The sequence below is a fragment of the Hevea brasiliensis genome, chromosome 10, assembly GCF_030052815.1.
Source record: "Hevea brasiliensis isolate MT/VB/25A 57/8 chromosome 10, ASM3005281v1, whole genome shotgun sequence".
NCBI classification, from domain to species: domain Eukaryota; kingdom Viridiplantae; phylum Streptophyta; class Magnoliopsida; order Malpighiales; family Euphorbiaceae; genus Hevea; species Hevea brasiliensis.
This window is the reverse complement of record NC_079502.1, coordinates 93,243,514-93,304,461: the sequence shown is the minus strand read 5'-3', so window position 1 is coordinate 93,304,461 and position 60,948 is coordinate 93,243,514. Positions and strand designations below refer to the sequence as shown.

General features: G+C 31.2%; 3 protein-coding genes, 1 long non-coding RNA gene and 1 pseudogene across 4 annotated transcripts; 3 read left to right on the top strand and 2 right to left on the bottom strand.

The window, feature by feature from the left end:
• The first annotated feature begins 2,709 nt into the window (after positions 1-2,709).
• Positions 2,710-6,821, top strand: LOC110645629 (uncharacterized). The gene is made up of 3 exons (XM_021798851.2): positions 2,710-3,419; positions 4,921-5,108; positions 5,933-6,821. The coding sequence occupies exons 1-3, from the start codon at positions 2,780-2,782 to the stop codon at positions 6,665-6,667; spliced, it is 1,563 nt and encodes a 520-aa protein (XP_021654543.2). The 5' UTR covers positions 2,710-2,779; the 3' UTR covers positions 6,668-6,821.
• A 2,924-nt stretch (positions 6,822-9,745) lies between these two features.
• On the top strand, positions 9,746-12,572 carry LOC110645630 (protein PHLOEM PROTEIN 2-LIKE A10-like; annotated as a pseudogene).
• Positions 12,573-13,573: 1,001 nt separating this feature from the next.
• Positions 13,574-16,460, bottom strand: LOC110645623 (uncharacterized). Its single transcript, XR_002493028.2, has 2 exons — positions 16,272-16,460; positions 13,574-14,108 (listed from the first exon to the last, which is right to left on the bottom strand). It is a non-coding gene; the product is annotated as an uncharacterized LOC110645623 (long non-coding RNA).
• Positions 16,461-29,760: 13,300 nt separating this feature from the next.
• On the top strand, positions 29,761-31,404 carry LOC131183802 (thaumatin-like protein 1). The gene is made up of 2 exons (XM_058154427.1): positions 29,761-30,684; positions 31,143-31,404. Exons 1-2 carry the CDS (start codon positions 30,155-30,157, stop codon positions 31,204-31,206), a joined length of 594 nt encoding a protein of 197 aa, XP_058010410.1. The 5' UTR covers positions 29,761-30,154; the 3' UTR covers positions 31,207-31,404.
• A 13,465-nt stretch (positions 31,405-44,869) lies between these two features.
• LOC110645631 (phytosulfokines 3) lies at positions 44,870-45,414 on the bottom strand. Its single transcript, XM_021798853.2, has 2 exons — positions 45,181-45,414; positions 44,870-45,084 (listed from the first exon to the last, which is right to left on the bottom strand). The coding sequence occupies exons 1-2, from the start codon at positions 45,307-45,309 to the stop codon at positions 44,959-44,961; spliced, it is 255 nt and encodes an 84-aa protein (XP_021654545.2). The 5' UTR covers positions 45,310-45,414; the 3' UTR covers positions 44,870-44,958.
• Positions 45,415-60,948: the final 15,534 nt, after the last annotated feature.

Below are 60,948 nucleotides of genomic sequence, written 5' to 3'. Positions count from 1 at the left end.
GATGGAGCTGGAGAAATGAAATACAACCACTATATACAATCCATGAGAACATTAGTCATCAATAACAACTAAATTTGACAGGACTGAAACGTCCACATTCAAGTTCTAAGAGAATGACAGTGATTCTGAATGCCAAAGGACATTGTACACTTGCCATTGGGATATTCATGTGAGCGCCTAAAAGACGTAAAACAACTGTTAAGCTTGACAGAACAGACCAAGCCAAAGGACTATATATATATATATATATCCCCTTGCTAGGTAACTTGCTTGAATGTTTAATTAATCGTTAGGAAGCATTTACATATTTGTTTAGTGACTGAATGAAGTATAAATCCTTGAATTGTTCTCATTAAAACTATGTTATATCCTATTTTAAAAACTCAAAAAATATAATTTTTTTTCTATTAAACCCTAAAATTTGTATAACTGACAATAAAATCCTTTATTTGATTGAAGTCTCAATTGATTATTAATAAATTTTTAGTATATTTATTGAGAATTTCACATCACTATCATATGATAAGAGGAGAAGCCACGTCAGAAACCCTAAATTAGGGTTAATTACCAAAAAAAATAATGAAATTTATCAATTTTTATTATTAAACTCTAAAATTTATATAATTATTAATTAAATTTTTAATTGATGTTTAAAAATGAGCCGACCATCAGTAAACCATTAAATACAATATATAGCTTTTTTTTTGGGTACAAAAATAAGAGATTTGTTAAAGAGGCCTCTAAAAGACTAAGCACGTACACAACTTCAGCTTGAGGCCCATAGCCCAATATAGATGGACTCCTAACTAGCAGATCAACATCTAGCCTAAAGACAAATTAGCCCCAAAAGCCCAAAACGCAGAGCAATCCTAGGCCAGAAAACGAGTCATCCACCGAGTTGTAAAATACATTAAAAATTAAACTCTCCACTGCCTGCCGAGCATCTCACAAATCAAGGTCTCCTCACACAACTTCATTGCAGCCTATGACCACCACATCTTGGTCAAGCAGCAGCATTCCACCTAAAGCAGGTCAACCGAATCAAGAGAGTCCAACCAAACACGTGAAAGCAGATGCCATAGACACTAAAGAAAGCTAGCTTGCAAGCCAGCACCAATAATTAGGGAGGTGAGTGGCGTGGCCGAACTCTTTGACATCTTGTTAGCGCCTTTTTAGTTGGGCAGAGCCTTTAGGAACCTTACGAGGTGCCACCAGTCAAGAAACCAATACCATCTCCCGCATTTGTCATTCAAAACTGAATCCACTCATATCCATGGCAATTCACCTGCAAGAAGACCCCAAGCAACTAAACAAAGGTAGTATTATAAGCTCAATCTAGCAAAACCAAAAGCAAATCACATATGTCCCTCTCCAGTTCATTCCCCTATCTGCATGCAAAAACTAACCTATAGGCTATATTTACAGCCTCGCCAGGGGGTGGGAAAGGAAAGACCCACTTTCGGGCAAGGAAGGGAGTCGTCCCTGCTAGGAAGGAGCAAGGGAAAGCGACTAAATGGCAGAAGGGGGACGACTAAAATCATAGAAAAGAAAAGAACGTTGAGAGAAAAATCCTTTCCCTAAATTTAGAAGTTGCATCAACTAAATCTTGAAATTGGCAAATTGAGCTAATTTGCTGAAATTTGAATGAAAGTTGCACTACAACCCTTAAATAAAATTACCATTTAGTATTTTAAATTTATTAAAGTAATAATTAGGTTTATATTTTTTTATATTAAAAAAATATTTTTTTATTGAAATTATTGAATATTTATTAGATTTATTTTCGCTGACTTTCATTTTTAATTTTACTTTTAGGTAGGGTGTGCAAACGGTCGGTTCGGTTCCGAATTGAATCGAACCGAAAAAATCAAAAATCAAAAATAAAAAATTTTAAAAATCAAATCAAATCGATTAATAAGAAAAAATCGAATCGAATAAAATCGATAAATATTGGTTCAATTTTTAACCGATCAAACTGAATTTTATAAAATTTTATATTTTCAACATTAAATCTAAATAACAAAAACATAAAAACAAAAAAAATTAGAAATCAAAACTCAAAAATCTTAGATTCGGTTCGGTTTTTTTTTATTTTTCTTGATATATATATATTAATAATTTTGGTTTGGTTCGATTTTTTTTTATTTTTTTGAAAATAATTGAACTGAACCGATTAACTAAAATTATCAAAAATTATAAATCAAACCGAATCAAATAAATTTTAAAACCAAATCAATTGAATCGAATTGACTCAATTTGATTCAATTTTTCAATTTAAACCAAATTTTACCCTCCCCTAGGTGAGATTAAGAGAGAAAGAAATAAAACACTATTTAATTTTTTTATTTTAATTTTCAATTAAAATTTATTTTTTATTATTATTGTATTTTTTAAATAAAATAAATAAATAGAATAAATAAAAAAGAAAGAGTAAAAAATAAAGAATATAAAAAAGAGTAATTATATTATAATTTTTAAAAATAATTTATAAATATCAAAATACTATTTTTTTTTTATCAAAATTCTATGTTAGTATTGTACCTGTTAAAATTTCAAATAAATCATCATAATTGGATATAATTGATATGTTATTTTATTTTTTTGAGGAAGGATATAATTTATATTTTGTATTTTTTTTAATAAAAAATCGCTGTCACGAGGGCAAAATTGACGTTTTGTGCGATCGAAATTGTCCTTTTTTCCTGCGATTTCCGATAATAGGAACTCCAGAAAGATACTGTCTGCAAGTCATTTGTGTTTACTTCAAATCCAAACCACAATGTCATGGCTAGCGAGGTCAATTGCTAACTCTCTCAAGCTCGACGACGACGACGACGACGACCGTTCTCCTAACCCTAATGTCACCGAATCAAAATCACCCCCAATTCCTCAATCTGATCATCACTCCAAATCATCGTCACCAACATCTCCTTCATCCACAGCCTCCGCCACCACTCCACGTGGCGTCAAGGAAGACCTCTCCGAGCTCACTAAAACTTTAACCCGCCAATTCTGGGGCGTCGCCTCTTTCCTCGCTCCTGCACCTGATCCCTCCTCCCCTTCCTTTCCGTCTAGTAAGATCTCCGATGGACCAGGCGATAATCCCCAACCACACCAGTTGCCCGATCCGGAGGAATCCAATGAGGATTTGATTGCGGGAATTCGTAGCGACTTCGCCGAGATTGGTGGGAAATTCAAGTCTGGGATCTCTAAGTTGTCGAGTAACGTGAATGTGTCGGAGATCAGTAAAATCGCATCAAATTTCCTCCAGATTGGATCGGAAAAAGATTTCACTGACGAGGATTTTGTTGGCAGTGCTGTCGGTGTGACCGAGGAGGTTATAGCCTTTGCGAGGGATATCGCGATGCATCCAGAGACTTGGCTTGACTTTCCTGTTCCTGACGATGAAGATTTCGATGGTATATATATTTTTTAAAATCTCATTTATGTGTGTGATTTTTTTTTTTTTTTTTTTTTGCTTCTAAGCATGTGAATGCTTTGATCTCGATACAGATAGAACTATTAAGCTGCTCTTTTAATTTAAGTGATTTAGGAATGGAAAAGTAAAATGTAGCTTTGGTTTAGTTTCAATCTGAAGATGTTTGTCGACAATGGTTTTCTGGGGATGCTTTTTCTAGCGTCTACTTGATAGTACTGAAATACATTCCCAGTTTTAGCTCTTGAAATGAAGAAGTTTCGTGATAGTGTTTAGTATAAATTTTATAGTTATATCGTCTGCTCCTGAGAATATGGATACTGAAATGAATTCTTGTAGTGGAGGTTGCATTATGTATTTGCATTTGGCATTTCCTTCAATTATCTTTTTGCATTCAACTATTCCAGCTAAATTGTGGTTTAATTGTTGTGCATGTGGTATAAAACTTATAAAATTAAGTGTACACTATATAGAATTGTCATGTGTGATTGGGCAGTCAATTATCACCTACTAGCTACTAGTTTTTTGTTGTAGAAATTACTCAGTTTTCGTTAAGAAATGATAGAATTTGCCATTCTATTCCTTTTTATGGATCGAAATTATTATTTCAATTTTCAACTATATGGAACTTTGTTTCCTTCATGGCCATATCAATTGGGTCTCTTTGTTGGCCATTGCCAAACTGAGCTTAGGGCTTTTAAATGACTTATTGCAATTCTGTTTTTATCATTTAATCACTTGTAATCCTGCTAATCATCAACGTCCAAAGTATTAACTAGAATTCAACTTTTTTATTTTGTTCCAGTAAAATTTTGAAGTTGTAATAAATCTTGATTTACATATTCATTCACCTTGCTCAGTTTTATGCAGAGGATTTTTTCCCACTCCCCTTTCTTTCCTTTGTTTTTCCCGTTTGAGAATTTATATGGTATTTGTTTGTCTTACTTCATCTGACCTTTGTTTATTTGATGTGTACTTTCATTGCACATGCCAAGTGCTCTACCTCAGGCTTGGCCATGGTCCTGTTCCAGTTCTAGGGCCATGGGGACGGGAACCAGACTGAAGGATCTCCCTGGTTTTGATTCTGGTTTGGTCTGGTTTTAATCATATCCAACGGTCAAAATTTTTTTTTTATTTTTGTAGAGGGAGACATTCAATTTTGGTTCAAAACTGGACTGGTCAGTTCTAGTCCAGTTCAAGTCTGGTTTCAATCCATACGGGTCTGACCAATTTCAGTTCTGGTTTGGCATTTCAGTTCCTGAGCCGGAACTGTGGCAAGGTGTACTCTACCTTGTAGATACCTTCAAGGCAATGTAATAAGAATAGTGAAAATGCTGTAGGCTTAATTGGAGTGCGTATCTTGTATTCCATAATTTACTTGCTATTGAATAAGAGGAAATTCTTCGTGGCTCTTTGATAGGTTTCCATGTATTTGTGGCTAATGTCAAGCATCTTGTTTTTTTTTTCCCTTCCCATTTTTTCAGATTTTGACATGTCTGATGCCCAACAAGAACATGCTTTGGCAGTTGAACGTCTTGCCCCCAGGTTAGCTGCTCTCCGAATTGAACTTTGTCCAGGATATATGAGTGAGGGCTGCTTTTGGAAGATTTACTTTGTACTTCTGCACCCTAGGCTCATTAAACATGATGCTGAGCTACTTTCAACTCCCCAGGTATGTTAGTTTTCTGTAGTGAAATATCTCATTTCACATTTGTTGATTAGACATGTTCTATGGATGCCTTTGCCATGCATCACCAGGGTGTGATATTGGTGCATGGTGTCTTTTTCTGAATAATTCTGTTAGCTGATCAAATCCATAACCAGTAATTGTATTTGTATCCAGATATATTTCATGGTGAATATGGAAAGTATGGAGAAATTGGGATTTGAGTATAGTTGGTAAATGGGAGATAGGTTAGCTTATTAATCAAGTATTGTTGCTAAATCCTTTTGCGTCTTCAGCCAAGTCATTGTAGATGTACCTCTCATCATCTTTACTTTTTTTTTTTTTTTAAGTTGGATATGCTCAACCTTATAACTGGTGCATCTATTAGTTCTCTCTTTCTATATTCCAAACAGATAATCTTTAGGGAAAATTTTCTTTTGTTGGGATGATTGTCTTGATCCTTGATATATGGTCACAATTTAAGATGATAGCCAAGTCAAGTGATGTGTGTCACAAATTTGATGAAGTATCCTTTGAAAGCTTTAGAATTGCCTTAAAACGTAGCCTTTATTTGTTGTATGGTTCAGGTAGTAGTCCTCTAGGTTATAACTTCTAGGTTTTGACCATTACCAAAGATGGGGGCTGAGAGGGAGTATTGGGGTCAGAAAGTTTTGAATATTGGAGTTAGGTAGTGATTTTCAAGTGTCCAATTTGGCACTTATGTCTGTCAGACTGCAAGTTGATCAAACTTTTGTCTAATTTAAAGATATTGTCTGCACTGGACCATTAAATTACTAGGTTGAATCACTAACTTTAATGTGTGCTTGCAGATAGTGGAAGCAAGGGCAATGTTGTCACATGAGTTGCAGAACAAAGCTAAGGCAACCAAGCCAGGTTGGTCAGGAATTGGCACTTCTAGATCGACAGGAACTGCTGATTTACCAAATGAAGAGTCTCTTTCTGTGCCATCTCATGCTGAGTATGAATCAGTGCCTCTAAAGACATCCAGCATTGAAGTAGGCCATCCCACTATTTTAGCCAATACATCTGGCAATGAAGCAATTCCTTCTGGTATTGTAGATGAACAAGAAACAGAGAAGCACCCAGTTCTGAGTACTGAAATGCAAATTATTGACAAAGCTGTGGTTGAGGAGGAATCAGTTGACCAGGCCAAACATCGACATCTATCTAGTTCCTCTTCTAAAGTTTTAGATGAGAAATTTGAGGATGATGCTGATGATTGGTTGAAAGATGAAAGTTCAGAAATGGTAGGCACAAGTGGGAGCACAATGCATATCGGAAATGATGAGGATGTATCATTCAGTGATCTTGAAGAAGATGATGGAGATGTGCCTACAAGTTATAAGAAAGTAACATCGGGTTCTGATGCTTCAACAAAAGACTCGCGAGATTGGGTTCAGTTGAGCAAAGGCTCTTCAGACTCAGTTAAGGATATTAATCCTGTCAGCGTGAAACATGCGGGGTCTGAGCAGGTAAGTGCTGCTAACTCTGAATCCAAGGAGTCCAATGATTGGCTTGATGTTGAGGACATTGATGTGATGTGATAATTCCATAAAACCCTAGCTAATGTGTTTTCTGTCTTTCAGTTACGTTCCTGTGAATATATATGGTTTCTGCAGTCTGAATTAGGATTTGGAAACTATACGTACATAAATCAAACCTAAATTGGATGATGTATTTGAACTATAATAATTTTCAGTGCTATTGTGAAATATTTGTTTTTCACTTGATGTGGGCAATACATTATGTCAACTTAAACCCTATGAAACCACAAGGCCTTGGCCTGGTGGTATGACCCTCTGCTATGAGACTTGCAGCACTTTTCTTCTTTTGAGGCTTGGGTGTTGCCTGTTCATAACATAATGTTTGTGATTAGTACTTGATGAATGTGATATTTATGAGTTATATAGAGTGTACTTATCTATTGATGAATTGTAATTGCGATATTTGATTTGTTGGTTGGAACTCACTTGTAGAATATATAGTCAAAAGTAGTCAATAATATAATATAATGTAATTCGCAGAGACAATGGGAGGAACTCTATTGTGCTGAGTAGCCTCCTCGGTTTCGTAAACTCTTCTGGCCAATTCTATTTGGATTATGGATTTCATGAAATTTCCCAGTTTTCACGCTTGCAAACACTTAAATTCTATGTTATCCAGGCTGGAGTAGAATTATTATTTTCTAACATTGGCTTGTTCCCAGTAAACAGTCTACTGTACACTGACATTTGCTTTTCATCTGTCAATGATTTTCAGATTCTCAGTTCTGCATTCAGTAGAGAAATGATGAATTTAGAAATCTAATGCAACCATAACTCAATACATGCAAGTAGGAAAGGGATATGCAAACACGCGCGCACGTGTGTGGACAGCCACCCACCCAAAATTGCCTGACAATAGATGGTTTAAGGTGTAATTTAAAGGGTCGATCAGTGATTTCCAACTCTTCTTCAAGGTTGTGAATTTTTAAATTTAAATTATAATCAAAATTTAACAAACAAAAAATATTTAGAAATGTGAATATAGTTTTTATATATTATTATTAAAATTATTTATATGAAAAAAAAAGAAAATAAATGAAAATAAAGAAGAGACATTTAATTAATACCTGACGTGTCCTATACCTATGGTGGGCAATAGGGATGGCAACGAATCGTGTTTTTGCGGATACTCGATCCGACTGAACTCTAATAGGACGGGCTTGAGTATTATATAATCGGACTTGGGACGAGTTCGAAATTAAAAAATAATATCCGTGATAAGTTCGGGTTCGAGTTTGGGATTTACATGTTAGGTATTCATTACCAAAATCTATTTACATAAATATTTAATTAAATATAAAATATATATTTTTGTAATAATATTTATAAATTTTTATATATTTTACTTTATATAAAATGAAATTTAAATATTTTATGAAATTATTAATTAAAATAATTTTTTATACAAAATATTAATTAAAAAATTAAACGAATTTAAATTTTATTCAGAATTTTGATAATATTAATTGGGTTTAGGTAGGATAATTTTTACGGATATCCTATTCGTTGCCATCCCCGTTGAGAGATGATAGAAAACTTTGATGGGACCATGAACTCTGTTGCTTCGAAATGTATATATATATATATATATATATATATATATATATATATATATATATTTTTAAACTGGAAAAACGTGACTATTATTCATGAGAAGAGAGCCATTACAGCCTATCTCTATTTATGAGAGAGGCTAACTGATCGGGTAGGTTGGAAATCCACCCTACAAATGAAGATCCCAATCTTACATTAGATGCTAACCAATGGGCACATTCATTAGAGGATCTAGGAGCAAACTGAACAGAGAAATTGGGATAGAATGCTAAGGTCTTAAAAAAATCATGAATAATAGCGTCTAAATCCCAAGGCGGCGGCGGTAGTGGAGCAGAAATAATGCGAAGCAGAAATAATGCGAATCAATTGCAGAGAATTGGACTCAAACAGAACATGCTGGTACCCTCTACTACGCATAAAGATCAGAGATTCTCTAAGAGCATGCGCTTCTGCTGCTAAGGGAGAAGATGAGAAGAACTTTCCAGCACATCCATCAATAAAAAAAATCCCCTTGATATTCTTACCATTACACCATATACTGCTCGTAATGTATCCTTATCAAAAGAAGCATCCACATTCACTTTAACTCCTTGAATCGGAGGCTACCAACTTTGATGAGAGGAAGTTAATCCTGTGTACTGTGGTTGCTCAGAATGCCATTGCGGAACGGCAAAAGAGGCCTTTCATCAATAGCATTCTGAGATTTTTTAAAAGTTACTACAGGGTTGAGGGGGTAGGATGGACTTGAACACTGCATCATTACGAGTTTTCCAAATATTCCAACAAAGATAAGTAGCTAATTGCAGTTCTCTTTTATCAGAAGAAGTGCGCCAAGAGGAAAAGGTCTGCCACCATTCTCCGAACAACCGAAAGCCATATTCTGAAGGAAAGAAACCCGAGTTTGACCCAAAACCAGGTGAGCTTCGCGTGATGACCAAAAATCAGCAGGTGTTCAACTGATTCTGTATGATGGTTACAGATGGGGCAAGCTGCAAATTCCACGCACTTTCTTTTGTATAAATTTGCTCTAGAAGCCAATGAGTTTGTATAGTCTCCAAAGGAAAACCTTTATCTTCTGAGCCATAGGAAAGGACCATAAGCTATTCCAAAAAGGAGGCAGAAATTGATTGGATGATGAAGGAGTCCTACCCAAATTCTGCATCTCTTGCTGCTTCTTTAACAGAAAATATACTGATTTGAACGATGGGCAACCCTTTCCAGAATGATGCCATATAAGCTCTGCTTCTTTAGGAATGGACCCAAGGGGAATCTTCATAATAGCCACACATTCTGCAGGTGAGAAACCATATTTGTATTGATGTAATGTATATGTCGATGATATTTTTGTTTTGTTCTCGTGATAAAAGTAGTTAAAATTTTGCATAGGTAGTTTGGGTAGTCTTTTTTCACCATTAAAGTATGAGAAGTAAGAAAATTTTGAGTTTGAGTCTTTTTATCTATTCACTTTAATTTGTATTTATAAAATTATAAATTATAAATTAAAAAAAAAAACCAGATGAAAAATAAAAATCCATCCATGCTTCAGAACTTTCCGTGGGCAGCCCACAAGGACTAGTTGTTGAGTTTGCTATAAGTATAAATTTTTTTTAAGTGAAAAAAAGAAAAAGCTCTTTGGATATGATAATTATTGCCTCACAACTGTCAACTATGGTGAAATTCAATCATAATCGACTGTTATAATGAAATTATTGTACATTATATTATAATTTTTCATCAGTGAGAGACACACGAGATCACATTATACAGAGATAATATTTAGCTCTTAATATTGACGTGGGAGATCGAATTGAGAGCAGGCTTACCACCAGCCACCACTGTGTGGTTTATAAGTATAATTTATAGTGGCTATAAAATTTTGAAGTTGATTCTCTTCTCCCATCATCATCAACCTGAAAAATGAATTGCACGTACACGCCCATACACTGCATGACACCTCCATCCTCTTCGTTGCATGAGACGCCACTTTCTTCTGCAACAGGCCTTACGTCATTTCCATTTCTCTCCCTCCCTCCCTGTCTCTCTCGGGTTTCTTTCTATATATCTCCATCTTCCTCGATTCTTGTTACTTGTGCACTTTTATTAATCCAATTCATCCCTTATGAGATAGAAGATAAGAATAGAAGAAAAACATTATTTAAATGAATTGTTGACTATAACAGTTGCTTTGCTTGTATGGCTATAACGCTTGCATTAGTCGACTTCAAGATTATCTTCTTATTTCTATGCAAACTTCAAGAACGTCAAGAAAAATAGCCAACTGCAAATTGGGTTGTTAGATTTTGTTTTGGATCGCATGGACCTGCAATTGGTGGAAAAGGGTCTTCTTGGTTATACCTGGAAAAGGAAGAGATTGGTTGCTATGTTGGCAGCAATTGTTTTCTCTACTTATGCTGCCTATAGAGTTTACCACTTACCCTCAATAGAAAAAAGAAAACGATTTTCAAAGGTTTTAGGGGCTTTAATTTTTATAGCAGAAGTTATCTACGATTCTGCTGAAACTGTTGGAATCATCTCCAAGGATTTGAAAGATTTTCTGCAATCAGAATTTGACCAAATTCCCAATAGTCTCAAGCAAATTTCTAAAGTTGCGAGGTCATCCGAGTTTTCAGAATCTGTTATAGCCTTACTCAAGCTTTAACTTTGGGAATTTTGCGTGGTTACCAGTATAGTGCAAGAATTGATCATGATTCCAGTGCCAATGTCAATCCAAGTTTCTTGGACAAGGTTTTTGATAAGCTTTCTACTCCGGTTGGGTCTGGTTTTGTTTCTGTTTTTGTTGGAAGCTTTGCCAGGAACTTGATCATGGCCTTTTATCAAGATGAAACATCTTGTTGTAGAGGGCTGAATTCGAATTCAGATTTGAATGGTGCTACTGCTACCACCAGTAATCATGTTTGTTCGGAAATGAATTCTGTCAGAGAGTTGGTGGATGTGGTTTGTAGCCACAAGTGTAAAGAGCTTATTAGTGATTGTATTCAGTTATTTGTTAGCTCTGCAGTTGCTGTATATCTTGAAAAGACCATGCACATCAACACCTATGATGAAATCCTTGCAGGATTGACTAATCCGAAGCCCGAAAACGAAGTGAGAGATATACATTGGTATCAGTAAGCAGTGGTGCTATTGAAACACTAGTTAAGACATCTTATCAAGTCTTGACAAGTGCTGATTCTGAAGCAAATTCAAAGCAGGAATTTCCAAACTTACGGATTGATCAGGAAGAAGATTCACCAGAGAATGAAGAGCATAAAAGCAAACCGAAAACAAGAATGTCGTTTGATGAAGTTGAGGATGGTGGATGGGTTAGAAAAGGATCATCTACTTTAGCAATAACAAGTAATAGAAGGATTGTTCTCGGTGTGACTGGGAGGATTACATTTGAGATGGTTAGATCTTTCTTGGACTTTTTGACAGAGAGACTTTTAGAAGGAATTAAAAGATGTGTTTATGTAGTTCATGGAGCTGTTTTTGAAAGTAGCCTTGGAGTTGTGAGATATATTACTGCAAAATCCTCTGTTATTGCAACTATATGTCTTTCTTTGTACTTGCACATGTTGGATAGTACATGGATTTTGGTGCCTGCTTGAGTCATTGAACATTTATAAATTTCTAGTTTCTTATCTCATGCCATATTTTTGTCTTCCAAAAACTAGTACACTATATGCAGATTCAGATTACCTTCAAAAGCTGCACGAGTACGATAATACTTGAAGCTTGCGGCTCTCTGTAGGTTCTAGATATCTGTCCACATAATCTTGGAAGCAAATATACTGTTCATTCTATGTACAAGTGTTATTCTCTCTGGGTGGTTTTTGTTTTCTGAGACAAAGGTCTCTCGTTTCTGCCTATTTTTGAGGTCGTTCCCTGCCCTTCTGGGTGGGAGATGGCCCTCCATTCCTTACCTGGATGAGGATTTCCCTTCTTCTCCTTGGGGTGGGGCTATACATAGGTATTTTGGATTGCGTTTTCTATTCCATGCAGGTCTTTGCTTACAATGAAAGAATATTGCAACCTGCGATCGTTAGTTTTTGGGTGCTCAGCAGTGTTTATCTTAGGTCTCCTAAGATCTGGATTTTGGTGCTCTTGCTTGGTGGTGTCAAAATATGTATTCGCCTCGTGCTGGTACCCACCGAAACTTTGCCATCGCGTCATAAGCTCTCTGCTCTTAGCCTGCGGAAGGGTGCAGTTTCATTTTAGGAAGTGAGAACGGTCATCTCTGAGATCCCATAGCCAGTTACTCTGTTTTGCCGGCTGACCCTCGAAAGCAGAAGCTGTAGAAGTTGTAGGCATCGACTTTCCTGCAGATCATCAAAGAAGATGGATCTTTGTCTTTCCGGGGGCTTATTCTGTTTTCTTGGGAGATTGTATCCAAGGGTCTCTTTGGACACGAGCGAGAGAAGTATAAATAAAAGTAAGGAGGGATAACTATTTCATTTTTTTTTTGGAATAGGTAAGATAATATAAAGTAACCGTAAGTCTTATCCTTTAAATTATTTTTTCTTACACTCTAAATTAGAGTGTAAAAAGAAGTAAGGAAGGAGAGACGAGAGTTATAAATATTTCTATTTATATATCTCTTAAATTTATTTTTTTTTTATCTTTTTCCAAATATAAAAAATATACATTAACTCTTCTTGCTTTTCCCTTTATTCACCCTTTCAAATTAGAGTTTTTTTATTATAATTTTTCTTATCCTTTGTCTTCTTTATTCTTACTTACCTTTCCATGCTTATACTTTCCTCACCTCATTCAAACAGACCCAGAGGGAAAGCCTAACGATGGCGTTTCTGTGTGACTACTAGTCTATCCTCTCTAGCGGCAGGTGGAGGAGGGTGAGACCGGCGGCAGCGCTGGGACTGTCTTTGCCTTTTACTTCCAGCAGCTCTAGGATTTGTGTTTTGAGCCTTGGGCTAGATTTGTAATGTATAGAACTTCCCTTAGGCTTGCCCTTTTTTATTATGTGATCTTCGAGTGGGTGGTTGTTATAAACCCATGGCTATATTAACTCTTTGCAAATGATATGATATATATATATATATATATATATATAGATTGGAGGATTTGCAATTTTTTCAATTATTGGATTTTTCTTTAAAATTTTTTTCCCAGGGGATTCTTGGAATATGTTTAAGCAACTTTCAGCTTTGCTGTTAAACGTGTGCCTGTTTAGGACGCATTGCAGAGTCATGTGAATGTGCTTACTTTTTGTATTTTGATGATCTAGACGGTTAATGAATTTGGTTTTCTAAGGTTGAATAGATTGGATCAGTCATTGCCAGTGGATGAAACCATAATATAGAACCAAAATGAAAACGTTGGAGAAAGGATCAATAGAAAACAAAGCTTTGGTGTCTCAGGATCTGAATAAAACATAAATGCAATAGTCGATCAGGTTCTACATTCGGTAAACTTTTAACACTTTCTACCATTGTAATACTATCAAAATTCAAATTCAATAACACCATTAATTGGGATTGCGAAGCTCAGGAAATCATTCAGCAGATAAGGTTTTTTTCACCATGCTTTTTCTGCTTTGACTAGAAAACATCCAAATAATGTAATGAACCGAGTTCCTTCTATCCTACCAAGCATGCAGCTGGGACCCCATACCCCCTAGGCGTATCCAAATTCTATATTGTATCGAATACAGCGAATATGCATGGTATGCCTTTTCAGTCAGCAAACTGGAAGTGATGATTTCCCACTTCCCAAATCCCACTGCCATAGATTAATGAGAAATTCAATTGCAGTATACTAAGTAGAGCTTGTGTCCGCGTCTTTTGCAGCTGCATCTTCCTGAAGCTTCTTTTTCCAGTACTCATCAAGTGGGGGCCCAAATATTGCTTTTCCAGAAACAACTCCAATCCTGCAAAATCCATGTACAATCATTTACAAAGCCTAGATCAGTGTAAAATCAGGTCAAGCACTCTGAAATATTTGAAATTTCCGGCTAGAAGATTATGCAAGGTGTGCTAGTGGAGACAGCAGAAGCTGAATAAAAAATTCACATGGAAGCCTACACCCACAGTCTACAATAACAGAGCAACAAGATTGTTAGAAATCTATAAGATTTTCCAGTGAAGCATGCAGGATTTCCACAGATCAAAATAAAAGTCCAATTTTGACCTTGAATCCCCAAAAAGATAAGATAAGCAAACCATTTATTTGCAGCCAAGTAAGCCCTATTAAATTCCAATAAGAAACTAAAAAATAATTTACATAAATATGTTGCATATTAAAAACCTAAGGAAGCTTTACAGACATGACACATATGCATCCTTCTGATCCAGCATGATATTTCACATCAATTGAGTGCTTATGGAGAAGCACTGATTATCTTTTTTTCTTTTTTCCTTTTTTTTTGAACTGCAAAAACATTGCATTAAACTGCTGAAAAGGCATCAGAGAATAACAGAAACTCCAGTTCCAAAGGAACTGAGGCCAGCCAATCACAAGAAAGCTGCCCATTAAGGCTATACTTAGCAACACAGTCAGCCACTCTATTAGCCTTCCTATTAACAATCGAGAAGAAAAGCAGGGGAAAATAAAGGAAACAAAGCCCTGATTGCTTCAGTCTCCCAACTGATATTTTGCTGAGTTCGTAACAGCCGAATGGAGTATGGATGAATCTGCCTCAACAATCACTGCTGTAGCACTGATTATCTAAATGAATCTATTTCAGATTCAATAAAATGAGATGTATTTCTAACTTTATATATCAATATCTTCTTTATACAACTATGTAGAACATCTAACAAAATATGTACAACAGATAGAGCTCAGATGAGCAAGAGCATAACAGCTTAAATATGCCAAACCCAAACCTTGCAAAAATCCAGGAAAAATATAACTATAAGGAGTGTTGTATGCATGATCTCATTTTCTTCAATCTTCTTAACACAATGCCTGTTGAAAGGAGTGTTGTATGCAATGTTTTAAACAAATTCATATCTTGCACAAGGATACCATTACTTTGAAAGCGATACAAATAAAAGCTGTTTTATTTTGAAGTCAAGAGCAGTCTTACGCTACTATACAAAAGGAAATATGTATTAATATTTGCTTTTGCTGGATACAGCCAACACTATAGAATTAGAACAAGTCAGAGGAAATAGAGGAGCACTCCTGATGTGTTACGCTAATGCATAATGAGTATCAAGTTCCAGTAAAAATTTTATGAGATGGTGATAAGCTCTACTTCAGAGAACACTAGGCAATAAAGATACAACATATATACATTAAAGACGAGCATGGCTGAAATGAAGGCATCACGAATGGAAATTATATGTTTTCATATAATGCATGTAGCACTAATGGAAAAAGGCTGAGGGAATACCATTTAAGGCGTTTTGAACATGTGCAACATATAACTTTACATGTGCTGATGACGTTAACACTTAGCTAAAAATAGAAAAGTTATGCGACTAACAGTTGACAGACAACATCAACAGAAAAAAAGAAAGGAAGAATTCGAGGTGAAATCATTCATGCTATATACTACCAGTAAACATCATACTGAAACTCTTCATTCCCATAATATGTAAGTCATAAACATCAATGAAGTTTACAGTATTGGGTTCTTTTGATAGTTAACATAATAAGTATATCTTAAAAATTAACTAACAATGTGAAATGAAATGTGATCGAAAAGGAAAAAGGAAAAAGGAAAACACAAATTAAGCAACAAGATTGCCCAAATCTTCAAAATTTTACAGATGCTTCATTAAAAAAGTCATATTAACTACAAGTCTGCAGTTGTTAATGTAAAGAAACTAAATTGATTATCATTCGCTTCCAATGAGGTAATGGGTCCTCAAAAATCTGAAAAGTTACTCTAAAATTTGCTTAATAGCCTAGGACAGATAAGCTCAGTTGACTAATCTTGCAATGCAAAATCCCAATTCACAATGAAAAGGAAAAATCAATATGTGTAAATGGTATTACTAGTTGTAGGAAGATTCAAATGATAGCAGAAAGTAAGAAATATGAACAGCGAGAACTAAAGGGAAAATAAAGGCAGGAAACGTACACTACAGCTCCAATTACCATGGGGAAGGACAGAAACCTTCTTCTAAAAAACATATTCAAAAGCTTTCTTCTTCAATTTGTGCGGTTGCGTTATTGGCATGCTGCGTAGCGGTGCCCTCCAATTTCAGGGTTTCCCAATTTCTTGGTCATGACTTGGGCTGATTCTTGCATGACTTATGGGCCGTTGTTGCAACCCCTCACAATTATCTAACAGGCCTTTTGGTCTACCATAACTCCAAGTCAGAGTTTCCTGGAATGGGTCTATCAGTGAACATAGAGACCTCTCCAACTCTTATCCATCCACTTCCAATGCATGCAGTCAAATTTAATTATTTCTGTACAAAGGCTGGAGCAATAAATGCATATAATTGGCAAGCTTTGTAATATAAGAAACTGCAAATCAATTTATAATTTTTATTTTTTAATTTATTTTTAATTATATTTTAAATGAAATAAATTATTATTATTAAATTAATTTTAAATTAAAATTTATGTCTTATTTAATTTAATTTGAATAAATTTTTATCTATTATAATAATAAATTTTTAATTAATTTATATTATAATTAATTAAAATATTTATTTAATTCTTTTTATAGATTTATTAAGAGTAATTTTCATGATTATTTTATTTAAAATATAATTAAAGTACTTTATTTAAAAAATAATTTAAATTTCATAAAATTTTTATATTTTATCTCATAATTTATTTAAATCGATATTTACAAATTTTATTAAATTAATGAAACAATAATATTATTTTAAAAATATATAAATATAATATTTTTTTTATTAATATAATAAAAAATTATGAAATTATCAATGATGAATTGAATTATTTAATTTCAGTAATAATAAAAATACATAATATTATTAATAATTAAAAATAACATTCTATTATATTATTTCCAAAATTACTACATCTAAATGTAAATTTTTTTTATTAATCTCAATTTTTTTATAAAATAATTATTTGATAAAAATAGTTATCACTTTACATAAATTTGTAATATAAAATAAATACATTTCATAAAAGTTATAATTTTAAAATGTCATAATTTTCTATTATTAAAATAAATACTATAATTACATACTATTTTTCAAAAGGCAGATTTCATGATTATAATAGTATAACTTTGATTATTCTTAATCATTTTTATTTGTAGCTAAATTTTCAATGTTATTATATTTACAATTTATCTTTAAAATTCTACTTCTACATAAAAATATAGTTAAGAGATAATTTATGCACTAAGATATAGATATTTAATTAAAATTTAAAAATATTTTTGATGAAAATTAATTATAATAAAATATAAATAATCAAAATATTAATTATAATTTTATTCGATAAGATATTCAAAGTTTAAGAAATATTAAATAAGAAAATTTAAAAAATTAATAATTAAATAAATATTAATTATATATATTTAAATAAATAAATTTTGAGAATGATAATTATCTTGAAAGAAATAATAAAATATAAAAAATATTTGAGCACATTTAGATTAAATAAAAATATTTGGTGAAATAATAATACTTAATGTGTATCAAAAATCTCATATGATACCATATATTGACAAACAAATGAAAATCATTTAAATAAAAAATAATTTATAACTAAATATTATTGAATTGAAAAATAAAAAAAAATATTTAAATTCAATTTTTTAAAAGTAAAATATTTCTTATTTACTTGGTCATTTCAATTAAATGGCCATAAATTGGTCATAATGATGATGATGACGACGATCATAATAATAATAATAATAATAATAATAATAATAATAAACATTAATTAATTTTAAAAAAATAAAAAATATTAAATTATTAACATAAAAATAATATATAATTATTATAAATAAGTCCTCTCTATATTTTATTTTTATAACTTTTATGTATACACTTTTGTCTCTCAAATTTTTTTAATAAAGATTTTATAATAAAAAATATAACAATGCAATAAAAATATTTATTGAATATATGAAATAATTTAATATTGAATTATATGATAATTGATTATTAGATCACAAATTAATAATTAGTTTTTTTAAACAAATGACCATCAATGATCTATTATTATTATTATTATTATTATTATTATTATTATTATTATTATTATTATTATTAAGATTAAGGGTAACATTTGGTAAATAATGTTTTACAAAAATGAATTTATAAAAAAATAATATAAATAATTTTTAAATATTATATTTAATCATAAAATTCTTAATTTTTGAAAATCAAAATAAAAAATAATAATTTAAATCATAAATATTAAAGTAATATTGTAAGTAATAATAATAATAATAATTTTAAAAGAAATAAAAATAATAATAATTAGTATTTATAAAATAATATAAATAATTTATAAATATTACATTTAATTACTAAATATTTTAATTTTTAAAAAAATAATAATTTGAATCATAAATAATAAGGTAATATTATAAATAATAATGATAATTAAAAGAGAAATAAAAAAATTAAATAATAATTAATATGAAAGAGAGTATTTATGACTAATTATGAAATCATAAATTAATAGTCAATGTTCCTTAAATTAATAGTCATCATTATTATTATTATTATTATTATTATTATTATTATTATTATTATTATTATTATTACCACTAAACGTAACATATGATAAATAATATTTTATATAAATAATTTTTTTAAAAAATAATATAAATAATTTTTAAGTATTATATTTAATCATAAAAGGTCTTAATTTTTTAAAAATCAAATTTTAAAGAAAATAATATTTTAACTAATAAATGTTAAAGTAGTATTATAAAAAATAATAATAATTAAAAGAAGAATTAAAAATTAAATAATAATTAGTATTTATAGAATAATATAAATAATTTATAAATAGTGTTTTTAAATATAAAATATCTTAATTTTTAAAAAATTAAATTAAAAAAAATAGTAATTCAAATCATAGATTTTAATGTAGTATTTTAAATAATAATGATAATTAAAAGATAAAAAAAATTAAATAGTAATTAATATATAATATAATATTTATAAAAAGTGACACGTAACAAATTTTTTAAGGAAAGTGTTACACATCATTTTTCTATGAATATATTTCTACTTTATATATATATATATAATATGATTGTATTTAGAAAATTAAATTATTTAATAATTTTATATTATAACTTTCAGGAAATATAGAAAAATAGTCATTAATAAATTTAATTAAAAATTACCAATAAGTATAAATATGATAGATTTAAATCTTACATCATGTTGAATTTGTTTTATAAAAATATAAATCACTTATTTATCAGAAAGTGAAAATACAACATATATAAAATTAGTATATATTTTTATCATGTAAAATTAATAAATTAGTTCAATTAATTATTAATTTTTCCTTTATCTAATTAAATTGAACATTTCAGGTATTTATAATAATAATAATAATAATAATAATAATAATAATAACAACAATAATAATAACTATTTATTATAGTATTAAAGTATAATAATTAAATAATTTATAACTTATATATGCATAATTATGAAATTAATAACTTAATCATAATTTTAAAAAAATTATATAATTAATTAATAAAAAATAAAAATTCAAGGGGCAGGTGTGCATATATATATATAGAGGATTGTATTTAGAAAATTAAATTATGTAATAATTGTATATTACAACTTTTAGGACATATAACAAAATAGTAATCAATAAATTTAATTAAAAATTATCAGTTAGTATAAATATGATAAATTTAAAATCTTACATCTTCTTAAATTTGTTTTATGAAAATATGAACTAATTCTTTATCAGAAAGTAAAAATGCAACACATGTAAAATTAATATATATATTTTTTTAGGTAAAATTAATAAATTAGTTCAATTAATTCTTAATTTTTCCTTTATCTAATTAAACTGAACTTTTTAGGCATTTATAATAATAATAATAATAACAACAATAATAACAGCTATTTATTATAGTATTAAAGTGTAATAATCAAATAATTTATAACTTATATATACATAATTAAGAAATTAATAACTTAATCATTATTTTAAAAATTTGTACAATTAATTAATAAAAAATAAAATTTCAAGTGAGGGCAGGTGCATATATATATATATATATATATATATATATATATATATATATATATATATATATATATATATATATATAATTTTTCTAAATAATAATAAAACAATATAATATGATTAATACTAATATTAATTATTTATTAATTATACTATAAAGAATATAAAAAATAACAAAAATTGAATATTAACATAAATTTCTTATTTTTCATTACTATGAAAATAAAATTTCATTTCATTTTTTCATAATTTATTATATATATATATATATATATAATTAAAAATATATTTTTATAAATATGTGTTAAAACAAAATAAAATAAAGGTAAATTAAAATTTATTAAATATATAAAAATGAGAAAGAGGATAAATTATTTAACTCCATATGATAAGAGAACAAAATATTTAACTCTATGTGATAATTTTTATCGTATAATTCTAAATTATTTTATTAATTTTAAGATGTATAATTCTTAAATTTTTATAATTAAATGAAATAATAAAAAATTTAAGAATCCTTAAATGAAAATTTTATAAATTTTTGAAATATATCTGCTATTTTTAATTAGTTAGCCATAAAAATTATAGTAATAATGATAATAGTAAAGATATTTAAAAGGAAATTAGAATTAAATAAAAAATGAAATTAAATACTTAATTTAAAAAACAATAATTACTTACATTAATTATTATAATTATAAAATATAATAATTTTTATATAGTAAATGCCATGTGATAATGTAAGAGAACATTTTCTTACTTAATATATATAGAGATATTGTCACACCCTACCCCTTAATAAGATGTAACATGATCCCATAGTATATCTAATGATTTATCGTATTTCGTCTATGGGTAACTCATTAAATATATTATAAGGGATTTTAAAACCATTTTTTTACGTTTTGGAAGTAGTGAGCATTTTGGTAGGAAATAAAAACATTTAATTGAAGTTTGAAAACTAGTTAAGATTTTTGCCCCATTTTATTTTTCCGCAAATTTTATAAAAATTTCGGCAGAGTGCCGTCTGTATTTGGAAAAAAACAGTTCTTCAAAACCTGTGAAAAACACTTCCAAATAATTAATTTTAACCCCATTTGCAACCACCGATCTTCAAATCAACAGCAATAGCAACACTTCAATTCAAAATCCAAATTTCAAATCAAGAATTGATATCTTAAAACATTTCATAAACTCATGCACATTGCATTTTGAATATTTAATTTACATTTATAAGTTAATTTACAGACGCAAAATCTCAAAAATAATATTGTTATACATTGACTATACAACTGCTCAATCTACCTTAATACATATGACACTAAACCATTTACATCAAAATAATTACAAAGGTATTAACAAATATCCGTACAAAAATTCTTCAACTATGCTCCTCTCTGACTGTAGTAGCTCACTCTGTTGCTATGTCCTTTTTTCTATCTGCGACAGCAAAGAAAGCTATCGCTGAGTATAAAAATACTCAGTGGTGCACAATAAATATAAAATGCAAAATATAAAACATTTGTCATTAATTCATAGTTCAAATATTTCACAATCACATTTCACAAATTTTTTTTTCAAATCACATTTATAACAAATCACAATTTAAACATTTCACAAATCTCAAAACTTAATATAACACAACTTTGATCAAACAATTTAATAATCATAGTATTGCCAATCAATAACACAACTTAGGCCATGACACAAAATTTCCAAACATGCCGTGTTGTACACTACGACAAGGCAAACTCACCCCACTAATCGAAATCAACGAGGGAGGTGGCTAGCTAGCTAATAAGTACTCATCCAAACTCACCTCATGACTGGGAACCCAAAAAGGGAGGAATATAATTAAACTCACCCTATAAATAGAGGAGGAACATAATAAGGGACTGCCATGCTAAGTGTAAATCAAAACAATTTAAAACTATGATGTTCAATTATAATTGATACAACAATTAAAAAAACTTCATTTCAAATCTCTATTTCCTAAGTAGGCAACACAATATTCTTGAAATTCATAATGAATAAAACACATTCACAATGTATAACAAATCAATTTTCATTGTGAAAACTATAATTTATAAATTTTTGTGCACAAACCTGACGTAAGTCGCCTCTAGGCCTTGACTCAGTCCCTTAGACTTTTCGAGTCTTTTTCAGCTGAAACACGAAATTTATAGTGTCTCAGTATCCTTGCCTCACAATAATTCCAATAATTAATTCATATATGTTCAATTCTAGCCCCAATATGCTTAAACTTACATTTTTGAAAATTTTCATGTTGATGTTACTATTTATGGTACTATTCAAGTCAAAATATTGACTTTCTTATGCTTAATAGGTATGAAAAATCTAACTATACTTACATACCACATTTTGGTTGCCAAACTTATTGGTTTTTGTTATTTTCTCAAAACTTAAGTCTTTTAGGCAAACTTTCAAATTTTCAATTTTGGTGACTTATTTTGCACTGTTCCATTGGTCATGTTGCTGTTAGAATTTGGCCAAGTTTTCTTCATAGAAATTGTTCCTTATTGTCTTAACTTTATTCTCCTTTTTGAATCACTCCAATTGGAGTTTTGTAGCTCAAGTTATAGCCATTTGAACATAGCTGGCCGGATTGGCCTAACCCATATTTCTGGGCACCAAAACTAGTTCTGGCAGTTTTAGATCATCAAATTTAGGTGGTCAAATGACTTAGTTAAGGGCATAATTTGAATTTGTGTTCCTCATAAAAGTTGTAGGTCTATATCTCAGCTTTCTACTGGTAAAATTTCAGTTCATGTAGACCAGCCTAGCCCAAGTTATGGCAAATGAAAAAACATTATTCATTTGGTCATTTTGTACAGGGCAGAATACCTAAGTCCGGATTTGGTCAATTTGTTCACTATGCTATGGTCACTTTTTGGGCATGATTCCTAAATGAAAAATGTGTCATTTTGTGTCTAATTTCATCCCCAATTAGCCTCACACCAATTGGGTTGGTAAATTTTCAGTTTTGGTCCCTGAAAGGGACCTTGGTCCTGCTGCCTGCATAATAGCCCTAAGCAATCCGAATTTAAACCTAATTCTAACACTTCCAACATACCACAATTGGTCACATATGGCCATTTTTCAGCTCAAACAAGGTCAAACACACCATTTGACCAATTCTCAAAATATTGTCTTTGAAACCCTCGGTCCAAAACCCTAACTTTGCTACTTGACTTAATTCTTGAAATTAAAATGTATATGCATTACCTACACACTCATTTAAGCTTACATACACTTTTAATTCAATCAAAACACATCATATTCTCATAAATCTATGGTTGGCCAAAATCACACATAGTCCTCCAAAGATGTTTTCTTTTCATTTTAAATATATTTCTAGGTTTATTCAACTAAGAACATAAACATTTAACTAAGATATTCTAGTTTAGATTCCTAACCTCACTTTGAATTTCAAATTTCCAAATCTTTCACTTTTCTTCCAAACTTTCTTGATCAATCTTCTTTTCTAGTTGCCCAAACAAGGTTTAATCATGGTAGGTAAATTTTCTATGGTGGGATTTGATTTTCTTCAAGCTCAAAAATGAGATTTAATGGAGGTTTTGGTGAGGGAGAGGGTGAGGGATGGGAGACGGCTATGGGTGAGGAAGAAGACTTTTGTTGTTTTTTTTTTCTTTTTATTTTATGTTTTTAACCTTTAGGAAGACCACAAATTATCCAAAATTAAAATTTTAAGTATAATTTTTATTGCATCATGCATGATGTCATGCATGATGTCATCACTTTTTCACTTTTTTTTTCCTTTTTTTATTTATTTTTCCATTAGTTCTTTAATTTTATTCCGGACTCCGAAATTTTATTTTCTCCGATTTTATTTGATAGTTAGGTCAGGAGTCAGTTCTAAGGGTCAATTGACCAAATTGCCTCTCTCCGGTTCGACCCCGATTTGCAAATAATTCAATATTTCTTTCGGATTTCTGACCTAATTATTTGACCGGCTTAATAATTCTTTTTCATGATTTTCTCTTTTCCACTGTGTTCGCAATAGTCCTAAGAACCACGGCGTCATATTTTACTGTTCGAAATTTGAGTTTAAATCGACCTCGTAGTCGTTCCCGAGAAGTTCACCCATCGCTGTGACTCTCGGCTCATTTAACTTCTTATGTTCTGTTTTTCTTATTTATACTTAACTAATTGACAATTACTAATTATTTGTATTCAGGACTTATCTAGTTGTCATAGATGTGGTTCTAATCTCCTTAATTATCCGGACTAACACCGATCACCGGAATAGTGAAATATACCAGGCTATGCAAATAGGGGTGTTACAGATATAAATATATAGTAATATAATTAGTATATGTGGCAATGCAATAAATTTAATTTAATATTGCCATTTGACATAAATGTATTGATTGTAGAAACTTATGTGACAGTTCAAGAAAAAACTTGATTGTTTTAAATATTAACACGTGGCATAAATATGAAAGTTTTGAAATTTTATGTGGCAATACCATGAAAAAACTTGTCTACTTTATATATATATATATAGATATAGATTAGATATATCGACCCAATGCACAACTAGTTAATCCAAATTGTTCATATATTCAAGTCTATGAATTGCCAGTTTGCCAAGGACTCCTGTGGGTTTAAGATGACTGATTCTTGCCGGAAAACACCATTGACTGTAAATACTCAAAAAAAAAAAAAAAAGTGAATTTGAGAAACTATGATAGGTACTCGTGAGAAAATTTCATTGAGCAAAAACATGAGAACGCCAATGAGAAAATTAGGAGGGACAGGATGGGCAACAGCCTTGGCTGATCTATGAAATAAAACAGGAGAGCAAGAACAGAGCTCATTTAAAAGGGGAATATAGTCTGAAACTAGTAAATCAAAATGGGACAGGTCGGGCGCTTTGCTTTAAACGGCTTGGACTAGAAGAAGCGAATGCGGCTTAAAAACAACCTTATGTGGCCCTTTGGATTTTGCCCATGACTGAGGGCCTCTTTGGAGGATAAGGCTTAGAAAATCTTGGGATCTACTGGGATAGCTCTTTGGCAGGCTTTTATAAGGTGGCCTCTATCGTCCCTAAGGACCCATCCAACACCTATGCCATTGCCAGAGATCCTAGTAGTCGCATCCGAGTTAAATTCTGGCGCGGATGCACAAATAGCTTTGAGGCCCCCAATTTTTTTTCTTTTAAAAAAATTAGTTATATACTTGTTATTCTTCCTTGCCATACATGCATATGAGGCGTTACCACTGTTTCAATAGTGACACTAATAAATTATTATATATATTCTGTTCCTAATTCTATTTTATCTATAAAAAAAAATTAGACAAAATATTTATTTTAATCCTTAAAGTATGGTCCAATACATATAAATTTTTAAAGTGTTTCGAAATCCAAATAAGTCCTTTAAACTTTTTTTTTAATTCAATAAATTATTTTACTATATAAGTAAGCCTTTTGAAAATAAAAAAAATTAAATTATACCCTTTAATTTTAAAAAGAAATTAAAAAAATTAAATTATAATTTATCTCTAATATAAATTTAATTAACACAGAGTTTTCATTAATAATCTAGTATAGACAATTTGCAATATCTTAATGAAAATCTGCTTCACCTTAAAAAATAACAGAAGTTTCTTGAACTATTATATAAATAACAACTTATGAATTTACATCATGATTTAGTAAATTTTCACTAGAAAGTTGCAAATTAGATGAAAAAATTTGCTGAACCGTTGTACTAAAAAATATATGTGTAAGGTTTTGACTAGATTTATAGTTGAGGTAAATTATAGTTTAATTTTTTTTATTTATTTTTAAAAGTTAAAAGACTTATTTATCTATAAAATAGTAAAATGACTTATTTAATAGATTTTTTAAAATTTGAATGACTTATTTAATTTTTTTTAAATTGAAAAGCTTAATTAGACTCTAAAATATTTTAAGAATTTATGTAATTATTTAATATAATTTTAAGAGTCTAAATATACCTTTTGTCAAAAAATTATTAGATATAAATTAGGGATTGCAACAGGTAGGGTACCCATGAAAATCACCTTATCTGAACGTAAATCCAATTAATATTCTCAAAATCCGTCTCAAATCTTATTAAAATTTACTTTCAACTATCCAAACCCGTCCTAAACCTGATTATTATTACCCAAAAAATACCCGAACCTATTTAATTTTATATATTTAATTAATAATCTATATAAAAAATTATTTTTATTAATAATTTATATTTTAAAATTTAATAATTTCATAAAATATTTTAATTTAATTTTATATAAAATAAAATATATAAATATTTATAAATATTATTAAAAATATATATATATATTATATTTAATTAAATATTTATATAAATGAGTTCAGATAACGAATATCTAACATATGAAATTTAAACCCAATTCAAATATGTCTCAAGTCCAATTATATACTACTCAAACTCATTTTATTAGAGTTCGATCAGATCAAATATCCACAAAAATTTAATATGTTACCATCCAAAATATAAATTCTTTTGTAGTTGAGACAATGAAATCTTTAAGCCATGAAAAGTTATACACATTCACAAAACATCAATTGACACTAAAAGTTTCAAAACTTACATAAGAAGCTAAAGAAAGTCAATTTAAAATATTTTAAAGAATTCTTTTATCTCTTTGGTTAAATTATTTTTCTGTAAGATAGACCCATTCGACAGAGTTTTTTTTTTTTTTTAATAGTAAAGCAACATAGTTAAGAAAAGAAAGAAAAAATAAAATAAAATTTCAGTACGAATTCAATAATTAAAAATCTAATATTTCAATAATGTTTAATAAGTGGCAGAAGTTTGAATCACATAATGCCAAAATTAATCAATAAAGTTGACTCTTATTAGGGGTTGGTGGGAGGGGGGCTACGGGAACCCTCAACAATTTCCTTTTATATTAATTGTATGTGAATTTAAAATAAAATAAATTTATTTTAATCGTTCCACCCTCCAAATATTTCTAAAAATGTTTTAATTAATAGGTATATTAAATTTTACTTTTTCATTAATTGATCTTTATAATTTTTTATTAGTCTTTTTAAATTTTTTATAAAAAAAAAATTAAATAGGTGTAGTAAAATTTTTTTTCTTTTGTTAATTGGTCCTCTCAAATCTTTTATTTTTTAAAATTGCATAATTTATATTGTAAAGTTGTATAAGAATTAAAATTTTAATATTATATATTTATTATAAAAATTTTATTATAAATTTAAATAACCCAAAAAAAAAGAGAAGTTAATAATTCAAAATTTTAAATCATGAGATTAAAGAAGATCATTTTCCAACATAGATATATAATTTTTTTTAATAAAAATATCTATAATAAATGATGAAGAGAAAAATAAAAAATAAAAAACATATACATAATTTAGCGCTCCACGTGCAATTCTGTGTCCCTTTAAGGAAACCCGGAGGGGGCAGTCCGGACCCACACTAATAAGTTTAGCGGCATAACTTGTCTGCATTAACAGCTTATTTACCATTAAATTTTAAAAGTTAATATTACTTTTTTTTAATAAAAATATTATTTTAAATATTATTGCTGTACTTAGCACGTATTAGTGCATGAGTTCTTTATTTTACTGAACTTTGATTATATAAAAAAATAATTAACTCTTTTTTTTAAATAATAAACTTTAATTTAGTAGTATTATAATTGTTTTTAAAATTATAAAATTTTAAGTTTAAATTTTAATTAAATATTAAATATGCAAAATGAGATCGTCTCAATTTTTAAATTATTGACATCAATTTATGAAGTATAGAATACGTTCATAACTATATGCACCAGACTCATTTATATATTTGTCTATATATAAAGAATTTTATATCTATATAAATAAATAAATAATTGCCCTAAATATATTATATAATTTTCCTCATTGAATTGATTGTGTAATGATCAAGAAACTCGTTTTTAAGCCTGTTATAGTCTATAATCAAATCTTATTATAAGCTCAAAATAAAATATAATGGAAGAAAATGCAAACAAAACCTAGATTTAGTTAGATTAAGGATTAAATATAAGATAATCAATCATCTCACGTGGGCAGATTAATTAAGGAGAATTTTGAAGTTCAATCTTTGTAGTTGAAACTTTGAAGGGTGTCTTGTGGGCAGCCCTCACATATTAAATTTTGACTTACCTACCACAACACCTCAGCTGTGCCCTCACATATTCAATTTTGACTTACCTACCACAATTCCTCAGCTGTGTTACTAGAATCTTCAGATTTATTATATATATATATATATATATATATTTTTTTTTTTAATTCATGATAAATTTAATTTTTAAGTAAAAATTTTTTATAAAAATTATAAATAAATTAATATTTTATTAAATTTATAGATTAAAAAATTTATTTAAAATAAATCATAAATCATAAGTAAAATAATCTTACTTATAATTTATTTATTTATTTTTAAATAAAATTTATTTATTTATCATAAAATTATGTTTTGACAAAATAAAAAATTATATTATCTTAATAATTTTTAAAAATATAAATACATTCACATTTAAAAAATCAAAACACTCAATGTTATATCTTTTTTTGTCATTTTCATAAATTAAATTCCTTTTAATTACTTTTTAGTCAAACATTTTTTTAAAATAATTTTTAAATTAAAAAATATATTTATAAATTAATTTTAAATAATTTTATTAAATAATTAATTATTTATTTTTAAATTAACTTATAAATTTAAAAATACATTTTAAATTAAAAATTAAAAATAAATCTCTATATCTTGTACTAATTATCACATTATGATCCATATGTGTGGTAATTATTAGCATAAAAAAACAATTAACATTCTCATCGTTATGATCCGTACACATCGTGTATGTGGTAGACCAGCATTTTTTGACTCCGCATTTGGAAAAAAGAAATTAATTTTGATGTGAACGACTTTCCATTTCTGACAAAAAAAAAGGTGGGCAATCAAAAGAGTGGACTCACGCGGCAAAGCGTAAACATGTTTTTTTGTATCAATAAAGTCAACCGAGAGAATCAATATAGAGAATAATTTAATTATGATAATTGATCATAAATTTTGTGTGAAATTTATTATAATTAATAATTATAAAAAATTATTATATATATAAATATTAATTTTATTATATAATTTTTTTTAATAGAATCCATCATGATGATAAAATATCATACTATAATTTTAAAAATTCCCCTCAATTGGAAAATTTTCTTTTGGTTCAAGTCCTCTCAGCTTTGGAAAAATTATATAATGGTAAAATATCTTATATGAAATAAAAATAAATATCCACAACTCTCCAGGTTTTGCTGTATAAATCGGAACCCAGCTCAAAGCAAAACCAAGAATAAATTTCAACTTCTTCTTCCCTTCTCTCTCATAATTAAATATATAAAAATATTCTTTACAAGTTTTCTGTTCTGCTTTAATGGCTCGACAAATCTCTTTTATTCATCTGTTCTCTATTTTTATTGTTCTTTCTTTCACATCAGGTAATATTGGCGATCTGCTCTTAAAGGGGTCTCTCTAAATCTTAAGCTTCATTCAGTTAACGGGTGTTATTGATCTCCTTCTTCTATTTGCAGGTGTTGTTTCAACTACCTACACAATAACAAATAAGTGTAACCATACGGTATGGCCAGGCATTCTCTCAAACGCTGATGCGCCAGCGCTCTCCACCACCGGTTTCGAACTCCAAAAGGGTGAGACCAAGACCATCTCCGCACCTACTTCATGGGGTGGCCGCATGTGGGGTCGAACCTTTTGCTCTGAAGACTCCACTGGAAAGTTCTCTTGCTTAACGGGTGATTGCGGCTCTGGTAAGCTAGAATGTTCAGGTGGCGGAGCTGCTCCTCCGGCTACACTGGCGGAGTTCAAGCTCGACGGCTATGGTGGGATGGATTACTTCGATGTGAGTCTTGTACATGGGTATAATCTCCCTCTGCTGGTCGTGCCTCAGGGTGGCTCCGGGCCGAATTGTTCAAGCACCGGCTGCGTGTTGGACTTGAACGGCTCGTGTCCTTCGGAGCTCAAGGTTACGAACTCCGCCGGCGACGGCGTAGCTTGCAAAAGCTCGTGTGAAGCTTTCAGGCAACCACAATATTGTTGCACTGGCGCGTATTCTACACCCGACACTTGCAAGCCGTCCTCTTACTCTGAGATGTTCAAGAGCGCGTGTCCACACGCCTACAGCCACGCGTACGATGACCGGACAAGTACCTTCAAATGTACCTCGGCAAATTACATTATCACCTTCTGCCCAAGCCAAACCACTAGGTAATTAATTAATTTCTCGCTTTTTTTTTTTATTTTTTTGGATAAATTATTTATGAACGGAGGAAAAATTGACAAAAGCCAGTTAGTTTAATTGTTTCCTCTATACTCTTAGTTCACTTTTATTTATTATTTTTTACAAATTATTTTATTTAAATTACTTATTATTTTAAAACAATTAAGGACTATTAATTAAACATTTTTCTAATTTTATCTTTATTTTTATTAAATATAATAATTATTTTTATGATTTTTAAAAACTTATTTTATCACACATCTTTTTTAATTAAATGAAATAAAAAATAACTTTATCAAATTAAAAAATATTTTATTATAATTTAGATTAAATAATTTATTATAATTTAATTATTTTTTAATTATTATATAAAAATTTTAAATGATAAATAATATTTTATTTTGTAGTAAATTAATTATTAATATTTATCTTTGGTATGCTACAGTCACATATGGGCTCGCAGGGAACTGCATCGGAAAGAAAGATTCTCTCCGCCGGACGGCCATTGAAAGGGGTGCTCTCCAACGCCTTTAGCAATCTACGGCATTCCTGGATGGAAAAAAAAAAAAGAAAATAAAAGAATTTTCGCTATCCACTTGTAAATGCGTACTTAGTCATATTTAAAGAAATATATATTTCGTAGTATTAATAATATTGTAATTTTAATACATTTCAGGTTCATTTAATGATAAAATATTAATTATATATTTTTTATATTTTTAATAATATATTATAATTTATTTTTTACATGTTGACTAAAAATTCTAAATCCGCCACCAAAGCTGCAACCGTAAAATTAGTGCAAAGTTAGCGACAATAGCGGAGCACCACCACCATTGTAAAATGTGTATGAGGCGGTGATAAGCACTAAAGATGAGCTTTCCATTGCAAAATGATTGAATAGTAGCACTTGTTAGGTACCCTATAGCTGAATCGTTGCTTCCTTGCATGTCTACTGTGTGGGATATGGCGACTTGGTGATTCTGCAACTAGGTGTTCAAGTACCCTACAGAACAGAAGGATGAATAGTTTTTTAGTTGCAAGTCTAAACATATACAAATGCATAGATATAACAAAACAAAAATGGTCCAATTGCATGCCAGTTTCACTTTGAATTCTTGCAGAACCGGATGCATAGTTTTCACCTTTGAGTTGTTCTAAGCCCTTAGCAATTAGAAATGATGGAATGAAGTTGTCAATGCCCAAGAGTTATCACCTGCACATGCTGGTATGTAGCAAGAAAATTTGTTCATTTAATTAGCTGCACTTTGGAATTTGGATCAAAACATTAAATGGTTCAACAAGCAAGACTAAAGATAGTTTAAGAGTTTCTAGCAATGACCATAGATTATTTGTGTTAAGAAGCAGTCATTGTGTAGTCACATTAGGAGGGAAAAGCAAGAGCTATTGCCTTGTTATGTAGGGCCGAAGCTTCTTCATCAAAGGATATCCATGACTCCTCATCAGCTATCTGCATAAAGCAGAGAAGCTATATTTCTATTTTCACCCATTAAGCATCAATAGAGGGGGAAAATCATATCTAATACTAATTAGATGAAAGATTACGTTCGGCCAGCAGCTAGCATAACGATGAGTAATGTAATTGACCAGATATTGATTTTATTATTAATTTTGGCAGCTACAGCAGCTGGTGTATAAGGGCCTGAAGGTGCTGATCCATAAATAGTTGCCCATTTGAATTTGTGGTGTTCAGCACTGACGAGCCTGCGCTGTAGTTTCATAAACTACAAAAAAATGTCACAACTTAAAAGACCTTGTTCCAACTGACCTAAAACGCACTGAACATAACCAATTAATGAAAGCAGCACCACCAAACTGGAATTGAAATCCATGGGGAACACTTTACCAGAAGATTCATCCTGACAGCTTTACCCTTCATCCCAACTGTACTTGCAAAATCCAGTAACACTTACATTCAGACAGAAACTGTACATTTAAATAAAGCAATGAAGGGATTAATGTCATCTAAATACAGCAATGCAATGAGTTACTGTTTATAAAGTCCCTAACGTATGAGATAGTAATCTCTGGTATTTTTTACATCAAAGTTCCTTTCTAAGAAATTATTTCAAGTGCTTATAAACTCCAAATACAAAAGATATGACACATCTAATGCAGGCTACAATGTCCTTTCAAATATCTACAGTCAAATTTGTAGCTAATAAATAAATTAAAAAAAAAGAGAGAGATGGAACAGGTTAGGACATGCAAATACAGGCTCAATGAATATATATACCCTTCAAAGGATCATTCTGATCCTATAAAATCAATACATGATACTATCAACAAGGGGCCTTATGAACAATAGCACTAATTATTATCATAATGCACAAGACTAAAAAAATTTATCTTCAATCATCAAGCCAGCTGAACAGATTGAAAAAACAGCATAAAAATGCAAAAAATGGAAACTTGATGGATTGGCTATTGTCCATGCTTTTTTTTTATGACAGAATCCTAGCATGACGTTTCTATCTTGAATTAAGTCAATAATCAAAAGGAAAAGAGATCAAAGCAGAAAGAAAGAAAGAAGGGACAGCCACACCAACACCTTCTGGTGTCCATTTAAATATACTTCAACAGAGTAATGGATTGCATAAAAATTCAGATTCAGATGCTGATTTCTTGACTGGAAAATGTCTAGTAATTATGGACAAATATTGAAAGAAACATATCAAAAATCAAGAAGCATAAAAACTTTCTTGGAATTTTAGAAAACCGAGTTCAAAATATTTTTCACATTTTGATGCAAGTTTTGGTGGAAGTCAATACAATAAAATATCTAGAAATACAATGAAAATAATAATTAAATTAAGAATTAAAGGTATTTCAGAGTTCTCTACTTCTCTTTCCAAAAAACCCAGCCGACACTTCACACTTTGGTTCGTCTCGTTGAATTGTCTCAGATTCATTCACATTTATATTAGATATGCTTATGAGATTGCAATGGTTATCTGCTACATAACAATGGGTTTCTTCAATATCATATTGTGGGATGGCCTCTTTTATCCCACCCTGATGCAAACATGAATTGGTTACTGAACCACAGCCTATGAAGAGAAAGATTAGTGGAACTGTCATAGAATGATATCGTGTGCATTCATGAGCAGCTGTTCTTGAATAAAGAGAGAATGTTCGCTGTTGTAACAGAATAGAGCTGAGTGACAATACATTATAGAAGTTTTTAGTTTGTTGTACTTGCAACCATAATGGTAACCTTTGGCTGTAAGAACTGGTGATTTGTGGTGAGTACGTGTGATTTTAATTAATTAAATACGCCTTCTTCTTCTTCTATTGGATTCTGTTCTCTAGTCTCTGTTTCTTAGATCCTTTCTTTCTCTGGTTCAATATTCTTTTTAGTTTGCATCCCACCCTGTTTCAATTGCTTATCCTTTAGATCTCCAAATTGGAAACCCACGATCTAATTATGAGGCTGCCACCTTGGGAATTAATATTTAGTTGCCAAGGGAGAAGGAGTCAGATGGGCATCAACGAGAAACTTTCCTATTAACATGACATTGTGAGGTTTTATTGATAATCAATTACAATGGAGAATATTCATGCTTAGGGGGAAAAATGATACCGGGATTCATAATTTGGAATTCCAACATGCTTGTTCCAAACCCCTCAGTCAAATTTCTGCATCCGTCACTGAGCAGCACCACATCTTCCTTGGCCACCAGCACAAGTGAAGAAGAGAACCTCTCCAAATGTCTATGATTGAGTCGCTTCTCTTCAGAAGTACAGCATGAATACCCTGCTAACTTCTTCTAGAGTGGACAACATGGTTGACAAGCGAGAGAGATAATAGATTAGGGGAATTTTTTTTAACCTCTTTGCCCCTGCTATCTGTCTCTATCTAGAGGCAGATTACTACAACGCCTCTTAAAAAAGCACTAATTTTATGGCTTGAATTGTTTTAAGGCAGATGATTAAATCGCCTTAATGATCTCGCTAGGAAAGGCAATGTTTTCTTGTAGTGGCTCTCCTTCAAAGAACACTAGGCAATAAAGAAACAGCATACATAGATTACAGATGAGCATGGCAGAAATGAAGACATAACGAATGGAAACACAAAAAAGGATAGGAATGGAGATTACATGTTTTGACACAATGTGTGCAGTGTAGCACTAACAGAAAAAAGTTGAGGAAATTCCATTTAAGGTGTTTTGAACATGCGCAAGATATAACTTTTTCATGTTCAAAGGCATGTCAAATGGTAGTATGAAGGATTCTAATCAAGTTAAACACTTTGTTACTCATAAGCTGCGATTCATTACCAACCATTCATGCTATATACTACCAGTAAACATCATAGCGAAACTCTTCATTTCCACAATATGTAAGTCATAAACATCAATGAAGTTTACAGTATTGGATTCTTTTGAAAGGTAATATAATATCTTAGAAAATCACTAACAACGTGAAATGAAATGTGATTGAAAAGGAAAAAGGAAATTACAAATTAAGTAACAAGACTGCGTAAATCGTCAAAATTTTACAGATGGTTCATTAAAAAAGTCATATTAACTACAAGTCCGCAGTTGTTAATGTAAAGAAGCTAAATTGATCATCATTTGCTCACAGTGAGGTAATGGGTCCCCAAAAATCTGAAAAAATACTCTACAATTTGCTTAATAGCCTAGGATAGATAAACTCAGTTGAATAATCTTGCAATGCAAAATCCCAATTCACAATGAAAGAAAAACATCAATAAACGTAAATAGTAGTACTAGTTGTAGTAAGATTCAAATGATAGCAGAAAGTAAGAAACAAGAACAGGGAAAACTAAAGGGGAAATAAAGACAGGAAACTTAAACAACAGCTCCAATTACCATGGGAAAAGACAGAATACTTCTTCTAACCAACATATTCAAAAGCTTTCTTCTTCGATTTTTGTGGTTGCGTTATTGGCATGCTGCGCTGCTGTGCCCTCCAATTTCAGGGCTTCCCAGTTTCTTGGTCATGACTTGGGCTGATTCTTGCATGATTTATGGGCCTTTGTTGCAGTCCCTCATAATTATCAAACAGGCGTTTTGGTCTACCATAATTCCAAGTCAGAGTTTCCTGGAATGGGTCTATCATTGAATAATATAATGGCCCTTTTCAACTCCTATCCATCCAGTTCCAATGCTTGAATCATAGTAGGTGCTCATGCAACATTGGGAAAGATGAAGTTATTAATTAAAGACCATGAAATGTCAACTGCTTACTAATACCCGCATGAATAGAGAATTGATTTGAAAATCTATTGCATTGATAACAACCCAGCATCTGTTTAGTTGTTCCCATTATATGATTCAGGTAAAGTTAATGACAGATTCTTAAATTAAAGTAAATTTCAATTCTCTTACAAATCCATATATAAAATCATATATTATATGTCACATCCTCTTGTAGGCATTACAGCTTCATTTATATATATATATATATATATATATATATATATACACACACATTCACAAGTGCTCTCTTCTGCAACTTAAGCATAAACCCCACTTGGCAATTCTTTAAATTTGCAGAGAAAAAGACATGAATAAACAATTAATTATGTAAGAATGATGTAATCTTGTAATGGTACACATGAATCATTCTTATAATGTTGACGACCAACAACCAACCAAGCATTTGCTCTTGCAGTTTGTAACATTACTTGGTTACCATTATACTCATCAACTAATTGATATGCAGAGAACTAAAGCACCATAACCATCATGTGCTTGTTGGATTTTGTCAAAAGCTATCTGGGGCTACTCGTGGTCCATATAGAAAAGTATAATTGCAATTAAATTGATTATTAAAAAATTAAAAAATTTAAAAATCAAGATAGAGATCAAGAATGATTACAATAAAATAAAAAAGTTTAAAATCATCAAGAAAACAATTAACAAAATGCATGAAGAAGTTAATATCATAAAATGTAATTAGCCTGCGACTAAATAATAAGTTAATAATTATTCATTTTTTTTATGAACATAATAACTATGCAATTATTATTTTTATTTGTATATTATATTTTCTTGTATTATTGGCACCACTAAGCTTTATACTTAGCGCGTCACTTTTGCCACGCGTAGGTACTGAAGATTTGGACAGAGAGCCCAATAAACCACAGACTGAGTAAGGCCATTCACAGTTCTATATAGTGTCCGTGTCACCTCACATGCTACAGTGCATTGGTAGGACACTGGGTCCCATTTTGTATTTTGTGATTTTTATAAGTTTTGTAATTAAACTCTTATTTTATCATGTATATTTGAAATCTATGTAATATAATTTTGTATTAATGTAAGTATTTGTAACTTTGTGTTTATAAATAATATATGAGAATTTATTTATGATTTGAGCATGATGATGATGTGAAATGAATGGATGACAAATGGAGGAATTGTTAAGAAATTGTTATAATTTGATGTGATACAAATGGCGTTTGAGAATGATTGGAAATTATTGGAAGTATTTTTCACAGGTTCCAAAGATCTGTTTTATCCATTTTTAGCCGGTACTCCGCCGGATTTTCTATAAAATTTTCGGAACCCCAAATGAATTTATAATTTCAACAAATGAATTAAATGAGTTAAATTTCACAAATTACACTTCATATCCATGAAGAAATAAATTAATGAAGAATAAAAACGATTAAAATAAAATATGGTATTTCGGTATACTGTGTGGCATATCTTACTCGGCTACACTGTAGACGGGTAAGGGGTGTCACATTTAGTGGTATCAGAGTACGGTTTAGGCGTTTCTAGGCCTAGATCAAGTCCATACCAGGCATTGCATTTGTAAGAGTCGAGGTGACACTAATGCAGATTTGTTTGTCTTTGTTATTTTGATTAGGATATGGACCCCACATCTCAGAGGGTAGTTGAGGAGGAAGTGGAGAGTCATGCTCCACTGTGCGGTGAGGCCCGGGGGTAGGGGAGAACCTGCTCCGCCAGCTCCAGCAGAGCCTGCTCAGCCTCCACAGGCCATGTTCCAGCAAATGGCCGAATTCTTCAGACAAATGGCTGGGGTAATGCCACCACCACCACCACCTTCACAGCAGAAATCACACTTGGAAAGACTGAGAAAATTTGGAGCAGTGGATTTCTTTAGCAAGAGAGAAGATGATTTTGTTACAGCCGAAAACTGGTTGAACAGAACAGGCAGAGTTTTAAAACAACTCCACTACACTCCTGAACAAAATCTAGAAGCTGCTGTATCTCTACTGCATGATGATGCATATGAATGGTGGAATACGGTGTCCAGTGAAGTATAGCCAGAAGTAATAACTTAGGACTTCTTCCTCCCCGAATTCAAGAAGAAATATGTGGGTAGTGTATACCTGGAAGAGAGAAGAAGAGAGTTCATTAACTCGAGCGAGGCAGTTGTGATGATCGAGTATGAAAAGGAATTTGTCAGATTGAGTCGTTACGGAAGGGAGATAGTCCCTAATGAGGCCGAAAGGTGTAAGAGATTTGAAGAGGGATTAAATGACAATATAAAGATCATAATCACTGCCTTGGGAATCACAGACTTCACCAAGTTAGTGGAAGCTGCTATAAAAGTTGAAAAGGTTAGAATAAGTAAGCAGACCATAAGAGAGAGACAGCAGAAGAGGGTCCCGAGTCAGTCTAGTTCATCTCCTGCAGCTGGAAAGAAGTTTAAGGGTCCACCTGCACAGAGTTCAGGTCAACCACAAAGTCAGAGTCAGACCCAGGGGCCCAGGCCACAGTTCACCCCAAGGAGAGGTCAGTCCACACCATCAGTGGGCAGCTCTCCAGGGATGGGGTTCAGAGGACCAGCCCCAGCATCTTCTGCATGTCCACATTGCCTGAAGTGGCATAAGGGGGAGTGTTGGAGAGTGACTGGTGCCTGCTTAAGGTGTGGGTCAATAGAGTATCAGTTAAGGAACTGCCCACGCAGAACTGCTACAACTGCTCCAACACAAGCAAACAGACCTGCTCCTGCACCACAAAGGGGTAGAAAATCTGGCAAATCTGAGGTAGTGGGACCATCACAGAGGCCTACGTCTGAGCCAGCAGAGAGGCCTGAGTGGAGAGCACCTGCTAGAGCTTATGCCATAAGAGTTCAGGAGGAGCAAGATGCCCGGGACGTCATCAGGGATACGTTCTCCCTCTACAATACATCTGTGCATGCATTGGTGGATACAGGATCCACTCATTTATACATCTGCATCAACCTTCCCGTAGAAAGGGGGATATTAGTAGGGGAGAGTGACTAAGACATTCTGGTCACTAATCCATTGGGCCACAATGTAGTGGTGAACAAAATATACAAGTGTTGCCCGTTAAGGATTCAGGGGTATGAATTCTTGGCAGACCTGATTAAATTGCCTTTCCATGAGTTTGACATGATTTTGGGAATGGACTGGTTGTCACATCATCAGGTAATGGTTGATTGTAAATTGAAGAGAATTTCATTGAAAACTCCTGACGGTAATGAGATCACAGTTGTGGGGGAAAGGACATATTTCTTGTCCAATATTATCTCAGCCACAGTTGCAAGAAAACTGATGAAAAAAGGCTATGAAGCCTACCTAGCACATGTGGTGGATACTAGGCAGGCTAAGCCAGATCTACGTGACATACCCACAGTAAGAGACTTCCTAGATGTGTTCCCTGAAGAATTGCTTGGCTTGCCACCAGAAAGGTAAGTTGAATTTGCTATTGAGATACTGCTGGGTACAGCACCAATCTCTATTGCTCCTTATAGGATGGCACCCACAGAATTGAAGGAACTGAAAATCTAGTTACAGGAGTTACTGGATAAGGGGTTCATACGCCCCAGTGTGTCACCATGGGGAGCTTCAGTGCTGTTTGTGAAGAAGAAGGATGGGATTTTGAGGTTATGCATTGATTACCAGCAGTTGAATAAAGTGACAGTGAAGAATAAGTATCTGTTGCCTAGAATTGATGATCTGTTTGATCAGTTGAAGAGAGCAGGTGTATTTTCCAAAATTGATATCAGATCAGGGTATCATCAGTTGAGGGTGAAGGATGCAGATGTGCCAAAGACTGCATTCAGGACTCGGTACAGGCATTATGAGTTTCTGGTGATGCCCTTTGGCCTAACAAATGCACCAGCGGCATTCATGGACCTTATGAACCGTATCTTCCATCCATACCTAGATCGGTTCGTAGTGCTCTTTATTGATGATATTTTGGTGTATTCCAAGACCAGTGAAGAACATGATGAGCATTTGAGGATTGTTCTGCAAACCCTGAGAGAAAAGAAGCTGTATGCTAAGTTGTCCAAGTGTGACTTCTAGATGAATGAAATTGCATTCCTTGGACACATAGTGTCAGCAGATGGGATTAGAGTGGATCCCAAGAAAATAGAAGCAGTGATGGAATGGAAGCCTCCCAGAAATACAACTGAGGTCAGAAGTTTCTTGGGGCTAGCTGGGTATTACATAATATTTGTGAAGGGATTTTCTTTAATAGCTGCTCCAATGACCAAGTTGTTACACAAGAATATCAGATTTGACTGGAATGACAAGTGTCAGACCAGTTTTGAGAAATTAAAGGCTATGTTGACAGAGGCACCAGTGTTAACATAGCCAGTGTCAGGAAAGGACTTTGTGGTCTACAGTGATGTCTCTCATAATGGGTTAGGGTGTATATTGATGCAAGAGGGGAAGGTGGCCGCCTATGCTTCCAAGCAGCTAAGACCACATGAACAGAATTACCCTACCCATGATTTAGAACTTGCAGCAATTATCTTCGCACTGAAGATATGGAGGCACTACTTGTATGGTGAAAAGTGCTACATTTACACAGACCACAAAAGTCTGAGATACTTGCCAACTCAGAAGGAGCTCAACCTGAGACAGAGGCGATGGATTGAGTTCCTGAAGGACTATGATTGTGTGATTGATTACCATCTTTGGAAGACAAATGTAGTTGCTAATGCTTTGAGCAGAAAATCCATCACAGCTTTGAGATCATTAAATGCCCGTCTATCTTTGGCTCGAGATGGAGCTCTTTTGGCTGAGTTGCAAGTGAGGTCAAACCTGCTACAGTAGATTTTAGATGGGCAAAAAGTATATGAGAAATTAATTACTACTGTGAGTAAAATCTCAGAGGGAAAAGTAATTGACTATGAGGTGAAAGCAGATGGGTGTCTGTGCTACAAAAGAAGACTGTGTGTACTAGATGATGGGGAATTGAAAGTCAATATCCTGAAAGAGGCACATACCAGTGTTTATGCTATGTTAAACACTTTGTTACTCATAAGCTGCGATTCATTACCAACCATTCATGCTATATACTACTAGTAAACATCATAGTGAAACTCTTCATTTCCACAATATGTAAGTCATAAACATCAATGAAGTTTACAGTATTGGGTTCTTTTGAAAGGTAATATAATATCTTAGAAAATCACTAACAACGTGAAATGAAATGTGATTGAAAAGGAAAAAGGAAATTACAAATTAAGTAACAAGATTGCGCAAATCTTCAAAATTTTACAGATGGTTCATTAAAAAAGTCATATTAACTACAAGTCCGCAGTTGTTAATGTAAAGAAGCTAAATTGATCATCATTTGCTCACAGTGAGGTAATGGGTCCTCAAAAATCTGAAAAAATACTCTACAATTTGCTTAATAGCCTAGGATAGATAAACTCAGTTGAATAATCTTGCAATGCAAAATCCCAATTCACAATGAAAGAAAAACATCAATAAACGTAAATAGTACTACTAGTTGTAGTAAGATTCAAATGATAGCAGAAAGTAAGAAATAAGAACAGGGAAAACTAAAGAGGAAATAAAGACAGGAAACTTAAACTACAGCTCCAATTACCATGGGAAAAGACAGAATACTTTTCTAACCAACATATTCAAAAGCTTTCTTCTTCGATTTTTGTGGTTGCGTTATTGGCATGCTGCGCTGCTGTGCCCTGACTTGGGCTGATTCTTGCATGATTTATGGGCCTTTGTTGCAGTCCCTCATAATTATCAAACAGGCGTTTTGGTCTACCATAATTCCAAGTCAGAGTTTCCTGGAATGGGTCTATCATTGAATAATATAATGGCCCTTTTCAACTCCTGTCCATCCAGTTCCAATGCTTGAATCATAGTAGGTGCTCATGCAACATTGGGAAAGATGAAGTTATTAATTAAAGACCATGAAATGTCAACTGCTTACTAATACCCACATGAATAGAGAATTGATTTGAAAATCTATTGCATTGATAACAACCCAGCATCTGTTTAGTTGTTCCCATTCTATGATTCTGTTAAAGTCAAGACAGATTCTTAAATTAAAGTAAATTTCAATTCTCTTACAAATCCATATATAAAATCATATATTATATGTCACATCCTCTTTTAGGCATTATAGGTTCATTTTCTACTATATATATATATATATATATATATATATATATATATATGAACATTCACAAGTGCTCTCTTCTGCACCTTGAGCATAAACCCCATTTGGCAATTCTTTAAATTTGCAGAGAAAAAGACATGAATAAACAATTAATTATGTAAGAATGATGTAATCTTGTAATGGTACACATGAATCATTCTTATAATGTTGACGACCAACAACCAACCAAGCATTTGCTCTTACAGTTTGTAACATTACTTGGTTACCATTACACTCATCAACTAATTGATATCCAGAGAACTAAAGCACCATAACCATCATGTGCTTGTTGGATTTTGTCAAAAGCGATTTGGGGGCTACTCGTGGTCCATATAAGTTGGGAAAGAAGAAGGACCACCACATGGGTTCCATAGAAAATTCACCTTAAGAATTTCCTTTATCTTTTCAATTCTCATGTGTAAAAGAAATGTAAATCAATATAATTATGTGAGAATTTAAAATAATTCTTTTTTTCAAATAATTTATTATAAAGAATTCAAATCAGAATTGATTTATGAAATTAAAATATTTAAATTTGAAGTATTTGATAAGATTGTGAATCAGAATCGAGCTTTCATAATCATTTTAATATTTGACATTGGATCAGTAGTTTAATACTCGTATTTTAATAGAAGAAATAATTAAATGCAAGAAATGAAAGAAATGTATTTGTCTAATCTTTTCCGTACATACACATTGTCCATTGCAATCAAATTTATACCAGTGAACCGCCAACTATCTTGGCCAAGAACTGGTGGCTGTTTCAGTTATTTATCAATTAAAAGTCACAAGAGTGGTTGTTTGCATTCAATTCTAAAATAAATAGAATGAACAAACTTAAATGAGCAATAGCCAGAAGGTGTTTGCTAAACAATTAAGCAATAAATTTATTAATGTACAGATAAGTATATATATATTTGCCTTTGCCTGCCTATTGCATGCAAAATATGCTTCCATTTGCTTTCGGTTGCCTTTTTTCTTTGAATAAATGTTTCCAGCTGAAAATGTCTACGTGTATGATTACACACCACATTCCAAACCTTATGCAAAATATTAAATTTTAATATTTTTTATATTCATATAAATATAGATTTTTATTATTTTTTTTATGTTATCGTAAGTCTTCCGATGAATACTTGATTCTGCAAAGAGAAAATAGTAAAATCAATGACTTAGAAAGCACTCCAATGCACAAATTTCAGTAAGCTATAAAAAGCTTTAAATGAAGTAGAGCAGTGTTGAGTTAGCAGAGTAAGCGTACTTGAGGTATGAAGCTTCATCACCTTAATTATGTAGACTGATTTGGAGATGTTAGTGGCCATTGAAGAATGTCCACCAAATCTCAAGATATTCGGCCTTGGTGGGAAAATGATCTCGAAATTCTAAGGAGAGTATCTCAAGACCGATCAGTGAGCCATTTCCAAATAAGCGCCAAATCGTATGTGTCTTTTGAGTCGAGTCAATCCAAACGTTCTAAGATTGAGCCAACAGCTGGTGAGGCACATTGTCCCCTTATTGGTGTCAGGTGATCATGCCAGTTCGAATCAACTTGGGGCAAGCTAAGAATCCAGGCTTCCGAGTACAGATTCCTGATTAATCAAGCAATCCATTTGGCTCGGATTTTGCTTTCATATTTATGTAAGACCTCATTGAATTGATTATGTTTTTTTTTTTAATGCCATTATAAAAAAATACAATTTTATAATTTAAAATTCTTAAAAAAATAGGACAAGTTTCGTATGAAAACATCATCCCCTGCTTTAAAATCAGAATTTTATAAGAATTTAATTCAATTGATTTATTTTTAATTAATTCTATATTTGGAATGAAAGAATTCAATTCTTCTTAATTTAATAATTTATTGAATCAATTATGATTGTATGAGAATTAAATTAAATATTTTTTTAATAAGTAATTTATTTCAAAAGACGCCTATATATTTATTATATATAAATAATAATCAAGAAACTCATTTTTAAGCCTGTTATAGTCTATCATCCAATCTTACTATAAGCTTAAAATTAAATATAATGGAAGAAAATGCAAATAAAACCTAGATTTAGTTAGATTATGAATTGAATATAAGATCATCAGTCACCCCAAGTGGACAGATTAATTAAGGATATTTTTGAAGACAACCTTTGTGTTTGTAGTTGACACTTAAAAAGGGGTGTCTTGTGAGCAGCTATGGGAATCAAAGATTAAGTAAGATATACTCCACCTCTTGCTTAACGAGCAACGATGCAAAGTCAAAGAAATGAATTAGAATTTGGCAGAAACAAGGAAATTCCGATGACTCCATACAAAAGAATGTTGGTCAAATCCGCGTTGTTAAAGCAAGATTTGTGGCTGCGCCTGCGCTGACATAATATTCATTCATTTTAATTTTACTTTTGCACTTAGATTGCAACCACCACAATTCCTTAGCTGTGTTACTAAAACCTTTAAATTATATAGTGCCTTCGGCGATCGAGTCTAGATAACAAATTCTCTAGGAAAACGTTTTGTATTTATAAAACAGACAAGAAAAGGGAAAGTGAGAAAGGGGGAGGGGGAGAGAGAAGCAGATATAGAGCTGCTTATCTCTAGGCCATAGCTATCTAGCTAGCACGATGAGCTCCATTATTTTTTTCTGTTGGAAAAACTCACAGAAGGTTTTAATCATTTATACATATGATTATATAATCAAATTCTGATGATAACATACAAAAAGAGAAAAGAGTTGAAAGTATACTGATAAAGTTAGTTAAACAGAAACTGATCATATGTAAAGCAAATATATATATTGCACTAATTATCGCATAATGATCCATTTATGTGCTAATTAATTACATAATAAAACAATTAACGATCTCATGGTTTATGCTTCTGGGTGTAGATGTAATCTATATGAGCAGCAAGTGTCCTTCTCATCAAGCACTCTTCTTCCCCAGCTCCTTCACAGCTCTGTTCTTCTACTATCTCTGCTTCATCAACACCCTATACACATATAACCAAGAAAAATAATTAAAAACCACATATCAAAGCCATATTTACAATCAGATCGTACAAAAAAACAAGTGAATTTCAACCTACCTGCGGTTGATCCTTCGCCAAGGAGCCATTGGAAAAGGCTGGCTCGTGGCGGGCGGCGTAGGTTAGCGGGTTGGAGCAGAGGAGGAGGGCTAGCAGGATAGACAGGATGGCAAACTTAAGCTTAACCATCTTTTTTATAAGTTTGCTGTAAGAGAGAAGGCAGAAGAGATATCGATAAGATAATTGAGATGTTGAAGAGACACAAGGATGCTGTGTATTTATAGAAGTAGACTAAAGTATGGTGCATGTGAACTCTGGAGGCTGGGATCAGATTTCAACTATAGCAGCTTATTATTAACTGGCACATGTGGGAAATTAAAATGTCGATACGGATGTGATCCTCTTTTTATTTTATTAGAATAATTATTTGAGAATATATTTTTAAAATTGTTCACTCAGTAAACTTCTCGATATTGATGTTGTCGTGCGTCTTTAATTACCAATTAAAATACTAAATCAGCCTAAAAACAATAATGAAATTGGTAACCTGTTGGCTAGCCACTCTGACGCTTAAGTTAAAGATATTAGTAGAAAGTTGTATAGTGAATAACAGAGAGTTTTGTAATCAATTTGACAAAATAAGCGTACCTTATTAATATTCTTTGCTCATATTTATAAATTAAATGCCAAATAGTCATTATAATTATTTGTAAGAATCTTTAATGTTTTGAAATTTTCTTCTAAAGATCTCGCCTTATCATTGATTAGTATTACTGATGTTCGTTATGATTGATACTCAGCTTGTCGGATGAGTGTCTACAATTATTTTGTCATCTTGTTCTTATTTGTTCGGTCCTACCAGCCCAAGCATTCTTTTGCTCGTTCTGGGTTATCTGAGCCTTCTTTTACTCAATCCAGGTAGTTCAGACTTTATTTAATTGGTGCAGTTGACTCGAGATATGTGATGGTCAGTCTGGTGATGATTCTTTTTATTTGTTTTGATTTTTTTACCTAGTGCTAATACTTTGATTGGTATATTGAATTTTTTGATCGAATGCTGACCATTTGACTTAGTTTTAAGTGGATAGTATCAAATCGATGATCTATATATATATATATATATTAACCAAATTAATGTGTTCATATATATTTATTTAAAAAGATTATTCCACAAAAGAAAAAGGTAGAATTGAAAACAGACCACAGAATTAATACCCAAAAAGAAGTTTTGAAAATCATGGGTTGGGTTGGGTGGTATCACCAAAGATTTGTTTTGCTTTTGCATATTACTTCAAATCTTCAATACTGACTTGCTGAACTTGGGTTTCCCATTTCGTGTGCCTCTAGAGAATCAAGTGGGTATAGGTCTTCTATTGATTTTAGCTGAGAGGAATGATTTAATATAAAAGGGCAAATTAATTATTTAATATTTTTATATAAGAGTGGCAATATATAAAGTATTTATAAAAATTATCTTATTTAATTATAAAATTTGTCACAAATATTTATTTTAAATTTAAATTTAATTATATATTATCTAAAATTATTTTATTCGGTACAATCAAATTGAATACATGTAAATATTTAACCTATTACCATCTTTATCTTTACATAATTATATGTACTGCCTTTTTCGGCTTACGTACAAAGTGAATTGTTGCAATCTGAAGCAAAATTATTGGTAGCAGCTGCATGTGATAAATTGGGCTTTTGGTAATTTGAAGTGAGTGTCCTTGTGAGTTATAGCATTTCCAAATTCACAAAAAGAAAATCTAATTAATAGGAATTTAATTAACAAAAAGAGGCTTCAAATTTTTAATGCTGAAATTAAAAAGTTATAATATAAAGACTCGATAATTCATCAAATTTAAGTATGCAAATATTGAGCCTTCGAACTCCCACATCGATTGTGAATGTGTGTGTGCATGGGTTCATAAGTATTAACAAAGATCCTCTCAGTCAGTAATTGCCTGAGTGTGTTGGTATGGTAAGTTTTATATTTTCGTATGTACATATGTTCTCGATAGAAAAAAGCAAATCCTGAAGGGTGAGGTTTGATTTTTAGTGTGGCTCAATGATTTAATGAGGTCCGCGAGTTAGTGGGTATGCCCATTGGAGCTGAGACTTCAGGCTCCCACATCAGTTATAGATGTGTATGTGCGTGGCTTTGTAAGCCTTGTCAAGGCTCTTTCCAATCAGTAATTATCAAAATATGAGTATTAGTATAATAAATATTGTATTCTCATGCGTGCATATATTTCCGAAATTAAAAAAGAAGTACGCAAATATTTTATTTCTAGAGTGTCCTGCTAGGAAATTAAATCAGTATACATGCTAGCTCTTTCTCAAATTTCTAGTACTGCTGAAGCGTATGATTATGTCACCATGACATATTAGTTATTTTTTATTTAATTTACCAAAAAAATAAATTAATTTTGAGAATTTTTTTTTTTTAGAAAAAGGAAAAAAAAAGGGGTCATTATTGACATTTTGGTGGTCTGAATTGAGAAGCATATGTATCAATAAGTGGCAAAATAACCGTTTGTGTAAGTGGACTTCAAAGGGTTTTGCTAATGATATATTGACTAGATTGTGTATTTGTGTTTCCAACTTTCACAAATCACTACCAGAATTATTGCCACTAATCATACTTTGTGTTTAATTAGTCTAATAATCTATAATTAACATTATAGACCCAATTGGCTTAATTAATACACTATAATAAGAAGTGAATTTGTAATTCATTATATCTTAATTTAATTAGAGATTCAAGCTCCATTTGTTTATGAAAAAATTTTTTTTAAAAAAAATTTTTAAGAAAATGTTTTTCGTTATAATTTCATACATATTTTTATATATTTTTAATATTTGTTGTACTATTATAATAATAATAATAATAATAATAATATATTTATGCTAAGAAAAAAATTCATTTAGACCCTATTTAATAATATTAATTATTTTAATAACGGTCAATTATTAGATATTAAATAAAAATTGTTAACTATTTATATAATAATTTTAAAGTAAAAATATTCAATAAAAATAACGATTGAATTAATTATTAAATGTAAAAATAATTATATTATTTTATTAATTTTGATAAAAATATTCTTTAAACCTCTAGTGTATATATACTATATTATCGAATATTATAAATAAGAGAAATGATATTTCAATTATTATGAAAATACTAAATATTATCTCATAAATTATTATTGAATAAAGCTTTAAAAAAATAAATATATATATTAGAGAAAGTGCGCTTGACTAATTTATTGAGTGTATTGAATAATTTACTTCCTCGATATTATATATACAAAGAAATCATATATTAAAAGCAGCACTAACATTTCCATGGGTAAGAATAAAAATCAACCATTCCAATGGGTCTTCCAATAAGAATAATGGTGTTAGTGAGAAATCCAACATAAAAAATGCAAGGATGGACTATACTAGTTGAACCTAAAAATAAATAAATAATTTCAAAAATTTATAATTTAATATAATCATTTTAATTTTGATAAACTAAATTAAATTAATTGATTATAATTTTATTTAATTAATTATAATTAGTCTTCCCATTTTTATATAGTTGAATAAAATTAGATTTACTTACAATTATCAGTTTCTCTCTCATTATAATTTTATTGATAAAAATTAATTCAAATTGTTAAATTAAAACCGTAACTTTAATTAATTAGATAAAATTATATAACAAATATTTTGAAAATTGTTAATATCAAAATTATTAAATTATAAATTTGTAAAAAGATATTTTTTATTTTAAATATTTAGACGTTTTTTAAAATCCTTATATTTTCAAATTAATTTATAATAGTCGTTACAATTAAATTAGAATTTTAAATAATTTTAAAGACAAAGAAGGAGAAGTAAATCACGTAATAAGACCAACAATTCAACTAATATTTATATACCCAACAAACATGAGTTAAAATTTTTAGTGGGGACCATATGTCTTAATCACAAGAGCCGTACTGTTCTTTCTTGCGAAGACCATTGTGTTTTGCAGGTACAAGTTGGGTGTATAATAAAAAGATTATTCAACCAGCAAGTGCTGGTTGATAAATATCATAAAGCTCTCAAGAAAAAAAATTCAGATTTGATCATTGAAAAAATATTATTATAAAAGGATAACTATAAACTTTAAAAGAATTGATTATTTTGTAAATTATAAAATAGATATAAAAAATACCCTATTGTGTAACAAAAAATTATTCAAAAATAGTACTGTAGTTGTGAGGTTTATTGTTGGGAATTTAATTATTTGAATTCGAGATTAAATTAAAAAATATATATTTTTTTTTTCATTTAAAGATAAGATTATTTTTCCTCATAAATATAATATTCACATATTAAAGATAAAAATGATTGAATTTGGATTAAAATGATTTAATCATCAATATGAAAAACAAATACTCATGCACAAAAATATAATTAAACAGTGGTGAAAAGAGAGAGCGATAAAAATAAAAAATTTAAAATGACATAAAGAAAATTAGTATCTAAAGATTAATATTTTTTAATATTTATATGAAACTTTTTTCAAACAAAACTGAATTATAAAAAATAATTTAAATAATTGACCTTATGAGACTAAAGTATAGTTATTATTATTTTTGTTGTTGTTTTACGAAATTTTTAATCTTAATTAAATCATAAAAATAAATTAATAAAAAATAAAAAAAAATCTATTTAAAAGTTAATTTTGAGGAAGATGAACATTATAATTTATGTGTTATAAAACATAATCTTTATAATATCCCTTCTAGAAGTGGATTATTCATACTTCAAACATTTGGAATGAGAAAAAAGTAATACGTAGAAAATAAAAATATTGGGGGGATTGAATGAATGAATGCATCGAGAAAATTGATATATAAAAGTCATACAAAGAGTAGGTGTAGAGCAAAGGACGTGCTTTAATTAATTTACGAAATCGTTGACCCAAATATACTATGAAAATGATAAAGAAAAGGAATTAAGAAACTCCATTAATTCTTGAACCAGTCAAAAGCACTTCTAAGTGAAATCCTTTCGGTAGGTAAAGCAAACATTCATCAAAATCTTTATCACTTCCTATTGCAACTTTCCCTTCTGTTGTTTGTAAGGTATTAGATTTCGTTAAGTTTAATTATTTATTATATTTTTATTTTTTAAGAATATTTTATTATTTATTTTAAAATTTTGATTTATATTTTTATATGTATACGTACATGCAAGCTAGATATTCAATTATTAGGGTTTTGAGTGAGGAATGTTGAATTATTACAATTCTTTGGTATTCCCCACGTACTAGAATGTGTAAAATGGCTTAACACGCGACATGAAATCATGCTTATGATCACTACTTACAAGCTTCAATAATGAATTGAGGTGCTTTCCCTTCAAATCCCACAAAGAAGGCTACATAAATTATGAACATTAATTCTACACATTGGGCTCCATATTTGAGAAAAAAAATGGCCATTCTATGTCACCAATCCTAATCCTTTACTAATATCCTCAAAATCAAATAATGATATGGTCTTACTCGGTAAGAATTAAGGATAGTAACGAGTTAGGTATTTTTTAATACTCGATTTTATTGAATTTTATTGAGACAGAATTTTAATAGTATATAATTAACTTTGGGAAATAATATATTATCTGGTAAGTTTAGGTTTTATATTTGGGTATCTATTATTTAAACTCATTTATATAAATAAATAATTAATTAAATATAAAATATATATTTATAATAATACTTATAAATTTTTATATATTATATTTTAAATAAATAAAATATAAATGTTTTATAGAATTATTAAAATTTTAAAATATAAATTACTAATAAAATATATATTTTGTATAAATTATGAATTAAAATATATAGAGTTAAATAAATTTGGATATTTTTCGAATAATAATAATAACTGGGTTTGAAATAGATTTAGATCATTTATGATAAATTTTAATCGAGTTTGGAATGAGTTTGAATATCGAGAATAATAGTCGGATTCGAGTTTAGATAAAGTGATTTTTACGGATACTTCACTCGTTGTCATCCCTAATGAGAATCCATCAACAATCTTTTAAGATTTTATTCTTCTAAAAAAAAATTAGCAGGAGAGTATTGTAAATTAAAAAAAAATGTGGGAATTTTTTTATCTGACTATATTGCCATAGAAAATAAATAATAAGGTCCTCCAAATCCTGTTTAATTGCATTTGCATGTGTACAGTGGGCTCCATGATGGAAAATGAAAAATTTATAAACACAAGTTAATGATAATATGGTTAAATCTTTCCTATTAATCTGCCACTTCTGCAGAATTCCAGTACATGAAACCAAAACACAATTTGACTACTCCATGTAAACACAAACTAGTTTGCAAGCCATAGCCTTTGAACTGCCAACAAGCATCTGTCCTCATCCCGCACCCTAAAATCATAATATTTTGTTGACAAAAAGACTTGATTTCAACATTCTTAAATAATTTTAAAAGGGTATAGATTAATTTAAATTTTGGATCGTCAATCAACTCTATCTGTGCGAACTTAGCAAAATATAGCCAATTTCAAACTTGAATAAAAGAAGAGGATTGCGGTGAGTTGATAACCAGCAAAAAATTCACTCATTTATCATATTGGGATGTGTTCGTGTTTGTAATAAAGCAGAGTGAAAAAAAAAAAAGAATTAATTCATATAGTGAACTCCAACTACCCAATAATTGAAGTAAATTAACCCTTGTTTATTATGTGCACTAGTATTGATTGTCTTCCATGTTTCAATCATCTCTGACACACATCTTTCAAACTTGCATTGGTGGGTGGAAATTGCAATCAAAGAGGAGCCATATCTCATAAGGCAACAGAAAGCAGTCCATCAAATGATAGTATACGTATAGTGACTATAAATTATAGTCAGGAAGCTATTAAAGCCAATCAACATACAATAATTTTTGGGTGAGTGTTGCATGATTGATTAATTGTCTAAACTTTTGGTTTGAAAGAAAATAAAATGTCTCAACTTTGCAAAAAGATGGTCAAAAAGGACCAAAATGAATGAGCTGCAGTGTGAAAATGGGCAATGAATGAATGAATTATAATAATGTTGAGCCAAGAAAACTCGTATTACTGTAAGCAGTGTGAATTGTTTGAGGGTAATAATGGAGAAAGGGGTATGTTGAAGAATCGAATCAAACAAAAGCTTATAATTGTGACATGAAATTCTTGTCAATGTTAAGTCCCACCAATATATTTTAATAAAGGGATAAACACAGAAATTCTTGTCAAGCCATGTTTATGCAAGCCATGATGTCAACAATGTATAGTAAGCCTCTGTTTGATAGAGGTTTTGGAAGTTTTAAATAATAATTGTACATATCAGAACATTTGTTTGCCATAGAAAACTACATCAAATGTTTTATCAAATGCGATGGAATTTTTTAAATTAAGATAATTATTATTATATTTTACATATATAATTTATTTTAAATTTTTTTATATAAAATTATAATAATATAAAATTTTGTACTTTAAATTTATATTTTTCCTTCAATTAATGGAAACTCTATATTTTATTTTCTCAAAAAAATAATTGATGGACCATATATATGATAAAAGAAAATAATTGATAAGCTTTATAATGGGAGGTACTTATCCATTCATAATTAATATAAAAGTGAATAATCTTAAAATAAATAGATAGATAGATAGACATGAACTCGAGATCTCTCCACTTTCTATAATTTAAAAATGAAGAAAGACTAATAACATAAGCCTCCATAATTTGAATTAAGAATGTGAAATATTGGATATGAAGATATATTTTATATTTATTATGGTAAGAATATTTTTATAGTTTTGTATTTTAAAATATCTTACTTTTCAATCAAATAAAAAATATTAAGAATATTATTCTATCATTTATACCTCCTTTTCAAACATGAAAAACTATATAAAATATTATTATTTTATCTTATTTCCATCTTTCTCTTGCAATGTACAAATCAAGATTTATGTGTTAATCTCAATAAAATGCTAGCGTTAATTACAATTATGAAATAACTTATAAATTTGGACTATTAATTTACATAAATTCTATGCCTAATGGTAATGGGACCTATACGAATTAATAAAATTTATTATGAATTTATCAATAATATAATTAGGTTTAAAAAATAATAATAAAAATTTCATGAAGCCCAGAGTCCGCCATGGACATCACCAAGGCCATGCATGATAAATGGACTGACCCATTTGGGCTAAGCTTAAAGCAATGTGTTCAATGAGATCCAATTAGGCTTGGTCATACCAGGTCCACAGATTTCTCTATATCGGGATGCTTTATAGGGTGCCTTGAAGTTAGGCCAGGGCCCGGTCCGAGTTGGGGTTAAAATCAGATTGATATTGATTAGATCAAAATCACCCTACGAATCATGATCCCAATTCGGATCAGAATAATTAAGGGTGCGTTGGGTATCACTGCTAATTTTTTATTTTTTATCTTTTAAAAACTAAAACTTTTTTATATATTGTTTTATGTAAATGGTTATGTGTGTAAATATAAAAAAATCATACAAGAAATGTATTAAAATTATGGGAATTAAAGAATTTATCTGAAATTAAAAAAAAAAAAACAATTTAGCTGAAAAATTTAAACATATTAATAATTATATTAAAATTCATGTAAAAAATAAAATTAAAAGTTTAACATAAAATAAGAAGAATAATTATTTTTAGAGGGAGATATAGAAGGTTTTTATCTTAATTTATAAAATAAATTAATTTAATTTTATAAATATTTAAAATTTTAAATAATTATATATTTAATTATTTATAAATGACTCATAAATAATTGATATATTTAATAAAAAAATAATAATTTTTTTATTGAAATTTAATAAAAAAAATTTATTGTGATTTATATTTTTCACAACGGTCTCTAAAAAGGAATCTTTGAAAGCTCTTCTCTAATTTTGGCCCATTCTAGACCTCTAACAGTTTTGGTCCTCCACTGATATACGCTTTCGGCTCCCTATAATGTGAACCAAAGGTCCAAAGTCTAGCTAGAATTTATGTATATAATTCCCCCTTTATATATTTTATTGGTCCATTATATACCCAGAATTTACTTTAATAATCATCACTGAAAAGTATAGTTAATTATCATTTGTTTGAAATAATGAACTTTCTTTACTACGAACTTGATGCTTGAAGTGATTACTAGGCAAAGAATAGCTTCTAAATCTCACAAATTTTCTAGGTTTAGATTCCAAGATCAATCCTTCTTCTCTGTGTTGAAGCTATTCTAAATCTTATTCTAATTATCATAACATTACTTTTATGCATATATATATATATATATATATATATATACACACACACTTATAATTTTAAGTTGAACACACTACCATTTTATCCTGTAAGATTATTGTTTTAATATTTAAGCCATTTAACTAAATACTCCCTGTAACAAATGGTTAAAATATATATGTTATAATAGGTATGCAAATTTAAAGAACATATACATTTGCACAATATAAAAAAAGAGAAAAAAATAATACAAGATTTACATAGTTTGACAAGAAGATTTATATCTACGGGTAAAATTAGAAAAAAATTTTACTATGCTAAAAAGAGCAATTACTCAAAATTCTCAAACTTTAATCTCAATGTGTTTTCTGAATATCTTACAACTCTACTACAAAAGATATAATATTATAATATTTATATTAATTTATACCTTAGCTCGCACTTTTGGCTATTACCATATACCTCACTTTTTATTCCAATCGAATCACAGTGCCAAATTTTTATGTCAAATCACAATTTAAATTTATAAAAATACATTCAAAATTTAAGCAACATAAAAAATAACAATATATTAATCTTTGCCTCTCCTCCAAGGCTAGCCAACGAAAAGAAATAAACAGTAACACTGTTTCTCTTTTGACTTGCCAGTTGATGATATTAGATGGTAATATATAACCTTTGGTAGATGCCTATGATTATAGAAAAACCCATATGCTCACGAAATGTATCTCAACTAACCCATTAATCAAATTATACAACTACAAATTATTCTGTCCTTTTTGTTAACTTTGTTTTATCAAAGTTTCCTCCAATCTCACCCGAGAATGATTATCTTATTACAACTTGGATTTACGAATGTCCAAAGGCATCTAAATTTCTAGAACGTTTACATTTTTATAGCTGATATAATTAGTGTGTTTAACATGTTGAAAACCCTTTAAGAACCTGTCAAACCTCGTCAATCTCTCCTCAATTTTTACCCTGTTTCTTCAACTTCAAAGTCCTCTCAATAATGGTCACAACTTTTATTTCTAGAGGCTGCATAAATTGGTGCCATTGTAAAGGAAGTCAGGAATTCAAGGAGCTGCCACAAGCAAGCCAGAGCTGTGTTCTTGCATTGAAAAAGCTGGACGGAGTAGCTTCATGGCTCCTCAACGGTGTTGCGACGGTGTTCTTCTCATCCTTGGAGCGGTGCGCTTGCATTTACATTGACACAAAAGATGATTCTGATATTGATTCCAATCAAAACTTGCCCTTAATACTCTATGATGGATGTGGCAGCGATAGCGCCGCTAAATGTGAGCAAGAGACGGTTGAGATTGACAACAAGGTGGTTGTCAAGTACATATAATTCGTTTAATTCCTACATGTATGTATTAACAATAATAAAATTAATTAATAATAACGGATGTTGTAATGCTAATTAAGTGCCCATTACCAGTCAATGGGAAATTAGTTGATGTCAATAGTAATTTCTGAACCATTGGATGTATATGTTGAGCAAAATTAATATTAATTTCAATTTATATATCGTTAAATGTGTGAACACTGATAATCGTTAATTGTTATATTAAATATTTGTATTAAATTCGTGCTTCCATAATTGAAATATATAGGTAATTAGGTATGCTTAGTAAGCTTTCCAGTAGACAACAGGAAGCAGCATATCATTTAAATTTGCATCATGTCATGTCCTACTGTAACATGTTTAACCCAAGGGGGGCTGCTATGTTTTCATCTAGTTGCCATCCCTAGATGGACAAACTTTGAAAAACAAAATTTGCTACGCATTTTTGTCAACCCAAGTTAGATGCAATAGGGGCCATAATGATGAGACGTAGGTGTATGCACATATAAGGTAAGAAAACGTTTTTTTTTGTAAGAAAAAAAATATATTGTTATATTTGTGGCTTTGAAATTTGGATATGTTTTTCATGGACCCGAATTGTAATCCTACCCGAAAGTTTTGTACTGCGACCTGATTGGGATAAAAAGTAAGATCTGTGGTAGTAGCGGAGGGCACAGGCCGATAGATATTGTAATATTTTATTATAATATTGTAATATTCTACCCTTCGCAGTAGAGTTGTGAGATATTCGAGAAACACACTGGGGTTAGAGTTTGAGAGTTTTGATTGATTGTATCTTACTTTTTTCATCATAGTAGAACTTTTTTCCTCTTGTCTTGTCTGTGAACATAGACCATATGGTTGAACCACGTTAAATCCTGTGTTATTATTCTTCTCTTGTTAATACTGTGTGATTGTGCGATTTGTGTGTGTGCCTTAGATTTGCATGCTTGTTATAACAAACTGGTATCAGAGCTTTGTGCGCAAAACCTAGGGTTTACAGATGGCATCGTCTTCAACGAAGTATGAGATGGAGAAGTTTGATAGTGGATCGAGTTTTAGTCTGTGGAAGATTAAAATTAAATCTTCCTTGATCCTACAAGGTCTATGGAAGGCAATCGAGGATAACTTTCCAGAAGGTATGAAAGAGGCGGAGAAGGCTGATCTAAAGTAGAGAGCCTTGAGTGCGATTTTTATGAGCGTAACTGATAATGTCCTACGCGAGATTGCTGATGAAAGCTCAGCATCTGCGGCATGGAAGAAATTAGAGGAGTTATACTCTGCCAAATCGCTGACCAACCGCCTGTATCTGAAGAAAAGACTTTACAATATGAGAATGAGCGAAGGTACGCCCATTAAAGAACATCTGGATGAATTCAATTCAATTATTATGGATCTGAAGAATATTGATATTGAGATTGATAGTGAGGATCAGGCTCTTATTGTGTTATGTTTTTTGCCACCCTCCCTTGAAACTTTTGTTGATACTCTGTTGTATGGAAAAGACAGTATTTTACTAGACGATGTTAGTAATTCTCTAAAATCAAAGGAGTTGAAAAAGAAATTTTCAGATAATAGAGAAAGATTTGAGGGGGAAGGTTTGGTGAGCAGGGGAAGAACACATTCAAGGGAGGGTTCTTCCAGCAGGAAGAAATCTAAGGCCAGATCTAAGTCAAGAATAAAAAAGGCTAACTGTTTTGAGTGCAGGGAGCAAGGTCACTACAGGAGAGACTGTCCCAAGTTGAAAATTAAAAAGGGAAAGCAACTAGAAAGTTCTGCGAATGTGGTTGATAGTTTTATTGATTCTGATGGTGATGACAGTGCTGGAGAAATTTTATCCATGAGTTCAGATCATGGACAAAATTCCTGGATTCTTGATACTGGTGCTACTTATAACATGTGTCCACACAAAAACTAGTTTGTCACTTACAAACAGATGAGTGGCAAGGTGTTTTTGGGCAATGATTGTGCATTATCTGTTGAAGGAATTGGTAACATTAGATTGAGGATGTTTGATGGCGTTGTAGGACTAAAGAGGAACCTGATTTCTCTTGGGACACTTGACTCTCATGGATTTAGATACCATGCAGAGAATGGAGTTCTCAAAGTGTGTAAGGGCTCTATGGTACTCATAAAGAGCAGTTTGGTTTCAGGATTGTATTTTCTTCAGGGCAGTACAGTTTCAGGGGAAGCTGAAGTAGCATCCGAAAGCAATAATCAAAATCAGACTCAATTGTGGCATATGTGTCTTGGTCATATGAGTGAAAGAGGGTTATCTGTGTTAAGCAAGTGGGATTTGTTGGACGGGCAGACAACAAAATCTATGGAATACTGTGTGTTTAGCAAACAGACCAAGGTGAAGTTTAACAAAAAGGCAGTGCGCAAGACCAGAGGAACGATGGATTATATCCACTCAGATCAATGGGGTCCTAACAGAATCCCATCCAAGAGCGGTGCTAGGTACTTCATGACTTTGATTGATGATTACTCTCAGATGGTGTGGGTGTATTTTCTAAAAACAAAAGATGATGTATTTTCAACCTTTGTAAAGTGAAAGACGATGATTGAGAAGCAGACAGAAAAGAAGATCAAGCGTCTAAGAACTAATAACGGGTTGGAATTTTGTAATCATGAGTTTGATGCATTCTGTAGCAATGAAGGTATAGTGAGACATCGCACTTGTACAAGGACACCACAATAGAATGGTATTGCAGAATGCATGAACATAACGCTTTGTGATAAAGTACAAAGCATGCTCTCACATTCAGGATTGGGAAAGGATTTCTGGGCTGAAGCAATTAATACAGCCTGTTTCTTAGTTAATAGATCTCCATCTACAGCTATTGAGTACAAAACTCCTTTTGAGATCTGGTCCAGTTCACCTGCTGATTACTCTCAGCTGAGAGTATTTGGTTGCCCTGCTTATGCTCAAGTGAGAGATAGTAAGCTTGAGCCGAGAGCAAGAAAATGCATATTTCTAGGGTATGCATCTGGAGTGAAAGGCTACATGTTATGGTGCAATGATGCAAAGTCTCTAGGATTAATTTTTAGTAGGAATGTGACATTTAATGAGTCTGCTTCATTAAATAGTCCGAGGGAGAAGTCAATAGCATAATCAGATCACGGTGTCAGAGAACAAGTGGAGCTTGATATTGATACTTCAGCAGTTCAGTCTAGTGATTCAGAGGATGAGGTGCAAGATCCTGATCAACAAGAGGATGCACTTGAGCAATAGCAACAGGAACCATATAGCGTTGCAACTGGTAGAGAGAGAAGACAGATTAAACTACTGCAGAGATATGCATATGCAAATCTAGTTGCGTTGGCCTTATCAGTTACTGAGACAGTTGATGTGCATGAACCCAGCAATTATAGAGAAGCTATTTCTTATTCAGATGCAGATCAGTGGGTCAGTGCTATGAGTGAAGAAATTGAATTTTTCACAAAAAATTAGACTTGGGAGCTTGTAACATTGCCTAAGAAAGTGGTAGGTTACAAATGGGTGTTCAAGAAAAAGGAAGGCACTCCAGGGGTTGAAGCAACTCAATATAAGGTACGGTTGGTAGCAAAAGGCTTTACTCAGAGGGAGGGGATTGACTTTAATGAAGCGTTTTCTCCAGTTGTGAAGCACAATTCTATTAGAGTCTTACTTATTATGGTTGCTCTTCATGATCTAGAGCTTGAGCAACTAGATGTGAAGACAGCATTTTTGCATAGTGAGTTGGAGGAGCAAATTTATATGAGTCAGCCTGAGGTATTTCTTATTCCAGGTATAGAAAACCGTGTTTGCTTACTTAAAAAATCTTTATATGGTCTGAAACAGTCTCCTAGGCAGTGGTACAAAAGATTTGATACATTCATGATTTGTAATGGCTTTAATCGTAGTTCATACGACAGTTGTGTGTATCATAAAAAGCTTTCAGATGATTCCTTTGTTTATTTGCTATTGTATGTGGATGACATGCTTATTGCTGCTAAAAGCATGTCACAAATTAACATTCTGAAAAAGCAGTTGAGTGATGAGTTTGAGATGAAATATTTGGGTGCTGCAAAGAAGATATTGAAAATGGAAATTACCAGGGATAGAAGTGTTGGGAAGCTTTTCTTGTCTCAACAGGCCTATGTTGAGAAAGTGCTTAAGCGTTTCAACATGAATAATGCTAAGCCTGTGACTATTCCGTTTGCTGCCCATTTCAAGTTATCTGCAGACATGTCACCTAAAACAGATGAGGAGATGGAGCACATGTCCAGTGTTCTCTATTCGAGTGCTGTTGGTAGCATCGTGTATGCTAAGGTATGCACCCGACCTGACATTTCACATGCAGTTAGTGTTGTGAGTAGATACATGGCATGTCTTGGGAAAGAGCATTGGCAGGTAGTGAAATGGATTTTAAGGTATTTGAAGGGAACTATAGATGTTGGTTTGACATTTGACAGGGCCAAGATGAGTAATTCAGTTGTTGGCTATGTGGATTCAGATTTTGCAAGGGACTTAGACAAGAGAAGATCTTTGACAATTTATTTGTTTACTCTTTCTGGAAGTGCTATCAGTTGGAAGGCAATATTGCAAGCTACGGTTGCTTTGTCTACCATAAAGGTTGAATATATGCCTTAGCAGAGGCAGTAAAGGAAGTTTTATGGTTACAAGGTTTGGTGGGTGATCTTGGGTTGATACAGAACAAGGCAACAGTGTTTTGTGACAGTCAGAGTGCAATACATCTCACAAAGAATTAAATGTACCATGAGCGAACTAAGCACATTGATGTCAGGTATCACTTCATTTGGGACATTGTATCTCAGGGGACTGTAGTTGTGCAGAAAGTCTCCACACATGATAATCCAGTAGATATTATGACCAAGGGAATCCCAGTCAGCAAGTCTAGGCATTGCCTAGACTTTGTTGGTGTTTGTAGTGCTCCGTAATGCCCTTGCGAGGGCATATGGCAAGACAGAATGTTTGTGGTTATTTTGTTAATGATAGAGGAAATTCAAGCCAAGGGGAAGAATTGTTATATTTGTGGCTTTGAATTTTAGATATGTTTTTCATGGACTCGAATTGTGACCCGACCCGAAAGTTTCACGTTGCGACTCGATTGGGATAAAAAGTGAGATCTATGGTGGTATGGACCAGTATAAATATTGTAATATTCTACCCTTTGT

What these genes read in the sequence shown, in the direction of transcription:
- LOC110645631 (XM_021798853.2), bottom strand. Translation starts at nt 45,309, where the DNA reads ATGGTTAAGCTTAAGTTTGCCATCCTGTCTATCCTGCTAGCCCTCCTC. An exon ending in TGGCGAAGGATCAACCGCAG is followed by an intron (nt 45,085 to 45,180) that starts GTAGGTTGAAAT and finishes ATATGTGTATAG; the next exon opens with GGTGTTGATGAAGCAGAGAT.
- LOC131183802 (XM_058154427.1), top strand. Translation starts at nt 30,155, where the DNA reads ATGTGGGGTCGAACCTTTTGCTCTGAAGACTCCACTGGAAAGTTCTCT. An exon ending in TGCCCAAGCCAAACCACTAG is followed by an intron (nt 30,685 to 31,142) that starts GTAATTAATTAA and finishes GGTATGCTACAG; the next exon opens with TCACATATGGGCTCGCAGGG.
- LOC110645629 (XM_021798851.2), top strand. Translation starts at nt 2,780, where the DNA reads ATGTCATGGCTAGCGAGGTCAATTGCTAACTCTCTCAAGCTCGACGAC. An exon ending in TGACGATGAAGATTTCGATG is followed by an intron (nt 3,420 to 4,920) that starts GTATATATATTT and finishes CCATTTTTTCAG; the next exon opens with ATTTTGACATGTCTGATGCC. An exon ending in AGCTACTTTCAACTCCCCAG is followed by an intron (nt 5,109 to 5,932) that starts GTATGTTAGTTT and finishes GTGTGCTTGCAG; the next exon opens with ATAGTGGAAGCAAGGGCAAT.